The sequence below is a fragment of the Protopterus annectens genome, chromosome 5.part0 (genome assembly GCF_019279795.1).
Source record: "Protopterus annectens isolate FY-2018-M chromosome 5.part0, PAN1.0, whole genome shotgun sequence".
Classification (NCBI taxonomy): Eukaryota; Metazoa; Chordata; order Ceratodontiformes; family Protopteridae; genus Protopterus; species Protopterus annectens.
In genome coordinates, this window is record NC_056735.1 from 567,184,972 (window position 1) to 567,257,060 (window position 72,089).

Sequence of the window (72,089 nt, forward strand, 5' to 3'; positions counted from 1 at the left end):
CCTTTCACAAATGAGATCCTTTTGCTGCTTCATAAGCTGTATGTGAGCTATGGCTGTTGCTGTAGCAGGCAACTGAGTAAATTTAGGATAGTCCTGGTTGGACAGCTGTCCGTTATTTGGTGTTAATCAAATAGCTCTGTAATTGATGGCAGGCGTGTACCCAAGAAGACGTAATGCTATAATAATATTGAAAGCTGCTTCAACACAGTATTAGCTTCAGCCTGTGCACACATATGCATCTAGCTTTTTGTAAGTTTTTTATGTGTCATAATTGTTCCCCAACAGATTTGTTTGTTTTACAATTGAATTGTACAGGTTATAGGTCACATGAAAGGTTGGAAGGGTTCAGAAATGTGTTATTGTGCTCTCATTTTTGTATTTCACAAATACCTGGCATTCTAACAGGTGTGTGTACACCATGTATATGCACTGTATAAAATTAATTTATGAAATATGTCCCTTGTGTTGGGCCTTCATTCCCTCATTTTGTCAGTCTTTGTCCAGATTTCTTGCAATGACAGGTTGTGAGGTATGCTACAGATATGTGACATCTCCTGCAAATAGGCCCCTGTGATGACCACTGGGATGCAATGCAGTTAACCCCACCACATGTGAACATGCAGATATTGCAAAATAGCTGAAAGTAACAGTTGTGTGCATGTTCACATGCATGACCTTAACATGCCTGGGGTACTAGTAAGCCACAATAGGAAATCCCATACTCACTAGCGTTAGGCTGCTGTCCCACATGCAGACCAGAGGGACCTATGTAGTTGTGGGGGAGAGATATTGTCAGCAGACTCACATTTGGCATTGGTACAAGATGACTGCTACGTGTCTCCACAGGTAGAGTACAAGCTATGATAGTACACAATTTGCTGTCCCTCACCATAGATGGGCACTTGTGTGCATTACTAAACCCCACCCACAAATGCAGTTTGAATTGACATATGCATCTAGATAGTCTATTGAAGATAGTATGACTGCTACATGATTAAATTGATGTGCACTGTGGCCTTACCTGGATGCTCCTCGCCTTTTGCCTGGGTGCCATCCACCTTCACAACTGGTGCTTCATGTGTTGGGTGTTGTGTGGGGGCTGCCCCAAGGTTGGCAATGAGCTCCTCTGTTGCCATAAGTGGGGCCTGTGTGGCTAGAACCCCACCTGTAGCTGTACGGTCCCTGGCCATGGCAGCAGCCCTTTGCCGGGCACAACATATTAGGTCAGTTGCCCGATGCCTGACCTGATCATATGTGTGGCCATGGTGGCCCAAGGTATTCACTCTGTAGACAAGATCATCCCACAGGGAAGTGCGATCCTGCAGATTTTGCTGGCTCTGGCCGAACAGCACCACATGGTGTTGTATTATTGTTTCAGTAATAGCTGCATTCTCCTCTGCAGTGTATGCCGGCTAACGCTGCATGCCACCTGGAAGACATAAATAGGGAAACACATCACAGGACCTCAGACATTGCCCAGAGTTATTTACAGAGCCAGTACATCAATATTGCCTATCATTAGTCACCACTTACAACCACATCATGCCCTGTCATCTATCAGCACAGTATGAACCTGCATTGCACTCCTGGTCCTGATGTGTCATGTTCCCCCCAGTGAGGGCCAGTACATTGCACAAACCACCATTCATCATTCACGTTTGTGTAGAGGGATGACAGTGGCCATCTTCCTTGCAGATGAGATGTCAATGGTACCCAGGCTTTGCTTGCATACAGTGTGTAATGGAGCTGGAAGCATATGCCTGAGTTCATGTAGGATGAAGACAGGAATGTTATCAGGTCCCATGGAGGCTTGCTTTTGTTGACTTTGATTAGGCAGTATGCACCTGCTCCCTGATGATGAGGGGAGGAATGTGGGTGCTGTGCATATCCACCTACACTGATGGTGAGCCAGGGGGCTGATGTTTGACCTAAACTTGTCTGGAGCAGGTTAGCTATACCTATGGTGTGTGAGTATGTGGTGTGATTGACCACCATTACAGGATGGATTGGGTTGTTGCCTCTGAGATTGCAGACATATGTGAAGACAGCCTTGTGATTGCCCTTGGTGGATGTGTCCACTTTGTACTCATAGTTAGCCTTACAGTAATCCACCTGTGATCGTATATGCTCATTCAGACAAAGGTTGACTCACCACCAAATTGGTACCTACTCCTACTCTGACCTGTGCATCCAATATAGTGACCAGTTATGTGGTTTGTGTATTGCTGCTGTCCAGCAAAGGGGATTACTCTACTTTGGTGGAGACAGGTTTTACAGGTAAGGTACTGCTGAGTCCATACAGCTATGTTTGTGGTCATATGGCTGTTTGTAGTAGGCATGGACACAAGGTCATAACACAGTTGGACACCTCTCCAATTTCAACCTGATAATCATTCTTATTTTAGCACCCATGTCTGTGCCAGGGCAATGCAACAACCAGTAGCTGTAGAAATCTAACTCTGATGGATGCACAGAAACTGAGATTACACACGTGTACAACATATACAGCTTATTTAGCTGACATTTTGCATCCCATGCATGTTGTTATGAGGCCACCTACTCATACATAGATGTGCACAAGTAATATCTGATATACATTTCTGTTCTATGTCAGTTTGGCACGCTGTATTTACACTCTTGCTGCTCAGTCATTCCTGTCAACCTGTTAGAGCAGGACATATGGAGGATGCCACACATACATGGGGGGGGGGCAATGGGCCAAAATTAGTGACTCTTTCTTAATATTGCTGTAACACACTTAAATCATTTGATAGCACAGTAGCCTTTGCATTTGCAGACATACCCTGGAGGATGTCTGATGCTCATATGGCAGGAAGAGAGGAGAAAGGCTAGGAGTGTGGTAGTCAGGGTAGGAACTTTTAATGTTGGCAGTATGACTGGTATGGGGACAGAGCTAGCTGATATGATGGACAGAAGGAAGGTTGATATACTGTGTGTGCAAGAGACCAGATGGCAGGGGTGTAAGGCTAGGTTTATCAGAGTTGGGTCCAAATAGTTCTATCATGGTGTGGATGGGGAGAGAAATGGTGTAGGGGGTTTCCTAATGTTTTTGGAGGTGAAAAGAGTGTTGGATGGAGTGATGTTCATGAAGCTGGAAACTGATGGTGTAATGATGACCATTGTTAGTGCACATGCTCTGCTAGTTGTGTGTGCAATGGATGAGACAGAAAAAGTTTGGAGTGAGTTGGATGAAGTGGTGATGATCATACCTAAGAGTGAGAATGTGGTGATTGGAGCAGATTTCAATGGGCATGTTGGTGAAGGGAACAGAGGGGATGTGGAAGTGATGGGTAGGTATGGTATTAAGCAAAATAATGCAGAAGGTGAGATGGTGGTGGAGTTTGCAAAAAGGATGGACATGGCTGTGGTGAATACATATTTTAACAAGACAGAGGAGCATAGGATGACATACAAGAATGGAGGAAAATGCACACAGGTGGATTATCTCCTATGCAGGATGGCCTGTTTGAAGGAGATTGGAGACTGTAAAGTGGTGACAGGGGAAAGTGTAGTTAGGCAACATGGACTGTTGGTCTGTGGGATGACAGTGATCAAGAAGAGGAGGAGGAGTGTGAGGTCAGCACCCAAGATCAAATGGTGGAAACTGAAAAAGGGTGATTGTGAAGTTGTGAGTTAAGACAGGTAGTGGGTGGCAGTGAAGAGTTACCAAATATCTGGGTAACTACAACACAGCTAGTAAGAGAGATGACTAGAAAGGTGCTTGGTGTGACATCTGGACAGAGGAAGGAGGACAAGGAGACCTGGTGGTAGAATGAGGAAGTACAGGGAAGTATACAGAGAAAGAAGTTGGCAAAGAAGAAGTGGGATTGTCAGAGAGATGAAGAAAGTAGTCAGGAGTATAAGGAGATGAGGTGCATGACAAAGAGAGAGGTGGCAAAGGCTAATGATGAGGCGTATGAAGGGTTGTATGAAAGGTTGGACACTAAGGATGGAGAATAGAACCTGTACCAATTGGCTAGAAAGACGGACCGAGCTAGGAAGGATGTGCAGCAGATAAGGGTGATAAAGGATAATAAGGAAAACATACTCACAAGTGAGGAGAGTGTGTTGAAAAGATGGAAAGAGTACTTTGAGGGGCTGTTGAATGAAGAGAATGAGAGAGAGAAGGTTGGATGATGTGGGTATGGTGAATCAGGAAGTGCAATGGATTAGCAAGGAGGAAGTAAGGATAGCTATAAAGAGGATTAAGAATGGAAAGGCTGTTGGTCCAGATGACATATCTGTGGAAGCATGGAGGTGTTTAGGAGAAATGGCAGTAATCTTTTTAACCAGATTGTTTAATGTAACCTTGGAAAGTGAGAGGATGCATGAGGGGTGGAGAAAAAGTGTTTGGAGTACCGATTATAAGTATAAGGATGATGTGCAGAGCTGTAGTAACTACAGAGGGCTAACACTGATCAGTCACAGCATGAAGTTATGGGAAAGAGTAGTGGACGATAGGTTAAGAAGGGAGGTGAGGATTAGTGATCACCAGTATGGTTTTATGCCAGGAAACAGCAGTACAGATGTGATGTTTAGTCTGAGAGTGTTGGTGGAGAAGTATGGAGAAGGTCGGAAGGAGTTGTGTTGTGTCTTTGTGGACTTAGAGAAAGCATATGACAGGCTGCCTAGAGAGGAGTTGTGGTACTGTATGAGGAAGTCAGGAGTGGCGGAGGAATCTGTAAGAGTGCTACAGGATATATACAAGGGTATTGTGACAGCGGTGTGCCTGCAGTGGGAGTGACAGGTGCATTTAGGGTGGAGGTGAGATTACATCAGGGATCAGCTCTGAGCCCTTTCTTATTTGCAGTGGTGATGGACAGGTTGACAGACAAGATTAGACAGGAGTCCCCTTTGACTGTGATGTTTGCAGATGACATTGTGATCTGTAGTGAGAGTAGGGAACAGATTGGGGAGACTCTGGAGAGGTGGGGATATGCTCTAGAGAGGGGAGGAATGAAGGTCAACAGGACTAAGACAGAATATATGTGTGTGAATAGGAGGGAGGACAGAGGAATGGTGAGGATGTGGCGAGTCAAGTTTGCAAAGGTGGCTGAGTTTAAATACTTGGGATTAACAGTTCAGAATAATGGCGAGTGTGGTGGAGAGGTGAAGAAGAGAGTACAGGCAGGATGGGGATGGTGGAGAAGAGTGTCAGGAGTGATTTGTGACAGATGAGTACCATTAACAGTGAGATGGAAGCTCTACAAGATGGTAGTAAGACAGTGACATTGACAAAAAGGCAGGAGACAGAGATGGAAGTGGCAGAGTTAAAGATGTTAAGATTTGCACTGGGTGTGATGAGGGTGGACAGGATTAGGATATGTAAGTCAGAGGGTCTGCCCAGGTTGGATGGTTTGGAGACATTTGGAGACAAAGCTAGAGAGTAGTGAGATTATGTTGCTTTGGACATGTGTTGAGGAGGGATGCTGAGTATATTGGGAAAATGATGGTAAGGATTTGGCTGCCAGGTAAGAGGAAAAGAGGAAGGTCTAAGATAAGGTGTATGGATGTGGTGATAGAGGACATGCAGGTGGTTGGTGTGACAGATCAAGATGCAGAGGACAGGATGAAATTGATACAGATGATCCGCTGTGGCAACCCCTAATGGGAACAGCCAAAAGAAAGAGAAAGAGATGTTGTAATGTGAGTCTTCACAGGTTGGCAATGATTTGCCAGACATATCACAACTCTATGAGTAAATGACTATAAATATGAGGCATACATATGGTCAGTGTGCATAACACTGGACAGTTGAATGGTATGAGCTCAGTATATCACATGCAGTTCAACACACACATCTGCAACAGTATTTCACTATGCAAATACCCTGTATACATCTCTCATATTTCTGAGACAAACATGTATATCATAGTTGTATTCACAATTAACATATGGATATCTACAACATCCCAGTAGCTGGCCTAGCAGTGTCACAGTCAATATTGTTCAACACACACTCCATTAGTAGTCCTATGTGAGCCATTCTTTCCTAGGGTGACTCAGGGGACTGAGCTGTGATCTATATCACTGCAGACAGACCCAGTTGCTATGGCCATAGGTTCTGATCAGCAATATATCAGTACAGCAAGTCTTGTTGAGACATATTTGTTGAACTTCCTGTTTCCCATTATTACATACCCCCTACTGTATTCCATTACATGCTTACTTGTTTGACATACATTTTTTTTCCAAGTATGGTTGGTTTTATTCCAATATTTGTTGTTTGGTTTCTTTGTCTGTCTGTTAGTCTCTCTCTCTCTCCCAGATGTAGGTTATACATCTGTTTTTCATAGGTAGCATCTTGCATTTTGTAGGTAATGCTCAAGAGCAGCTGATGGCCTGTGCACCAATTGGTGTCCCCCACGTGCTAATTGCATGCAGAACAGCTGTGGTGTTATTCCTATAGATAATGGCATGGCAACACACTCCTATAATTGAGTAATTCATGTGGGTTTTGCCACTTTTCCTTGCCTGTGAGGAGAACTTCATGGAGGTGTGTGAACAATAGCATCACAGAGGGCAGTTGGAAATACCTCTCAATATGCAAACTGTAGAGACAGCCCAAAAACTGGGGGGCAGGTCCAGACATAAGAACAGAATGTAAGTATTGCTGTTATGCAGTTGAATTGATGCTAGTTTAACAGGTTTTGTGAGGACATGGCTTTTCTGCATGAGTTTAAGTCTGATATTGTTATATGGTTGACATAACTCTCAACTGTAGGGCTATCCACAGAATGGCCAGATTTTGGACTCTCATGTTTGATGTGTTTCTCAGACATTTTTTGTCTTTGGAAAATCAGTGGCATACTGTGGAGATTGCAGTTAGTAAATTGTATCATCCATTTGTGTTTCTGACTTCATATCCCTCAGAAAAGATATGTTACAACAAACCCTATTACTCTAGCAACTGTCTCAGTTTATAACAGCAATATTTCACATATGCCCCTGTTTTTGGGCCTCTGTCCCCCAAGTATGTCCAGCTGTCATGCAGTAAGAGAGTGATAGGTAGGGCATCATTATTATTATCATTATTTAGTGCCTTAATTCCTGATACCATCCCAGTGATGTATCAGACTGCCAGACATGTTATGTGTAAGAGGCCTTATTTTATTTTTATTTTATTTTATTTCACATTTGTTGACCAGGATAATCTGACTGGATACACGTCCATTTTCAGCAGAGGCCCGGGGAGAAAAGCTCCAAACTTCTTACAACATACATACCACAAAATTCTATTTAATAGATATAAAGCAGGATTTTACAAACAAAAAACAGAATTACATGATTTAAAACGATCATACATAACACTCGGCACACCAGTTAATACAGTTATTATTAGGTTATTAACCAAATAACTAGGATATAGTCACTTAGAGGGAGGAAGTCCTGATTATGCACATAGTTGAGAGAGCAAAAGTTAATCCGGGGTAAAGCAAGGACATATCCACCATGTTTTAAGTTTAGTACCTATTTCAGTCATATATGAGGACAATGCCTGGACATTCTGTGGGACTGTGAACAGTTCAGAGGTCTGTGTATTTCTGGCAATTGCTGACAGGCTGTCAGGATTGTGTAGCAGTGTAGTGTGTCAATGTTATTTGGCTTGTGTAGGGAGGGGGTAGATGTATGTGTTATGGTTCCTTTTCTATCTGCCTCTGCATGCTGCTCCAGTTTCTGGTGCTCTATCGGCTGTATATGTTTTGTAGAGGCAGACTGAGACATGTCCCATACCACAGTCAGGCATCATACTATGCTGTGAATTGGGCTAGTATATGTAGGGGTAGTTTGTGAGTGGCAAACATGTTGAGATGTTTTTATTCACACAGTCCTTATAATGTACTGTTCATTTGGCTTACCGGTATGTCACTGTGACAGTGGTGAAATTGGTTGTAGGTATGCACTCTCACACTGGTGTCTATTTTTCAGTGCTGTTACATCCCCCTGTAGTGCCTGATATATTTGAAAATACATGTGTAATTCCCCATAGTGGATTTGTGTTAGTGTTGTGTCAGTCTGACTGTAGTTTTGACAGTGCTTGGTGACATGCTTAGCAGCTGAGTGTAGCTTCTCTAATGTGATGTTATGGCCAGATACTTGTAGGATGTACTGTTGCCTATCCCCCATAAGTGGTGTATATTTCTAACACATCAGTGGGATGATGTGAGGATTTAAGTCACTAACTAGTGAGAAGTAACTGAGTGTTGGACTTGTCCTATTTCAGTCACTATATGTTAGAACAGACAGGAGGGTGTTACTACAGCAACTGGGTCAGCTTAAATACTAGAGTACTTCAGATATGCCCCTATTTTCATTCTTTTCTCCCCCAACTTTGTCAGGCTTGGTCCAGGTTCATTTCTCTTAACTGGCCAGATTGTTTCAAATGTCCAGGTTTATTGCTCATATTTCTGGTCTGTTCCACAGATTCATTATTTTTATTTCCCTGGTAAATCACTGTGATGATCTGAAGATTTCTGACAGTAAATGATGACATACATTTCAGTTTCAGAACTCATATCCTTCAGAACATGCATGCTGAAACAAACCCTGTCACTCTGGCAACATTCTACATTTATAAGAGCAATATTTAAAATATGTCCCTAGTTTTGGCCCATTGTCCCCCCATTTGGACAGCCTTTGGCCAGATTTCTTGCACTAAGAGGTTGAGAGGTATGGTTCTGAGGTATGACTCCACTACATGTTATTGCATATATATATATATATATATATATATATATATATATATATATATATATATATATGCATACACACATACATACACACACACATATATATATATATATATATATTATATATATATATATATATATATATATATATATATATATATATATATATATATATATATATATATATATATATATATATATATGTTATATGTATATATTTATATTATGTATATCTTCTTACACACACACACACACATATATATATATATATATATATATATATATATATATATATATATATATATATATACATCTCCATATATACATATACATGTGTATATGTATATATACAAACCTTACTGATTCTACAGAATCTTTTCCCTACTGTTGAATGACTGTACTGCATGATATGTTTGAAAAAGCATCAGCAATCCTTACAACTCAAATGGTGTAGTGGTACCACTGCTCCGACTATGGTGTACAGGCCCCTGGGTTTGTGACTTGGCAGGACTGATTATTTTGTTGCTAGGCAGAAGAGTGGGTGATGGAAATAGAATGATTAAAGCAGTTTTAAGCAGTTGTAAGTGGGTTTGCATGGTTTTGTGCAACGCTAAGCGATGCTAACATACGGTTAACTATATAGATGCTTAATCTGTGCTGGCTTCACTTAGCATTGCGCGAACTCACTTACTCCTGCTTACTATCACTTGCTCATGCTTACACCCATGCTAATGTCTTTAAAAGAAAAGAAAAAGTGATGAAAGGAATGTGGTAAAAAAGGGGCATGCAGTGGGAAAAACAATATGAAAGATAGCCAAGGATGTGTAGGATGGGTGTAGGGAAGGTCCATAGCTGTCCATTTCTTATACAGCAACAGCTGTGCATTTGTACAGAATTTGGAGGTGAATGTAGACACTCAAACCCCAGAGGGAGGGTGAGGGCAACAGAAATATGTTGTCAAGCCAATTGGACCAGATTACATGTGTCCAGTGGACATGTGTGTGAAATGCACAGCTATGTATGGGGCGATATTTTTTTGTGGGACATATGCCCTTTTCTTTTTTTTTGTCTTTTTTTAAGGTGAGAGTGGGATGTTGGGGAAGGATTCTAGGTATGTCTGGTAAGGTTGGTTGGGTAGGGAGACAGACAAGACAGCAGACAGGGTTGGTCTATGACACATGAGGGAGTAACACATTTGATGGGGAGGATGGTTGTGAATCCGAAGCCCATGAGTCCCCATATGGTCACAGTGGGACTGAGATCCTCAACCATGGGCAGTCACCACTGAACATTTACGGCCCCAAAGGTGACTGTGCTGGGGGCTGGACAGGAGGGGCAGCTTGCCCCTCGAGGTGCATCAGACAGCCCTCAATCTGGTGCAGCTGCTTTCCAAACTCAGATTGAAGGGTGCTGCACACCAAACCCCAGACCTGTCTGGGGGTGATGGCCTCCTGTCCATGCCTGCTCCTGGGGGGAACAGGCTGCGGTTTCACCCCAAATGTGGTGCAGGACCAGCAGACAAGGGACATCCGGGTTGGGTCCCAGACATGCTGGGGCTCATTGCCACTGCCAGATGAGGTGGGACAGGCATATCCACTGGCATCTGCCTTCCCAAACAGTCTACGGTATTGAGGTTTTACAAAATACATTTCAAGATTAGTTATAACAGCATGCATGATTGTTCCAATTAACCCCATAAAACAGATATGAAACAGTTGCATAGCAAACAGAACACATGCATAAATGGAACATCAGTATGCATCATAACAGCATGCCGGTAACATTGACAGCAACAGGCCACCAGCAATGGTATTTGAACAAGATATGTTAACATGCAAGCAATCATACATATTAATAATATAACACAAGTGGGCGGTGGTGCAGCAGTTAGTCTGCATATCCTCCCTGTGGCAGGTTGGGTTTCCTCCAGGTGCTCCGGTTTCCTCCCACATCCCAAAGACATGCTATAGGAAGATTGGACACTCTAAATTGGCGCTAGGCATGAGTACATGTGTGTCCCTTCTGTGGAAGGTTGGGCGCAGGGCTGGCAACTCAACACCGTAAAACTCCACTGCCAATCATGGGTGGACAGGTGTATCCACTGTGGTGACCCCTAACCAGGAAAAGCCAAAAAAAGAAGAAGAAGAATATAACACAAGTCCCAGCACTGGGTTGGAGCACAACATACCCATAGTATATGAGTAATAATTATTGATGCAGATGGGGGGGGCAATACTCTATGTGGCTGCCCTCACATTACATCTACCTATGGCCATAGCTTCTGTAGTACAAACATACCTATTAAACTGTCAGCCTGCAATGGTATGAGGCAAACTGTGACAACTCTGGGTACTTGACTAGAGGGGACTCATACATGTCAGGGTTACATATCTGGCACAGGAGTGGTATCCTGAACTGCTGTTATGTGAGTGTGCTACAGACATACATCAACTGGTTTCCTATCTGTGTCCAAGATTATTTGCAGCAGTGACCACTAGCCACGACAATGTGACACTTGATAGACATGTATCGGAAACATACCAATCAACCTCTTACTGCATGAGATCTGGACAAAGCCATACATATGAGTGGGAACAAAGGCCCATACATAAGGACAATTTTTATATATTGCTCTTACAAACTTAGAAAGTGGACACAATTACAGGTATTGCATTTGCATGGCTTTTCTGATGGATATGACATCTGACACTTGTATGCCTATCATTATTTTCTAACTTCAGTCTATAATGGATTGCCACTGATTCAGCATAACACAACTACTTTATGTAAAACGGACCACAAATCTGAGACAAATATCTGGACAGTCAGTGAATATCTGTACAGTTGAGCGGTATGATTCAGGAAGAGTGCATATTGTATGTACCTATCCTGCTGTCATTTTCAGGCATGTGGTGGAACAATTAAACAGTTGTGAACAGTTTATTAGTATACCCTTCATACACCTACTGCCAAGATTTACTCACCTGTAAAACCTGTGGGGAAAATATCTGTTAACACTACCTGACTGTTTTTACATTTATTCCTGATTCCTTGTTTGTAGATATACACACACATCTTAGTACCACTCCCTAGATTTGAACGGTGTCTGAGTGTGTAAAAGTAACAACTAAGCTATTTCTCATCACAATGAGCTACTGGGGAACTCCTGTTTTTTGTTTCAATTGTTTCTCCCTAATAGTCTCCTGGTTAGACAGTCTAAACTTGTAATTCTGTGATGCATGCATGACAGATAGTTATTGTACTGTGCATTACTCGTTTGGATTATTACAACCTGGAAAGCAAAGTTAACACAAGGCAATGCTTGATGGAGCACACTTTGAAACTTGACATATTACTATTATGGGTCCAGAGCTTAGTGCAGTATATATTTCACTTTTCATTTATATCTTCTTTTACAGCTACACCATCTACAGTTTCTCCTAACAGCTTCTTCACAGATGCACCTCAGTTAATGTATGCTGTCACAGCCATATTTGCTGTGAAGAACCTGTATGCATTCTATATATGTCTACGACAACATACCTGAATAAACACAACCGTTTTTAAAGGTCGTTATTGTACTTCAATTTTCGTCAGTCATACTTTTTTATTTATTCAGTTCACACAGTAATAGTATAACTACTAGCAGTAAGCAATGTACTCCTCCTTAGCTATTTTAACAAAATACTGCAAAATTGATTTGTACTCACCAGCCTGTCAACACAGCCTCAGCAATCTGTCACCAAGGGCTTCGATGTTCACTGCCCTGTCTGCTGCATCTGTAGGGGGGAGAAAAACACACATTATGCATATCTGTCTATCACATTCTCAGGCTAGTATTAGCTACAAACTACTTGATAGTGATACTTTACTTGATAGTGATACTTGCACACTAGTGGAGCATTCTGGGCCCATCCATCTTGGATTAACTGGTCCAAGAGCACCCCCTTCCTATGCTTTAGGTCGGCAAAGTGGTGCCGTACCTGCTCACCAGACTGGGGTATGCCAGTAGCACTGGTGAGGTCATGTGCATGATGGTCCCAGGCCTCCACTTTGTATTGGGAGCCCTGTTACTGGCCCTGCAGCAGTCTCTCCTCTTGATTTTTAACAAGGAGTCCAGCCATGACTCTGGACTCCTGAATGCTCCAGCATTGTGCCCAAAAGTGCATTTCTTCTCCAGTGTCAGCCATTGTATCTGCACAGATGGACTATAACAGATTATGGCTGTATTCCCACATGCGCCTTTTAAATAGTGTGATATTCCTGCCCTTTGCTGTCATAGGAGTATTTTGAAAAGGTTAAGCTCCACTAAGCAGTGTGCAAACCCACTGAGCCTGTTTTAACACCGATTAAAGGAGATGTTGTTGAGCAGTGTTTAGCTGAGCTACATGTTGCTTAGCAAGCCTGTCTTAGCATTGGTTACACTTGCTAAACATAGCTGAGCATTGCTAACCATTGCTCACTTTTACTTTTTTAAATATATCAGAGGACTGATTTCATTTATTAAGTGTACATCATATACTTTACATGACATCCCTCTATGTGCTTTCCTTAGATTGGCAAGGGGTGTGACTATTCTGTATGGGGAACCTGTGTGTACATGGGTGGTTTCACATGTTATATGCACTCACACTTACATTGTACACCAGCTACACTACCCTGGTTGACAAAAAACAGTTGCTACATAATTTAAGTTTACAAAAATAATTTTAACAATCCTTTCCCATAGAAAAATAAGTTGCCTGTCTTGATAGTCAAACTGTGAATGCCTGCATGTAAAGCCAGAATTCTAACCACTACAATACCTTGGCTTGGAAATTTCACGTGTATGTTTGTATTTATCTCGTATGGGATGTTTAAGCTATGGTAAGCAGCAGGCCATAACGTGCACACCCGTTAGCTACGCTTAAACATTCTTTAGCCTAAAAAAGAAAAATAATATTATTATTATTATTATATTATTATGCTCTATAAGTAAGTATTGCGGTGTTCTAACAAGTCATTAAGGACTGCAATCGGGAAATAATGGCATTCATTTGGCTTTCAGGCTTCTATCCTTCAGAGACTCCTGCTAATACATGTCCTGTTTTCTATCAACTTTCTAAGTGTGTGAGGGCAATTTTTCATAAGTGTCTCTATTTTATTGTTTTTCCCCCCATTATTTGTGCCTTTGTCCACATGGACTGATGTCAGGGAATATTGGCATACATTTGCTTTCAGACTTCGATACTTTGGTAATTCTTGTTAATGTATGACCTGTTTTCTAGCAACTTTCTAAGTTTGTGAGGGCAATATGTATGTTATGTTCCTTTTCAGGGATTTATCCCACATTATTTGTGCAGTTGCATACATTTCCTGATTTAGCAGGTTGCGGAGGTGTTGTATGGCATTGCTTTCCTGATGCTGTGTGTATCTCAGTGTCTGCGGGCACTGAAATGATCATTTATTTCATTTCAGTGTCCGCGGACACTGAAATACTGACATAATATTAAAGTAATTCTCTAATATTATGCCAGATGCTATTAGAAAGTGCCATAGAGCACTTTCTGAGTGCAGGGAATGTGTTCAATGTCCGTGCACTACTTGAACATGCCCCCCTGCACTCATTCACGGTTCGTGTCTGTGTAGGTTAAACAGCAGCGAGCCTTCATGAATATGCAAGGCACGCTGCTGTGCTATATGGACATGGACCATTCCGTAAAAGAATAGCGCTATTCTTGCATGGAGCTTATTGAATCCCAGGACCTATCTTACTCAAGAACTATCCATTATGACTGCTTAACCCAAGAGGTGTATCTGGGTGTACCTTTCCTTGTGCACATAGGACTAGGTCTATAGTTATTATTGAGCATGCCTTTGAAGTTGCAATTCCCACAGCTGATACATCACTTATAGTGGTGGAATCAACAGGGAAAAGGCATCACCCAGGATTTCCACTGCATTATTAGATTCTGATGTAATGCTGTCCAGTATAAAATAATGAGTTTTATTCCTTAGATCTTTGTAAAACGTCTTTACATTATCAGTAGTGTGATTTCCAATATTTTCTCATATGTGACCTTAGCAACTTTTATTTTCATTCTCCGTTGTTTCTGAACTGCTGAAAAAATTGTTTAATGAGAAGGAAAACTTCAATTAATACTCCTAAAGAGATATTTTTTCCTTATTATCTTGTAAATATGGACATTCTATTAGCCAGGACTGGATACTCAATAGACTGATATGTTTAGTTAGAAAGGGGTCTTGCTCTGCCTTTTTCAAATTTGTCCTTCTTTAAAAAAGTGTGTGTATATAGTTATGGGTCTTGTTCAAGTGCTTAAATGTTCCAATGATTAAAACATTTCAATATCAAACACAAAACAGCAAATATGCAAAACATCAAACAAATGCTGGCCCTGGTATGTGGGTGTCTGTGCAGCTGCAGGGGTAGGAATTTGCCCTTTCCTCAATGTTGTGCAATCTCAGATTTGGTTTATATAAGTAGCAGAGGGTGTATATATATATATATATATATATATATATATATATATATATATAAACATGCATATACATACATACATATATGTATATATATATGGATTCTTATTACAACAACAAAAGTTCACTACTTCGAACTTGTAATAGGAAGCCTCACTTCTGTGAAAGTTCACTTTAACAAAAGTGAACTTTTGCGTAAGTGCACTTCACCGAAAATACCGCAGCACAGTGGAGGACACAAAAAATAAGCTATGTCCTCCACTATGGTGCGATAGACACGGACCTTAGTGTTAAGGCATGGGTTAGGGTAAGGGGATAGTTAGTAAAGCTATCCCCTTACCCTAGCCCATGCCCTAACACTAAGGTTTGTGACTATCACACCATAGTGGAGGACATTGCTATGTCCTTCACTGCGCTGCAGTCATCACGGACCTTAGAGTTAGGGCATGGGTCATCCCCTTACCTGTGCCCTAACCCTAAGGTCCATGAGTACTGCACGGAAGTTCAGTACAACACCCGTTCATTGTACTGAACTTCGCGTAAGTGCACTTTCGATTAAGTGCACTTTCGCTGCAGTGAGCATTCCATGCACTATTTCGAATTAGTGAAAATTCTATCTAGTGTATGGAACCCATATATATATATATATATATATATATATATGTGTCTTATTGGTTGTTTTTACATCCAAATTCTCATCACAGAACAATTTAAAATGGTGGCAGAACTACTATTGTGGATATAAATAGATATTACACCACCTTTATTACGCTTCCTATTGTTATGACAGACACTGTGTCCCTATCAAACCAAAGTGTTGGCTAGTACTGTTAAAATAAATTATTGCTATAATCATATCATAAATATTGGTGCAAAGTCTGTAATCAACAGCTATGATTTTTTTTTGTAGTGCACCTAGCATTGGTTATACAAATTGGTTATACAAATCCTGGGTTAATCTGTATGGAAACGTTATGCTGAGCATTATAAGAAGCTATTGTGAAAAAAATCATTCTTATTTTACACCTGAAAAGTTTTTGATGTCTCAGCTGATAAATTTGTTACCCTGATGACACAAACCACACATACACACACACACACACACACACACACACACACACACACACACACACACACACACACACACACACACACACACACACACACACACACACACACACACACACACTCACACATTTGTTAAACTGCTCCATTCACTTGCTTGTCTTATTTATTGATAGTGAAGGAGACAGTAGAATGTCAACAAAGCAGATTTTAACATTTTTTCAGTTCTACAGCTAATCCAGTGTATGAAACAGGTCTTAAAGTGCTCATTAGACTTTCTTCATAAGTATCAATACCCAAAAATTATATACATAAAATGATACATAATCTTGGCTGTATTTAGACTAGAAATGGCTTGATTAGATATTAAAATTCTTGTGAATCTCAGATGTCCATTATCACTGTCTTTTGCTGCTCTTTTTATTGTGTAGTTTTACTATGTGTGGTGCAAGTTTTAGGATCTATTGCACTTTTCAATGATGATTCTGTGTGAGATGAGTAAAATGCAGTTAGCTATCCAATACTAACTCAAAAGTGATAGCTTGAAATAAAGGACCAGATGCAACATATAAAGTAAAGAAAAGCTACTAGCAATGCTGAAACTAATTATCTGCATTACAAACAAGGGTAGAGAGGCAGGTGAATCAGAGGAAAATAGGCAAACTACGAATACCATATACATACCCCAACACCTACACAGGCTTCCATTGCTTTATCTGGTATATCAGTTGATTCTGCTGTATCTCACCTGGTCCTGAAAAACAGAAAGAAGACACAGCATGTCCATGAACTCCAATACCTGCATATAGCTGAAAAATAATGCCTACATTTGTAAAAGCAAATAATAACAGGTAGTTATACTTACTATAGAACTTTTGCTCCTCTCCCTAACCTGTCCTGCACATCGGTGAAGAAGGTTAGAGTGGCACCTCTTCAGGTCACAGTAATGATGCTGGCACTGCTCACCAAAGCATATAATGCATATATTAACTCTCAGTGCCCAGACAAGGCAGTGCCAGACATCCACTTTGTGCTGAGTACCCTCATAATGGCTTTCCTTCATTAACTCCCAGTCATACAGGTGCTAGAATTAAAAAAAATTGTCCCCCTTCTGCACCATGTGGGTAAACTTCCAGTCTTAGCCCTTCCAGTAGGCATAGTTACTTCCCAGCTTGACACCAGGAGGGAAATAGTAGGACATAACAAGCAATGACCAGGAACATGGCACGATGATATAGTCTAATGCCAGTGCAGAGATGCATGACCAAACATTCATGCTGAAAGAGGGACAAGCAGAAAAGGGCAAAAGCGATTCATGACAATTGGTAGAATCTACTTCAATTGAAAGCAAACTTGCCAAAAAAAAATTGTCTGAAACCACATTCAGTGAAACTTCTAGAAACTTTTTTCTAGGTGAACAAGCTCCATGCAAACCTATGTGGGGATCATCTCCCTACCCCCAAACTTAAATATACCTACTCTGAGGGCACATGATATTTGTAAAAAGAGAAAACCTCACTGCTGCTGAAATGAAACATTTTTTTAGCAGAATTAATTTTCAAATGAAGTAGATATGACTGCTCAATTGGCTTCCAATAAAGATGACTCCGTCAAATAAGATGCCTCACTTCTTGACATGATTTTAATGTTATCTTGCATGCCAAAATACCACAAATCATAATAGTGAGGTGCCATTACACCCTTACAGGTTGGCGAGGAGATTGCAAAATGTTCATAGATAAACAGGTATTATGGAGCTGACAAGATATGTGCAAACTGCTTCAAGTTTCATCGTGCATGTGCATAGGCAGACAGAGGCCCTATTATGCACTGCAAGGCTTACTACACACTGTGCTAATAGCTGATTGAGAAACATGTAAGTAAGATTGCTTTGTTAGCATAATTACCATGCTATGGGCATGAGATGAATGAAGTTCGCTATTGCATTACACAGCTGAGAGGTCTGTAAAATTTAAAATTACTCTACATCTATTGTGATATGCCTACACAGGCCAGTGGCACATGGAGATAATGAATGAATATGGTTACTGCTTTTATGGGGAGGGGGAGTGCTTAACAACAGCTTGTAAACATAGGCATGGGAAGAGCGTGGGGTTGATATGGATAAAGAGAGTAGATAAGGCATAGCTTCAGGTATCAGTAGCCTAGCAGATGTATGGCTGAAGGGCATTAAATGCTGTCGTAATTACATCCGTAAGTAGCACTGACAGAAAGGTCTGTGTCAGACTCCATATCCTCTGCTACAGTGGTTCATTTGACATAAACAGCAAACCCACCCTAACACAATTCAAGTGTAACTTGGACAATTGGATGGGGAGCAGGAAATTCATTCTTGGTTTGGGACCTATGTCTCTAATGGATGCAGTTAACCTGTAAATGGTTCATCCCACAAACCCCTGCTTGAAACATTTTCATCTCCCAAACCCCTGCTTACATTTAAGGGTACGAGAACTTGTCAGAGATTTGGGGTGCATGGCAAGGCATAAAAAGGCCCTTGTGGTCACTAGTCTATTAAACACTTATGAATCTATGAACCTTTAAGTTTCATAAGTCAAAAACAAGGTTCAGACTCAAAGGCTATCTAAGAACACTAACTCTGAACTGATAGGGTTGTAGATATCCAGGGGGATTCAATAAAGTTACACAATAATTTTTACCATGTGTGCATCTCGGAGCGAATAGCACATGGGTGTGAAAACTTTGAGATTCAGTAAACTCCACGAAGCTGCCTGCAGCACCGTACATGCACTAGCAAACATGTAAACTTTTGTGGCATGCAAATTACAGCAAGTATCTAAATTTTATGCTAATGAAGCAATTCAACATGGTGGAGCAATTCAACAACCTGTAAAGCAGCTGTGTCGACTCTGTGTTCTTGTTGGCCATGCATTTCAAAACTTTCTGAATACAGCCACAGAAATGAGTCTGCATGGAAATAAGAGCAAGTAAAAGCTCATAAATTTCTATAGAACTGCCCTTAACATGTAACAAGACATATATTCTGACCTAATTACACAGGCCGGATCTTAGAAAATCAGTGTAACAATCATAATAATTCCATTTTAAGTGCCATGACATCGCCCCCCACACCCCCAAATAAAGAATATTGTTGTAAGTAATGCAGGCTGCTAAAACGTGTAAACCTCCATGAAACAGACTATTATATTGTAACGTAAGTAAATGCAGGGTGTAACTGATGGATTACAGTATTCCTCTGTTACAGCATTGGGCTCCCATGCATTTTCCCTGCTTACACAGTCACTAATCAATTAGATTCTGGGCTGTCAGCATGGTGAAGATGTAAATGAGGTCCAAACTCATTAGAATTGTTGAATCACAAAAAAGAGTAACCATGTAGGGATGTTCACTTTGTGAAGGGACTTCCACAGTGTTCATGTTGAATGCATGGCAACAGTGAAAGCTGATATGGGGGGGTTGTCAGGTTACAATTGCAGAGGTGAACATGTAGGGCTCTGAAGGGTGAAAGTGCGTGTATGTAGTTCACAGTTCCTAAGTTCTGTGTCATCCTCTTTATTGTTTGTTAAAATGTGTAGGATCTGTCTGCATTAATTTAAAATTTATTTTTTAATTTTCATCCTTGTTTGCGCAATGCAGTGCTTAGCCCAACCATAAGAAACAGAGGAATGAATGGCAAGTTTCTCAAGGGTGTTATGTGACTCTTCCTGTGGCAGCATATGTATGTCTTAGAGCTAGAATACAGATGGTCCTGGGTTCAACCCCCGCATGTGAAACCTTTCCTTCACTTTTATGGCCCATGTTTGTGTAATAACCTGCAAACAGAGAAAATATCAATTTTGCCTGTACTTATTTATGAGAAGGTGCACAGAGGTGCATGGAGGTACGCAGAGGTGTATATAGTTGCACATAATGCACTAATGAGCAAGGAACAGAAGTGTTTAATAGATGACATTTGTAGCATAAGTAGGTGAATTGCATGTTAATCAACCAATCCAATAGGGTGAAGCTATTCAACTAAGTATAAAGTATCCATCTAGCCTCCATTCTGTTTTTTCCTTTATCCTTCAATACCATTGGAGTAGAAATAAGGACATTTCAACTTACACAATGCTAGGGGAATCTGCAGCTATTCTACATCTGCATGTGCTACAGGCTGAAGCCAATGCTGCTAGTGCTGCTGACAATAGGCCTAGGCTAAGAAGAAGAAGACTGTTCAGGTCCAGGGTAACATTCCGGGTGCTACATGAGCTGGAGATCATAGACCACTACCGGGTGGTTCTGTCGTCCTCACCTCAGAGCCAGAGCCAACCAAGGGGAAGACATCCCAGTGGAAACTAATGTATGTATAGCCCTTAGAATATTGGCTACGTACCATTCAAAGACCAACTGAGCACATGATGGGTGTGTCAGAGGCATCAACCTTTAAGACCCTCCACCAAATACTGGATGCTATGCTCAGACATGCCAGTGAGCACATATTTTCCCCCATACTTCTGAAGAGAGGGTCAGCAATATGGAACTGTTTTACCGTGTAGTGCACTACCATACAGTACTGGGTGCCATAGATTGCATTCATGTACTCATTAAGGCATCACCTGGTGAGCAGGGTAGAATCTACTTTAACTGCAAGGGATACCACGCCATCAACTGTCACGTTCTGTGCAATGCCTGGAGAATTATCTTGAATATGTGTGCTGGCAATTCTGGCAGTTATTATGACTCCTATATCTGGCACACATCACAGCTTTACCAAATGTTGGCTGGGGGGAGGGGACATTCCACAGGGCCATTTACTGGGGATGCTTGCTATGCCTGGAACAGTGGCTGATGAATCCTATCAGAAGTGCTCACACACACCTATGGAAAATGTGATAATGAGGCAGACACTCAAACTAGAAACATCATGTAGCATGTGCTTAGGCTTCTAAAGTGATGGCTCCAGTGCCTAGCTATATCTGGTGGAGCCCTGCAGTATAATATATGCACATGTACACAGATATTCACAGTATGTGCTATGCTCCACAATCTGATCCCATGGAAATAGCTGCAGCAGGATCAGCAAGGGGAAGGGTCACACATCCTCGCACCAATGTCTAGGTCACCACAGCCAGTCAGAAGAGGACTCTGATGAGGAATCCCCAGCTGCTGTCCCTGTAGGCAGACATAGGCGTGCTCAGTATGCCCTTGCTTTGGCTAAGAGACAATGCATAATACATTCACTGACCACCTAGAGGACCTTATACCTTTCTCTTACGCACATACATATAGTAAAAATTATGCCAGGCAACTCATACAACCTTTACATTCCCATGTATTGGTAGTGTACTGCTTGATCAGATAGAGGCAGCCCTGAATTAAAGGTGTGTCAACTGCTGCATTTGCAAGGTAAGTCCTGAACCTAGAGTGTATTATTTAATAATATTATGCCATATCCTTGTATTTCTTAACTCGGTGCAGTAAGCAAAATAAATACTGGTGGATTTGTATAGAAAGTACATTAACATGATACCAGACACTTATATTACTTATATTTGTCCATTAGTAATTAGTAGACCTCAAGCATGAAATATTCACACACTCATACTGCTGAAGAATTCTGATGTTACCTGCATGGCCTGAGTTTAGCACCATACTTTTATACTGGTAAATCATTGAAGACAATTGTTAGAAAGTGATGATATACACCGCAATTTCAGACTTCAGACATGTTTGTGTCATAACAATAACTGAGCTTTGTTTCCCCTCCAAAAAAGAGTAGTGTACCTTTGTTCCTGCCATTATAATAACTCAGCTATTCTACCCCCAAAAGAACAGTGTATGTGTGTTTGTGCCATCCAACCTGGACTTCATTTCTTGGCGAATGCATATCATATTATTCCCAGTTAATATTCTCTCACATGTTAAGGCTAATGATAGAGAATGGGTTACATACACTGCATGTCCTAGATAACTGATAAATAATCAAGAAATACAGAAAGGTAGCACAGAGCAGTATATCTGCATGCAGAATTATGACAGGTTGTGTAATCACTAACTGCTCTATGTCCAAATATAGTAAAGAGAATTAAATATACAAATCACAGCTAATGGTTTGATAGCAGTGTACATTCTGATGCAGTTAGTTGTGTGAAAAATTACTTTCCAGGTTGCTAATGCAAAGCTGTTAGTGTGTCCAAGAGGACTAAGCATCCCTCCTGTTTTCTGAAGCTGTATTGATGTTAGGGTTCAAATCCCAACATATGTAGAAATTTGTGAGGAGTACTACCACGTTCTACTGTGCTTGTACAGATTTTGCATATGTATTCCTTAATATTTTTCATATCTGTCTTCTTTTAATTCCAGTTTTGTATAATCCACCACATCTCAAAAAAACATTTGGCTAAGCTTATCTTGTTCGTGCTATGTACAATATTGCAGAAAGAGAGGAAAAGGAGATTTCCTAGAAAGCAGACACCCAAATATAAAAAATGGATACATTCAATTAATGCTCGTAGCTATTAGGAAAAGCCAGCCTTGAGTACAGATGGGACCAGGGTATAGTAGCAAGCATTAGCAATGTGCCTCACATTTGTGCATTGCTTCCCTGTATGCAGACAGGCCTAGCTCGGATGTGTGCACACTTTGTTAACTATCACACAAATCTAATGTTTGTTGCGCTATGGAACTGTATAGGCATGATATTTTATTATTGCTGTTTATTGTCCATTTCCTTTGTATAGCATAAAACTGCAAGTGGAAACATTGCAAACTAAGGGCACAATATAATATAACATTATATTATATAATATAATATATATATATATATATATATATATATATATATATATACACATACAGACACACACACACACACACACAAACATTTATGTATATATATATACATATATATATATATATATATATATATATACACATATATATACATATATATGGATCTAGGACAATTGAACGAAAGTTCAATAGTCCAAATCCACAATCACTGAACACACTTTAATGAAAAGCACTTTCACTGAAAAAGCACTTTAGTTATAGTGTGTTAAAAAAAAAAAAAAAAAAAACAATAAATCTACTTTTATGCAGGGGAGCAAGCCCCCCCTGCACCTCCCATGTGGGGGGCCCTCTACTTTAATATTCTCACTCCGAGATCGCACTACAGTGAGGAAAAGGGAATATTCCCTTATGCGCACCGTAGTACGATCTCCGCCACAGGCTTACTTACACAAAAGTGCTTTTGGTGAAAAGCACTTTCGCGTAAGTATGCCCAGCCGATATTGATTCAGTGATGTTGTCATTCGGGAATCAGTACGGATCCCATATATACATATATATATGTGTGTGTGTGTGTGTGTGTGTGTGTGTGTGTGTGTGTGTGTGTGTGTGTGTGTGTGTGTGTGTGTGTGTGTGTGTTATGATAATGATAATAATAATGATAATAATATATGTTATTTACAATACATTCATTTGTCCAACCCACCCAAAACAAGCACTACAACCCTGGGATCTCATTGCCTTTCCACACATATATCAGCCACAATACAAAGTGTTATACATAATGTTGTGTGCTCCGTCATGGACAAAGCCATTTGGTGGTGCTCACAGCCTTGCTCTGCAAAACTCAAACAGACAAGTATGCTCAGTAAGGTACTTGTGTTGTTACACAGCTAGGCTCCCAAACAGCCTACTGCTATTAGGCTACTAGCCTCATATGACACAATGAAGCAGTGTACCTATGCAGACCTTTCAACCTCTTGTCTCCCACATGGCCTGTTGTCATTTATTATAAACTCACTTGCAGTCCATACCACATCAGACTTGTGCCATGGCCTATGTGGTAAGTACTGTGATCTGTAGTCTGTGTCCTTAGATAGGTTGGGGCTCTATTCTCATTGCAGGCAACTGAGGGTGTGTATATCTACACACAAGAGCCGAAATGTGTATCCCACAGTTACCTTTCCAATGGCATGGGTTGCCAGTTTTTTGAGAATTGCACAAGCCTACACATCCATTTCATGCAGGCCTCCCAACATCTTGTCTCCCACATGACCTGCTAATGCCAACTGCTATAAGATCACCTGCAGTCCTAACAAAATAAGTCTTGTGCTGTGATGTTTATGATAAGTACCGTGTTCTATAGTCTGTGTACCTGGATAGGTAGGAGTTTTATTCTCACTGCAGTCAACTGGGAACTGTGTGTGTGTGTGTGTGTGTATGTGTGTGTGTGTGTGTGTGTGTGTGTGTGTGTGTGTGTGTGTGTGTGTGTGTGTGTGTGTGTCTACACAGAAGAGCAAAAGTGTGTATCCCACAGTTACTTCTTTAATGGCATGGTGTGCCAATTTTTTGAGACTTGCACAAACATACACATCCATTTCATGTAGTCCTCCAAATCTCTTGTTAGCCTGCTAATGTCATCTAGTATAAGTTCACCCTCAGTGGTGCTTACATTAAGTAGTGTGCTCTGCAGTGTGTGTACTTTGATAGATAGGGGTTCTATTCTCATAGCAGTCAAAGGGGGGGGGTTGTATGTGTGAGAGCTGTTGCTGGACTTTACAGTGAGACTGTGGGACACTGTTATCTTGTCCTGGGCAGACACACATCTGTCATTTTTAGGTTATACACTAAGCAAAAGAAGCTGATGTCTACACATGCAAAAGTGAGAACCCAGAAATGAAAGACCACCCTCCTCAGCTTAAACAAGTAAATAATACAACTTGTGCAATGTCTAACCCCAACCTTTATTTTCTCTTTTGCTTTTGTTTGTTTTTTTTATTATTTCTTTCCCCCACAGGACAGCAGGGTAGGCCTGGCCCATGGGATCCACCTAACTCCACTCCACTGGCTATGGCACCAAAGCCCAGCACATCTGAGCCACAACCTGGTATCACCCATTCTGCTGCACCTGCACTACTTAACTCCTTAGGTACTTCTGCCCGGAGGACAGGCTTATGGTTCCCTCTGGGAGCAGTAGCAGAGAAGGTGATTTTATCACCTGAGAAGAACTGCCTGAGATGGTGCATAAGACTGTGCGACACACTGTGGCCACATGCCTACTCCAGGTGGAGACACTGCTCTCCATCATTGTACTTAATGACACAAGGAGATGCAGATGTCAGACACTGCAGCCATTAGCTCAGTGAGATGACAGTGATGACAGTCCAGTGAGTGTGGATGTGATTCTCACTGTCACTGTCACCCAGCTTGACATCCATGGTTTTGCAAGGTCCATCATGTTCACCCACCTCTTGTGTTCCTCACCATCCCTGTCTCTTGCCTTGTATGTCCTGTCTGTCAGCAATTGCTACCTCACCTTGCCACATAACCTGCCTCAGACATACCTGTGTCCCTTCCCCAACATTTCTCTCTCTCCAAAAAAAAAGGGCACACAAAAAAACGGTCCTATACAAAGCTCTACATGTCACACATGTCTACTTGACACACTTGATTAAGTCCAGCTGGCTATACAACATGATTACATTGTTGTCACCTCTCTCACTAGAGGTGACAGTCAAAATTCAGGTAATCTTCTGTAAATATCATTTTTAAGGGGACATTCTCAGTATATGTTATATATTCACAATACATACATGTGTTGTCCACCCCATTAAGCAATAAAACCCTTGGGGCTCAGTATTTTTTACACATATATATCAACCACACTACAAAGTGTAATATATAACGTTGTGTGTTCCCTCAAGGAAAGGACCAGTCGGTGGTGCTGACAACCTTGCTCTGCTAGACTCAAATATCAAACTATGCTCAATAAGGTTGCTTGTGATTTTACACAACTAGGCATCTACACAACTAGGACACACTGTACATTTAAGCAAATCCAATATGCCAAAAACTTGTAAGCAAAAAATTCCAGCAACCTTGGATCCTGGTAAAACAATTTATTGTAGAATCAGATAAAAACAAACTTGACCATCAAAAGAAAATTCCTGTGTAGTACTAAGCGCTTTCTCCCACAAAATAAACGGGCATCATCAGAGTACAAAAAACAAATCTCAGTCCATCCCTTAAATACTGACAGTGTAATTGAATAATTAGATCAATTGATTGACATCAGAAAAATTAATAAAACCTTGTTAGTGTTGTGCACATCAAAAAACTCAAAAAAGGCTATCTGACAGAAGTAGTATAAAACAATGTTACAACAATTAGTTAGATACTCAAAAAAAGTTATTTAGAAATCTTGAATACACAGTAATGAACATGTTGCTAATTAACTATAAATATATGAATATATCAATTACTTGATCTTAAATACACAAATAACTTATTAAATATAAATATAAATATATAAATAATTAATTAATTAATTAATTAATTAATTAAGTTGTATTATAGCAACGTTGTTCGGTTGATACATGAATAATAATTTATAATTTATAAGATAGTTTAAAATAAACTTGGTTTAAAACTTTAAATGCTAAAAAGTAGTCTGTAGTAATAAAAACTAATGTATTGTTATGTAAAAATATATCATATGAAATGTGATTTCAACTTGAGTATGCTCGAAATGGAAATATATTCATTAATGCCTGGCCATTGACTAGCATTTAACCTTAATTGCCATAGACATTCCTTGGCTTCAAGCATTGCTTTTTCATCTCCCCCTTTGTGTACATTATGTGGGATTCTGTCTATAACAAAAAACAAAAATCTTTTAAAATTACTACATTTAATACTGTGGTTGTATAGAGCACTTGTGTTTTTATGTTTTTTAATATCTCTCAAGTGCTCCATAATGCGTTGTCTTAACTTTCTAATCGTTTTACCGATATAAAAAGCCAAGCAAACAGTACAAGATGCAGCATAGACAACCATAGATGAATTGCAGTTGCAGTGGCCAGGACATCGAATAGTTTTAGCAAAATTAGCTATAGTAATACAAGGACTGTCGTAAATGTATCTACAAATGTGATACGCCCCACATCTGTTCATCTTAGATTTATTAAAAACATCAGTTTTGCTACTGTTTTCAAAAAGATTTTTTAAATTTTTACCTCTACTGTATGTCAATTTGGGTTTTGCACCCAAAATACCCACTAATTCAGCATCACTTTGAATGGTACTGAACCATGTTTCCTGAACTATATTAACTATTTTTTGTGATGTCTCGTTATAGGGAATAATAAAAGTGTCATGTCTTGCCAATGTAGAATTGGATTCATCTGAACTAGGTGAACCATACTTAATAATAGGTTTATAACACACTAATCTCTTGTCTACAATTTCTTTACTAATTTGGTGAACAAATTCATATGGATATCCCCTTGTAAAAAACATGTTACTCAAATTTTCCAACTCTTTTAAAAATAAAGTATCTTCACTAATAATTCTTGACAGTCTGACCATCTGCCCCTTTACTAAATTTCTTTTTTGGTGGACTGGGTGGCAGCTGTCAAAATGCAAAAAAGAGTTGGAATATGTTGTCTTCCTAAAAATGTTAGACTCAAACTGGTTGTTGTTCACTGTCAAAACAATGTCTAAAAATTCACAATGATTCGTATAAATGTGACTGGTAAATTTAAAAAAATCTAGTAGTGTCACCTAAATATTCTATGAATTCAGTAAACTCATTCTTGGAACCACCCCAAAATATAAGAATGTCATCCAAGTATTGTAGGTATAACAACACCTTACACCAATATCTACTGTTGAAAATGAATTCACATTCCCATTGAGCCAAGACTAAGTTGGCATAAATGGGGGCACATCTAGCCCCGACTGCTACTCCTGTTTTTTGCCTATAATACTCTTCGTTAAAGTATAAGAAGTTGTTTTCCAATACTAATTCCAGCATTTCAGTAAGTAATCAATTCTCAATAATGCTGGTAGTTCTGTGTTTGTTCAAACAAGTTTCAAACATTTCCAACCCTTCCCGGTGAGGTATGACTGTAAATAAATTCACCACATCTACTGTTGTCATAATAAATGGAGAGTTGAAATCATAGTTTGTCGCAAATTTTCTCACAGAATCTAAGCAGTGCCAGGAGTCCTTCAAAATGTAGGGTAATGAATTCAATATATTTTTACATTTAAAATCAACATATGCAGCTAAGGCTTCTGTCTTGGATCCCCTTGCTGACACAATGGGTCTAAATGGTGGATTAGATGGACATTTGTGAATTTTGGGGATCCCAAAAATAGAGGGAATAATGGGAAATTCAACAGAAATGAAGTTGAAAATTTCTTTGTCGACCCTCATATCCATTAAAAATTCATATAATAGCCAGTCAATTTTTGTATATGCTCTGTTTATTTCGTGTTTACTGACTTTATCGTAAGTATCAGTGTCATCCAAAAGTATACTCATCCTATTATAATAGTCTAAACTAGACATGATGACTACCCCACCACCCTTGTCAGGTTTCATAATTCTGTATTTGTCTGAAAATGTAAGTTCCTTTAAACAAAATCTCTCAGCCATCGTCAAATTGTATTTAGTGTTGATTTTGTTGGTTAAAGTCCTTCTTATCTGACTCTCACATAATTTCTCAAATACTTGTATCATGAAATTGGTGGGGGGAATGAATGTACTAGAACACTTAATAGAAAACGTTCTTGAATCCATTATAGAACTTCCTGTGTTATGAAAAAACATTTTCAAATTTAGCAATCGAGTGTAAGTTTTAAGGTTCACCAACACTTTCCCTATATCTAAATTGAAAGTGGACACAAAGGTGAATCCTTTACTAAAAAGTGATAGATGTTCTTTACCAAAATGTTGGTCAGTAAAGTTGTATAAGTTGAAGCCATTAAATGATGTAATAGAACATAAAGATGGAGTCAAGCTGTCCAGTCCTACGTTGCTGATCGTGATAGTGTCAGAGATGTTTAGTAATGTATCAAAAAATTGCTTGGATACATTGTTGTTATCCACTACTGTTTGAAATGTAGCTTCTTTATAAATATCCAAATTACATGTAACATTGTTAGATTGCTCTATTTGTGCCATGAATTGGTCCTGTAAAAAGGTTGATTGTGACTTGGGCGTTGATTGTAATTGTAATTGCCCTGTCGTTCTCTCAACCTTTCTGACCTCCGTAGAACTGGTTGTTCTAAAAAAACAGAATGTGCCTCTTCATAACTATTAGTGTTTGGATTGTTGTCGGCTCTATGGAATTGTCCATCACTAGCAGTAGGATTATTCACACTGTAGCCATTAGTCACTGTAGTTTTACTATAATGTTTCATGTTTTTATATTCTCTGAAATGTACATACACCTTTTTATTGTTATAGTCAAAAGTATCCCTTTCTATTTTATGATTTTTAATGTCAAGACCTTTGTTAATGAATCTATCCATGTCTCTATAAATGTCTTCAAGTCTAAACTTGTTGTGTTCAAACAAAAGGTCATGCCTAATGCTTCTATCCAATGTACACAGTTTCTCGTTCAAAACATTCAACTTCTCAGTATTATTGCGTATAATGAGTCTCAAAAGTTCTAAACCTGTTCTATCAAAAATCTTTAACAGTTCATCAAAATTAGCAGTACCTTCGACAAAACCATGTGGTAACTTGAATACTCATAGTCCTTTTGGCACTTGGGCCAATTCGAGTGAGCGTTCCAAAAAGGCATTGTCCATTTGTAGAGATTTGAAGGATTTGAGTGTTTTCTCAAATTCGGCGAACTGTGAATTCAAGTTGCCCATGTCGTGTTGCACTGTATTTTCCCTTCTAAGCAATGAAGGAACAGCTAAGAAAAGCTTTAGCTCAGTCACTGGAATGGTAGTTTTGCTGCTAGATCCACGAACCGCATGACTGTATCCGTCCCTAGAGTTCGGAGCCATGTTCAGAGGAGGTGCTGTGGTGTCTGTATCCCCTGACGTCACCACGCCTCTTGGCGGACTACATGAACGATGTCTAGCTGACGGTCTTTCTCTGCTGCTGGTGTTTGGCGTGGAATGTAGAGTGAGTAAACGTTCCTGCGAATCAGTGATAACTATTTCCCCATCACCAGTTTGTTGGTAAGTCTGTTCTTGTAACATTTTAATGAGTTTTTGTGTTAATTCCATGTGTTCTAGTAGAAGTCGGTTCATAATGATACTGCTGTGATAATACTGTGATAATACTGAATGAATTGCAGCTACTTAACGAAAAAGGTATGAACTGTCTCTATAGTAAATCCGAATCAAGGGTAAAAAATGAGTAGCAAAACACTAAATAGAACGTAATAAAATGCCAAGGCCGCCTTGTCGCTTAACACTTCACGAAATTTCTGCGATGTTGAGTTCAATTTTTTGCATTCAAAAGACCATAAAAATGAAACAGTACTGTTCTGTGAGAAACACAACGTAAAAGGGATGACTGATATCCTTGTCGATGTTATCTATTGTAGTTCTTGTTGCAAAAAATTAGAGTAAAGAAGGTCATTCAAACCAAAAGTCTCTCAAGGTGATGAAAGTAATAAAACAGTCACTGAGTAGAGGACGAAATACCTGAACACAATTGTTTGATGGTCAAAAACGAAACAATACCACAACCAGTATTCCAAAGGCTAGCTGAAATGAAGTCGCTGAAGCCAATCCAATACGCCAAAAACTTGTAAGCAAAAAATTCCAGCAACCTTGGATCCTGGTAAAACAATTTATTGTAGAATCAGATAAAAACAAACTTGACCATCAAAAGAAAATTCCTGTGTAGTACTAAGCGCTTTCTCCCACAAAATAAACGGGCATCATCAGAGTACAAAAAACAAATCTCAGTCCATCCCTTAAATACTGACTGTGTAAGTGAATAATTAGATCAATTGATTGACATCAGAAAAATTAATAAAACCTTGTTAGTGTTGTGCACATCAAAAAACTCAAAAAAGGCTATCTGACAGAAGTAGTATAAAACAAAGTTACAACAGTTAGATACTCAAAAAAGTTATTTAGAAATCTTGAATACATAGTAATGAACATGTTGCTAATTAACTATAAATATATGAATATATCAATTACTTGATCTTAAATACACAAATAACTTATTAAATATAAATATAAATATATAAATAAATAATTAATTAATTAATAAATTAAGTTGTATTATAGCAACGTTGTTCGGTTGATACATGAATAATAATTTATAATTTATAAGATAGTTTAAAATAAACTTGGTTTAAAACTTTAAATGCTAAAAAGTAGTCTGTAGTAATAAAAACTAATGTATTGTTATGTAAAAATATATCATATGAAATGTGATTTCAACTTGAGTATGCTTGAAATGGAAATATATTCATTAATGCCTGGCCATTGACTAGCATTTAACCTTAATTGCCATAGACATTCCTTGGCTTCAAGCATTGCTTTCTCATCTCCCCCTTTGTGTACATTATGTGGGATTCTGTCTATAACAAAAAACAAAAATCTTTTAAAATTACTACATTTAATACTGTGGTTGTATAGAGCACTTGTGTTTTTATGTTTTTTAATATCTCTCAAGTGCTCCATAATGCGTTGTCTTAACTTTCTAATCGTTTTACCGATATAAAAAGCCGAGCAAACAGTATAAGATGCGGCATAGACAACCATAGATGAATTGCAGTTGCAGTGGCCAGGACATCGAATAGTTTTAGCAAAATTAGCTATAGTAATACAAGGACTGTCGTAAATGTATCTACAAATGTGACATGCCCCACATCTGTTCATCTTAGATTTATTAAAAACATCAGTTTTGCTACTGTTTTCAAAAAGTTTTTTTAAATTTTTACCTCTACTGTATGTCAATTTGGGTTTTGCACCCAAAATACCCACTAATTCAACATCACTTTGAATGGTACTGAACCATGTTTCCTGAACTATATTAACTATTTTTTGTGATGTCTCGTTATAGGGAATAATAAAAGTGTCATGTCTTGCCAATGTAGAATTGGATTCATCTGAACTAGGTGAACCATACTTGATAATAGGTTTATAACACACTAATCTCTTGTCTACAATCTCTTTACTAATTTAGTGAACAAATTCATATGGATATCCCCTTGTAAAAAACACGTTACTCAAATTTTCCAACTCTTTTAAAAATAAAGTATCTTCACTAATAATTCTTGACAGTCTGACCATCTGCCCCTTTACTAAATTTCTTTTTTGATGGACTCGGTGGTAGCTGTCAAAATGCAAAAAAGGAGTTGGAATATGTTGTCTTCCTAAAAATGTTAGACTCAAACTGGTTGTTGTTCACTGTCAAAACAATGTCTAAAAATTCACAATGATTCGTATAAATGTGACTGGTAAATTTAAAAAATCTAGTAGTGTCACCTAAATATTCTACGAATTCAGTAAACTCATTCTTGGAACCACCCCAAAATATAAGAATGTCATCCAAGTATCGTAGGTATAACAACACCTTACATCAATATCTACTGTTGAAAATGAATTCACATTCCCATTGAGCCAAGACTAAGTTGGCATAAATGGGGGCACATCTAGCCCCCATTGCTACTCCTGTTTTTTGCCTATAATACTCTTTGTTAAAGTATAAGAAGTTGTTTTCCAATACTAATTCCAGCATTTCAGTAAGTAATCGATTCTCAATAATGCTGGTAGTTCTGTGTTTGTTCAAACAAGTTTCAAACATTTCCAACCCTTCCCGGTGAGGTATGACTGTAAATAAATTCACCACATCTACTGTTGTCATAATAAATGGAGAGTTGAAATGTAGCCATGTAAAAGTCAGACTTGTGCTGTGGTGCTTGCGTAAAGTATTGCATTCTATAATCTGCATACTTAGGTAGGAGGTCTGTTCTCACTGCAGTCAACTGGGGATGTTTCTATGCTCAGCAGAGCAGATGTGCTATCCAACTGGCATGGCTTCTTAGTCTTTTCATACTTGCAGAAGTCTACACATCCATTTCATGCAGCCCTCCCAACCTCTTATCTCCCACATGGCCTGCTGATGTCATCCACTATAAGTTGACCTGCAGACATACCAAAGTCAGACATGTGTTGTGGTGCTTCTGTATAGTACTGTGCTTTGTAGTCTATGTAATTAGATAGGTAGGGGTTCTGTTCTTACTCTGGTCAACTGTGTGTATGTGTGTGTAACAGATGTTACTTGACATTACAAAAGAACCATTTATACCAGCATGCGGGATACTGTTATCACCATATGTTCAACAGACAATAGTGACATAATCAGCTATATCAGATTCTTGCATATCCAACCATCCCACCAGGCCAGGATCAGACACTGGCCTGGAGCCCAGGCAGACACGCCTTTGGTTCATAGGAAGTTACTAGACAGAGGACTATTGACAGGTATGCTTTGGGGTATATCTGGTGGGGAATGGGGGAATGTGAAGTTTGCCCTAAACTGTCTGGTAGTAGGTTGACGATGTCCTCAGGGTCAGTATGAGTGGCACTGTCCACTACTAGCTGGTCAAAGAGCTGGGCCTTCGCTTCTAGATGTCTGACATAGCTAAAGAATGCCTCCTGATTATCTTTAGCTAGGGATGCTACTTTAGTTTAGTACATGGCTTTAGAGGACTTTTCAAGGTAGCCAATTTCCCTGTTTCACCTGTGGAGGGTGTCCTTCCTCTGCTGAGTCAGTTCTCTCTTGTTCTTAGACATTACTTTCTTCAACTTGTTGTATAACCTATATATGCTTGTTTCCCACTAGGGTGGCTTGTTTTCTGTGAGGAACTTGTTTTGATCCATTCAAGTTTAGCCAACTCTATACATTTGTATAGCTGTTTATACAGTCCACTTGTATACACCTCTGTAAAACAGTCATTGTTGACAGTGGTAGCATGGGTTTACAATTCTTGATGGCATTAGTTAGGACCTACAGTTTGCTTTGGAGAAATGTTTCATCCTTTCTGCTCTTCAGGGGGTGATGAGTATGAGTCTGAATGTGAACAAGACTGAGTTGTGATTTGACTTGGCCAGGGCTGCTAACACAGGGGTTAGATCAGAGACCTACTATGTTGGTCAGTCATAAGTCTAGTATATTCAAGCTCATTGTGGGGGTGCAGGCTATCTGTTACACAGCATGTGTATTAACAAAGTCCTGGAACCTTATGGTGAGTGGGTCTGTGTATATATATATATATATATATATATATATATATATATATATATATATATATATATATATATATATATATATATATATATATATATATATATATATAAAACTCTGAAGTGTTTGGTTGTCTAGTGAGTGACTCAGTTAGGTTATAGTAGACATAGTGGTCCTTGTGGCTTAGGGTGGGGGACCTATAGCTATCATTGATATGCAGTTAGTTGGACTTGGAGTAGCACTACAGGGTCATACTCTTTGACCAGTCTTGATGTGTGTTCATCTTTAATGAAGCTGTATACACCTCCAACTTTGGTTCAGTCATTCACTACAAAACAGACTATTACAGAGTCATAACAGTACTTGCTGTTGATAGACTTGAGTGTGTGCATGATCTGACGAACCCTGGTGCCTGTCAGTCAGGTGATTGTGACCTTCTCCTTGTCCAGCCTGGCAAAGGGGACATCTGTGTGTCTCACTATGGAGTCACTTATGAGCAAGACATTTGGTTTTGAGGTCTTTTGCCTAAGGGGCTTATTGGCTGTGACACTGGTGTATGTATTATTATGTGTACTGGATTCTGTTGGGTCTGCACTGTGTGCGGTAGGTTTGCACCTGGGAGGTTTCCGATCTTTGGTTAGGTTTCCAGTGAGTATCTTTTTTAATTTCTCCAAATCTTTTGGGTTTCTAATACCATGATGGGAATGGACCCCATTCCTAAATCAAAGTATGATTAAAGTTTATGCAATTAGTATTGTTTCAATCTTTGATATCAGCCAAAAGTGCTCTTCACAGCACCCGCAATGTGCACAGTAATGACTCCTTCTGCACTTCATATGGGGTTACATGTACTGGTAACATATCTAAATATGATTGCAGATTCTTTCTTATAAGACCCATTGCTCCTACTGCTATGTGAACTATCTGATATCTTTCTTCCACATTGCTCTCGTTCTGCCTGCAGATCCTGATATTTTATGAATGTGTATCTCTGTATGCAAGACACTGTAGTCACTGAGTGTGGTGATTTCAATGAACAATGCTACTTTTGTCTTTTCATGGACCATTATATTTGGTTTTCTAGCATCTATCTTTTGAACTGTTGGTAATGGGTGATGCCGTGTGATGTAAACTTCATAATTTTCTATGATGCTTTTTGGCTCATGTTTCCAGTGTTTTTAGTCACTTCAGTACCATAATGTTTGCACAATCCCCATTGCAACAGTCTTGCCACATTATTATGCCTTTCAGTATACAGTCCTTCTGCCATTAGTATGTCACAACCAGCAATGAGGTGTGCAACTGTTTCCAGTTTGGTTTTACAAAACCTACATTTGTCTGTTTCTCCCACATGTTCAATGGACTATGTAAACTACCATGTATGTAACCCACTATCTTGGGCTGCCACAGAGTTCCTCTGTGTATGTGGGTTTATGTGTTGCGAGCTTATGTGTAATAGGTGAATTGTGTGTGCTGACAACATGTTTGATATCTGGTTTGTTATGTGAGAGAATTCATTTAAAATTCATAATATATTTAAATACTAACATGTTGTATTAGTTTGTTTTAGCAATAACTGTTTGTGAGTATTCATGAGGCAACTGCTTTGTTGCTTCAGGATGCCATGCCCATGTCCATCAGGATGCCTGGAGACATGGTGGGAAAATATTGGTCCATTATGAAAGGTATATACTGTAGTAACTAGTGGGGAGTGGGCTTGATGGACAAGGTTTTGGTGTAAGGCTAACAAAATGTGTCTATTCTATGGCAGGCTAGGGTTGCAAAAATGTGTCTATGTTTTACAATACACATCTGAGTTGCTCGCAGGGCAGCAGTGCAAGTTCTGAGCAGCTACAGTAAACTGAGTGCAAACACCCCAAAACACAATGCTGGAATACAAGCAAAGTTAAACTATTTTAAACAAGTAAAACAAGAGAAAGGCTAACAGTGAGCCTTATTCCAGCAATCGCCAAGTCAGATGGGTTCTTGGCTACACAGTTCTACCAAAAAGGTGCAGGGGAATCTTGTTAATATAAGTAGGGTGGTTTTAGTGCTCCACAAGAAAACAATCTAGATTCAGCAAGTCTGAATCGAGCCTTTGCTATAAAATGCAGAACTCCTAAAAATCCAAAGTGCAGAAAATCACAATCAAATCATAACAGAAGAACAATCATTTTAAATAAAGCAACAATCCAGTAGAATACTCCAACAAGAGTGTAGACAACAAACCTTCCTAATTAATAAATAATTATCTGGGGTGCTTTGCAGAACAGAACTAACTTTAACAGAGAAATCACAGACAACATAAGCCAAACCACCTAACCAAAGAAGGGAAAGGGTGTAGGCTATCCTCCCTTGCCACAAGAGTCTATACCACAAACCTTCTTAATTTAAACTAACTGGCTTGGAGGCCAAGTGCTTAAATCATAACATAGAGACAGAACAACAGCCATACATTCAACCAGCAATTTCCAGCTCAGCAGGGCAGAGACTACCCTCTCCTCCCACCAGAGTGTGGACTACAAACCCTCATAATAGAACATCTGTCTGGAAGCCAGGTCGCTTAACCAAAGTGCTTAAAGGCTTAGAAATTACATTACAATGACCAAGATGATGAGAGAGAGATGACAGAGAATTTTTCTGTTAATACCCACATATATCTTAGTCATCTATGTTATCTCTATGTAAAGCCTATGGAAAGCCCCCCTGTCAGCTGCTGCATCGCATAGCTGTTCTGCTTAATAGTGAGCTAATATGCTACTGTTGTCTGTTACTGTGTTGAGTGTGTGACATATATGTCATACATTGCTGAGATCATGTGAGATCTATATTATGCACCATGCATAATAAATATAAATAAAAAAGATTAAGGAGAGTATAAAAACACATTACATTTCCTAGATCACAACTTTTACCTTACTACAAGAGAATACACTACTGCCATACCATGATGATGATGTATCCTACTGCTATTTGCTAAAAAAATAACCAAAAAAGGTGCAAGTATCAGTTCAAAAGCAAAACAAGCCAGGCACTAGGCACTACAGTAGCTATGTACATCAGACACAAAGCATCCCTGAATGCAAAGAGAGAAAAAAAAAGAGAGAAACCTTGGGGCCATGCAAAAGTTGCAGGTGCACTTGCAGGGGGCTGTAGTAACAGGCATAGGCTGAGTGAAAAAATCAGAAAGTATGTGTGAGGGGAAGTGCCTGTGTAGTGTGTGTGTGTGTGTGTGTGTGTGTGTGTGTGTGTGTGTGTGTGTGTGTGTGTGTGTGTGTGTGTGTGTGTGTGTGTGTGTGTGTGTGTGTAGTAGTATGTACTGTAGGGAATGGAATACGTGAATGTCTGCATACAGTCTGCATAGTGTGCTCCACCTCTGAATCTGGGTCATGATCTTCTGGTGTTGAGTATATTGTTGTATGCGCACAGAGGCATTGGCCATGTGCAGCCAGGAACCATGGCACTCGGCTCTGCAAGATGGCTGTGCATGCCACCTGCCCGATGCCATACAGCCTGGGTCAGATGGACTGAGAGCTGGTGCCCGATGATCTGCTGGACATGCCCACCTTTGGCGGCAATGCCCAGGACCATCTATCCCATAACCCATCACATGCCACACAATTTTGCCACCACCCCCAATGCCATCCACAGAAATAGAAGGACCAAGTACAAAGGACAGGACCAGGCAGAATTAGATAGCTATGGCTGACATATCAGTGGCAAGACACATGCTCACTGTTCCATTCAACAGATTCCCCAGAAATTCACTCATTCCATCACAGACACATCTCATCTCGTCTCCACACCATTCATTCCAACATGTCATTTACATGATCATCCAGGAATCAGACATTGTTGTGGGAAAGGTGTTCTGTGGAGATTGGAGAGCATTTCTGAACCTGAGCATTTGAGGGAGTGCCTTTCTGAAAGTATGAGTGCTCCTCCCATGACACTTGACATACATTGAGTGACATGCCTGGGAGCACACCCTAAGCAGCCTCCCTACAGACAGCAGCAGCCCCCTCGGAAAGCCTATTTACCCTCCTTAGCAGCACCTGGCCAACACAACACACATCACCTCATCAGACTCATCAGGCTGTGAAGTTTGTAGACACAGCCAGACTCTCAGTGTCATCCTCCTCCCTCCTGCTTTATGGCTGGAGGCTCAGGGTGGTAGGGGTGAGCCTGTCTCTATACTGGAACTGTCTGAGGAAACTCGGGCTAGCTGGATGTAAACCATGTTCAATACCAGACCTGTCTACCCCTCGACTCTGCCTCAGTTTCACCATCACATCACCAGTGTCATCAGATAAGAACATAACATCAGGTAAAAACAGCCCACACTTGTCATGTCATGCATTAACATGAGGAATACAAGCCATTACCTACAATACATACAATACTCACAACAGACCCTAAATGACACAGTACTATACATTACTACACACACCACTGCAATAGCAATACCTGGCAATAACCACCTAAAACTAGCATATATTAGGATGCCTAGAAATTGATATGCTTTGATGAATGACCTACAGGTTGGCTTCAAAATCTGCAGGAGGCCACATTATCTGTAAGTTGAACAGAGGAACACTGCAGGGCCATCTGATTCAGGCATTCAACAGTAGGATTCAAGAGTAGGACTGGAAACTCAAATCAACATTTTTCTGAATACCAACTCCACAGAGACAACTCAAAACTTAACTTCTGACAACTGATAACTAGTTTTTGCCTGTACCTATACAAGGAAGTGACACAAAAAACACAAGTGACTTGAAGTAAAGCTCTTCCTGGATTGATTACATAGGTCACCAATTGAACCCTAATGTGGGGGCCCTCCTGGATGGAAGCTCTTCCAGGATTGAGACCAAGAATTCTTCATTAGGGACCTGCTGCTTCTACAGCAGTTTGTGAGTTGTTCACCCTCTTCTCTTTCAGGGAGAATTCTTCATGCCACTCTGCTGTGGTGTGTGTTCATGGGGCAGCAACAGCATCACCATGCCTCATGCAACCCATGCAGCATGAGAGGTGCAGATGTGAACATGCTCATACCCCTAGCCATGGCCATCATAGCATTTTTTATTGCATATGTAATTTGCGATGTGATTCATCATCAATTTGCCATATTGCAGGCCTCTCTGGCATATCACATTAACTGTAGGAGCAGTGCATTATCATGATAATACACATCCTGCTCATAATAGTTTTCTCATAACACAAATGACATTTCTGCACAAAAACACAATTTGTTGATAAAAACACAGTATTATGTGTATACACATGTAACTACAATGTAAACACAGCAGTTAAATTGTTACAGGATAGAACAGCAAGTTGGCAAAATGTAGTATTCAACATAAAAACTAACACATAAGCAATATGTGAAATATACAAAAGTAGCAGGATGCAAAACAAGGAGAGTACACATGGCAGCTAGTTTGTATGTGACATAAACAGTAAGTCAGTCCATTCACCCAAAAAAAAGAACAGTCCATTCTGTGCTTTCCATACTAATTGGATAGAAGAAACATGACTTCAAAAAGAATAGACACTGAATTAATTTTTGTAAATTATCATACAGCTTAATGATAAACATGCACTCATGCATACCTGTCTATCATTTTCATTACAAATGTATCATACAGCCAGTGTAATAAACTTTATTTGTAACCATTTGTACCTGGAAAATGGCTTGATACTACACTAAATGTCCAATAGTACACTGCTCTTATTTATCATTAATACCTTCAATAAAAGCTTTATAGATAATTATGCATTACACACCACCTGCATATGCATTATCCTCTTAAAATCAACAGCACTTAGAAAAGAGTTCAATACTCCTGGTTGCTTAGCAATTAGAAAATAGTTTCAGTTTAGCAGACCCGAACATGTAGCATACACAGCTACCATCATATGTCATAGCCACACATTTGTCTTTTTTTTGTGAACATTTAACATGGACATAATCTGTCTAGTTTTTTCTAGATGCTACCTTTTTGGTAAGCAGCTTGAAGGTTTGTTAACCAACCTATTTGGTGAAGGTTTTTTCCCATATAAAATCCAAGTTTAGAGATAAGAATGGTGTTTTTCCCATGGATTTTTGTAACTTAGTGGAATACAGCCACAGAAAGTTCATTTAGAAAGAATGCATTTCCTTCTGCTGCTGCTAAAGTAAAGGAATTTCATGCTACATGCTGTAAGCAATGCTGACATAGACAGCCAGCTGCAGGCTGAGTGTGAGAAGAGCACAGCTACATTTACCTCACACACCTCATATCCTGTGATAGGGGGTGGCCTCAGCTCAGTACCACAGGGTTTGAACTAACACTGTAGCACTGTGTGCATTTAAGGGTAGCTTCAACGCCATGTCCTGTACCTCCCCACTGCATGGTTGTGTACTGTCTTACTACCATGTAGTGTACTCCTCTACTAACTAAGTGTCAACTGCTACATTTAATGTCATCCTTTTGACAGTGTACAACTGACTATATAATAATATAATGAAAATTCCTTTAGTTTCATCACTATACAGTATTACACTGCAAATTAATGTCACTGTAGTCCTATATCAGCAGTTATTGATTGCAGTTGATTATTTTGACAGTATCATTTGTCCACTCTTAAGTTATCAACAGTTATTATGGGAGCATATTAGAGACATGTAGTAAGCCACAGCGATTGCCATTAAATTATCAAGATATATTCACTGGGGACAATATGATTATGCAGTTTTTTGGGAATTAATGAGGAGGAATGCCACATCATGTTCAGACTGGGGCTTTAAGTGTGGAGCACAAACTAATGTGGGAGCTGATGAACATGTAAAACATAATGTTCTTCACTATCTTGGGTGAGTTAAAGTTTTTGTTGTGGGCATGGACTTGATGGGGAATGCTAATGTTGCTTTCCTTGTTTTATTCTGTTGCTAAACTGAAGGCATGCAGTGATTATCATTACTTTGGGGCATCAAAGATTCACACACTGATATCTCCCCAAAGTAATGATGATCACTCCAGGCCTTCAGTTTAGCAACATAAGTTTGAAATGGAAAATCATAACAGAGAAGTTTAAAAGTAATGAGACACAAACAAGTTTCTATTGTGAATGTCACAGACTGATTTTCTGCATTTCAACTAATTCTCCATTTTTATATGGGCCAGCCACATAGCAGACAGACCCAGATAGCTACACACATGCACCAGGTGCATTCAATTAATACTATTGGCCATTGCACAAACACATTTACTGGCAGCACGCACTCTTGTGCAATGTGTTTGTGGGATGGTAAGCAATGCACAACACTTTCAAATGTTGGAAATCCAGAAAGTAGGCACTCTCAATAAGAGCAATACCTGCATTTGGTGGGAAAACATTATTGTTCATTGGTTTTGATCTGGGATAGGCATGTCTGGTGTTCCTGAAGAGTTTTTGAGATTCTGTGCTCAAAGATGGGGTGTCCAGGAGTCCAAAGTGTTTGTTGGACTCCTAGTCAATGAACATGGGCCTAGGCTGTTGCAAAGGGACTATAGTGGCTTGGATTACAATGCAGAGGCATGGAATAGTCTGGCCTGGTCCCTAACCAGTGCTACTGGTATCCCCCACACCTCCACACTGGTGAACAATGTAGGAAACACTACAGAGACCTCAGGATGAGGAAGAGGGATGCTTTCGACCATTGTATCAAGGAATGTAGGACTGGGGGCACCCCACAGATGTGTATTACTTGCAGAGACTACTTGTCAGAGTTAAAACCAGGATATAGTCAGGACTGGTTTGCTTAATGGTATCCTGATGTGTTCTGTTTTTCTTTCCACAGCTGTCACAGACTGGGCACTGGATGTCTGAACCCATGCCACTAGATTGGCATAGATGCAAAACATGTGTGGTATGTATGTATGCATCCCAAAAATGGGGTTATTTTAGCATTAAAAGTTACAACACATTTATTTATTACTTATACAGTTGTATCAAATTGAGCATGTATTTCTTAACTGTAATAGGGAGGTATGTATGGATTACTCTGGAGGGCAAAACAACAGTTCATTATCACAAAGTAGTCATAGGTTGTGCCTTCAAATTCCACACTTCCAAAATATATTAAATATATATAATATATTAAATATGTTAAGGTTTTATTAATATTGCCATGTAAAATTAGAGATGTAAAGCAGTGTCACCACTGGCTTGCTGTAAACTGTAATTAGTATATTTGAACCATGTATATGTGCAATGTATATCAAGGATTGCTAACTGTAATCTGTAATATAGTGTGCATCTGTTAAAAGCTGGGTAATCTGAACAGTAAACAAAGGTATTTGTTAGAAGTTTGTAGTGTAAACAGTAAAGGTAAGCGAATATAGTAAAATAATTGTATCAGTGATTTGTTTATCACATATGAAGTTACTAATGTTCTCAATTTTTTTCTCTCTCTCTCTCTCCCTCCCTCTCTTTTGGGGAGGGTTATTATTATTTTTTTGTGTGTTTACTTTTTTATTTTTTGTTTTTCCCATAGCACACTGGGGTAGAACTGTCCCATGGGATCCACCTTCCCCCACTCTACCAACTACAGCACTGCTGCCCAGCATGTTTGATGCAGTACCTGGTAGCACTCCCCTTTTGCCCCTGCACTACCTGACCCCTCAGGTAGCTCTGCCTACAGGACAGGCCTTTGGCTCCCTCTGGGCACAGTGGTGGGGGGCTGATTTAACACTAGTGACAAACTGCCAGGCATATGTGTCACCCTCTTATAGCAAGAAATCTGGACAGAGCCATAAATAAAAGTGAGACAAACACCCAAAAATAGGGAAACTTTTTTAAATATTGCTCTTAAAAATTTAAAAAGTTGATAAAATAATAGGTTTTGCATCAGTATGAATTTTCTGAAGGATATGATGTCTGAAACACAAATGTCTGTCATTATTTTCTAACTTCAATCTTTAATGATTTATTACTGCTTTGCTAGAAAAACACAATTTTATGAAAAACGGGCCAAAATATGAGGCCAGAATCTGGACATTTTGCAAAAATCTGTACAGTTGACAGGTATGCTTCCAGGGATGGTATGTAAGATGGTGTGCCACACTGTTGGTGAATGCTTACACTGGCTGGAGACACTGTTCTGCATTGTTGTATTAAATAACACAAGGAGATGCAGTCATCAGATACTGCAGACATTGGTATAGTGAGGTGACAGTGATGACAGCCCAGTGGGTGAGGACTTGATTCTCACTGTCACCCAACTTGATGTCCATGGGTTCACGATATCCCCACCTTCGCCCCTTCCATGGTGTTACCCACCTCATGTGTCCTTCACCATCTCTGTCTCTTGTCTTGTCTGTCTAGTCTGTCTGGTATTGCTTCTTCACCTGCCCAATTTACCTCACCCAGACATTCCTACACCCCTTCCCAAACATTTCTCTCTCTGAAAAAAACAAAAGGGCACTTGTCCCACAAAACATATCGTCCCAAACATAGTTCTCTATTTCACACACGTGTCTTCATGACACACATGATTTTGTCCGATTCTCTACACAACTGATTGTGTTGTGGTCACCCCTCTCTCTGGAGGTGACAGCCAAGTTAGTATGTTTTCTTCTGGAAGAAATGGATATCTGTGGCTCTTTCCTATATCCTTCCTGCACATTTCTGCCTTGTTTTCACTTTGTGCATTCCCCTGCTTACTCCGCATTTCACCACTTTCCTATCTTCCCCATTTCTTTTCTTTAAAGAAATATCACTTGATGATGTGCATCCCACATTAACGCGCAGCTATGGCAAAACCACTTCTAAGTATAATATAGTTTGATTGGAAACTAGTACTATGTAACCATATTTTAGACACTCCAAAACAACTATCACACTTCAGTATTTGGAATTACAAGGTGTAAAATTATTTGACAGTGTTAACATACACCTGGATTCCAACCAAGTAAGATCAAAACAAAAAAGATACATGTATCACTGCATTTACAGACTCAGTTGATTAGCAGGTGTTTTAGAGACTGCATAGCAAATGTCAGACTTAACTGCTCTTGTATACACCTGCTAGTTAACTAAATCTCTGGCTGCAGGAATTATTGCACTTAATGCAGTGATAAGTTCCTTTTGAGGCAAATGTTTTAACTATAGGTAATACATTAAAGTGTTTTGTTAGTAGTGTTTCTTGTCAGTAGAGTGCTATGTACAGCATCATGCAACATCATGCACTACTGGTGTACAAAACTAAAGCAGTATCACGCAATAGTGCTTTATAAAACATTACAGGTGATCACGCAATGCTGCTTCATAGAAATTTAATGAAAAATATATGGCATTAGTGATATGGGGAGCAAGCACGGGGAAGTGCAAAGGGAAATCTTTCCTAAACTGTGTCACATACTATTAAATGTATTAAATACAACTGCTATCTAATTGACTCTGTGGCAGCAAGTGTTAATGCATTGTTATTGGAGACAGATGACACTGGGTGTGAATAAGGTTTGGAAGTAATAATTTTACAAGCATGTATGATACTTTAAATATATTTACTTATATTGCTACATTTTACTGTTATAATATTTACAATATATTTTACTATATATATATTTACAATATTTCTTTAAAGAAAAGATAAAATATATATAAAATATATATTTTACAACATATATTTGCAATATTTCTTTAAAGAAAAGAAATGGGGAAGATGGAAAAGTGATGGCATTGGGAGCAAGTAGGGGAATGCACATTGGGAAAAACAAGGCAGGAATGTGCAGAAAGAATATAGGAAAGAGCCATAGCTATCCATTTCTTCCAGAATAAAACATACAAATTTGACTGAATTGGGACTGTCACTCCCAGAGAGGGGGTGACCACAACAGAATCTGTTGTATAGAAGATCATACAGAGAATCTGAAAAAACAAATGTGTGTCATAAACACATATGCCAAACGGAGAGCTATGAATGGATGATTTTTTTTTTTTTTTTTGTGGGACAGGTGCCGTCTTTTTTTTTTTTTTTTTTTTTTGAGAGAGGAATGTTGGAGAAGGGCTTTAGGGATGTCTGGGTGAGGTAAGTTGGTCAGTGTGCAAGAAATTTCAGACAGACCTGACAAAAATGACAAGGGACAGGGATGGTGAAGGACACACAAGGTGGGTGAACACCATGGATTGGAAGAGGAATGAGAAATGTTGGCCCCATGCATGTCGAGGCAGTTGACAGTGAGAATCTAGTCCTCACCCAGTGGACTGTTATCACTGTCACCTCGCTGCACCAGTGGCTGCAGTACCCAATGTGTGCTCCTCCTACGGGTGCTCTGCACTAGGATGGAGAGCTGGTGCTCCATCCAGCATAGGTGTGAACAAACGGCATGGCACAAAATCCTATGCACCAACCCTGGCAGTTCATCACATGTGATAAACTCACCCCCTCCGCCACTGTGCACAGAAGGAGCCACAGGCCTGTCCTCCAGGACAGAACTACCTGAGGGGTTGGATAGTGCAGGGGTGGCAGAGGGGGTGCTACTAGGTACTGCACAAGACCTGCTGCCATGCTGGGCAATGGTGCTGTAGCTGGTGGAGTAGAGGCCGGTGGATCCCATGGGAAAGCCCTACCCTGCCGTGGAAAAAAACAAACAATAAAAAAACTAAACATACAGAAAAAAGAAAATAATACCCCCCAAAAAAGAAAATAATAAACAAAAACAACTAAAAAGGGACATAGAAAGGGAGAACATTAGTAACTTTATATGTGACATACAAAGCACACAATTATTTTGCTCTGTTCTGTTACATTTACTTTTAACATTACAAACTCCTCTAACAAAGTTTCTTCATTACTTTTAAGACTACCCAGTTTATAACAGAGGCAACTATAGTATAGATTGTAGCCACCAGTCCTTGATGTGTGTATATATTGCACATATGTGTGTTCCAGTTATACTGATTACAGATTACAGAAGGTCATTTGTGCCATTGGTATAGAGGTATGAAGTTACATTCCAATAATGATGACAACATAACAGTAGTGTATATTTGGGAAGTGCTGTTTCTGATCCCACAACTGATGACTACACTAGACTACTGTACTGTTCTTTTGTCCTACACACTATTGCATGCATACTTTTTCTTTTACAGCTTAGAGATGCATGCCCACTATTATTTCAGAATATGGCACCATCACTTTGTGCTACAGAATAAGGCATGCATAGTTTCTTTTACAGCCAGGATATGCATGCGCAATTTGATACATATTCATGTTCCAATTACACTGAATACAGATTATAGAAAGCAATTCATGCCAGTGGTATAGAGGTATGAAGTTACATTCCAATAATGATGAAAACTTGACAGTATTCTGTATTTGGGAAATGCAGTTTTGGAACCGACAGCCGATGACTACGCTGTAATGCTGCACTGTTATTTTGTCTAACATACTACTGCATTCATACTTTTCCTTTTATAGTTTAGAGATACATGCCTACATTTATTTTAGAATATGGCTCCATTGCTTTGTACTGCAGACTACAGCATGCATAATTTCTTTTACAGTTGGGATAAGCATGCTCAATTTGATACAACTCTATTAAATACCAGCTAATTGGTCCTTAACTTTTAATGCTACAAAATTACTATACAAATTATTATTATTAAAATGCTATTTAGACAGTACTGTTGTGATGCATACATACCACATGCTTTTTGTAGATGCACAACATGGGGTTGAATATTTGAGTCTCTCTCCTCAGCAGCTGTGGAAAAAACAGAACAGAACACCATTATGAATGCCAGTCTCGACTATATTCAGCTTTTAACTCTTACTGAAATTGATACTTGCACATCTATAGGGTGTCTTCTGCCTGACATTCCCAGATCCAAAGCTGGATGGTATCCCGCTTCCTCGACAAGGAGTCATCAAAATTATGTCTGCATTGCTCACCTGTTTGGAGGATACCTGTCACACTGGTTAAGGCCCTGGCAACATTACTCCAGGCTTCAGATTTATATTGTAAGCCCAAATAGTCATGTTGCAGCAACCTGGGCCCATGCTCGCTAACTAGGAGTCCATCAAAAATCTTGGACTTCTGGAAACCCCAACGCTGTACCCAGAAGTGCACACCCTCTCCAGCAACTTAAGACATGCCTGCCATAGTTCAAGCTCAATGCCTAGTGAGCATTTCCCACCAGATGCAGTTTATGGTGCTGTTTCCTGCCTATTCCACATCTTGCTCTTGACAGTGTACTGTCACTCCGCCACTGTACCCAGAAGGAGCCACAGGCCTGTCCTCCAGGACAGAACTACCTGAGGGGTTGGATAGTGCATGGGGTGGCAGAGGGGGTGCTACCAGGTACTGCACAAGACCTGCTGCCATGCTGGGCAATGGTGCTGTAGCTGGTGGAGTAGAGGCAGGTAGATCCCATGGGACAGCCCTACCCTGCTGTGGAAAAAAACAAACAATAAAAAAAACTAAACATACAGAAAAAAGAAAATAATAACCCCCAAAAAAGAAAATAATAAACAAAAACAACTAAAAAGAGACAAAGAAAAGGAGAACATTAGTAACTTTATATGTGTCATACAAAGCATACAATTATTTTGCTCTGTTCTGTTACATTTACTTTTAACATTACAAACTCCTCTAACAAAGTTTCTTCATTACTTTTAAGACTACCCAGTTTATAACAGAGGCAACTATAGTATAGATTGTAGCCACCAGTCCTTGATGTGTGCATATATTGCACATATGTGTGTTCCAGTTATACTGATTACAGATTACAGAAGGTCATTTGTTCCACTGGTATAGAGGTATGAAGTTACATTCCAATAATGATGACAGCATAACAGTAGTGTATATTTGGGAAGTGCTGTTTCTGATCCCACAACTGATGACTACACTAGAATAATGTACTGTTCTTTTGTCCTACACACTATTGCATGCATACTTTTTCTTTTACAGCTTAGAGATGCATGCCCACTATTATTTCAGCATATGGCACCATCGCTTTGTGCTACAAAATAAGGCATGCATAGTTTCTTTTACAGCCGGGATATGCATGCGCAATTTGATACATATTCATGTTCCAATTACACTGAATACAGATTATAGAAAGCAATTCATGCCAGTGGTATAGAGGTATGAAGTTACATTCCAATAATGATGAAAACTTGACAGTATTCTGTATTTGGGAAATGCAGTTTTGGAACCGACAGCCGATGACTACGCTGTAATGCTGCACTGTTATTTTGTCTAACATACTACTGCATTCATACTTTTCCTTTTATAGTTTAGAGATACATGCCTACATTTATTTTAGAATATGGCTCCATTGCTTTGTACTGCAGACTACAGCATGCATAATTTCTTTTACAGTTGGGATAAGCATGCTCAATTTGATACAACTCTATTAAATACCAGCTAAGTGGTCCTTAACTTTTAATGCTACAAAATTACTATACAAATTATTATTATTATTATTAAAATGGTATTTAAACAGTACTGTTGTGATGCATACATACCACATGCTTTTTGTAGATGCACGACATGGGGTTGAACATTTGAGTCTCTCAAAACAGAACAGAACACCATTATGAATGCCAGTCTCAACTATATTCAGCTTTTAACTCTTACAACTACTCACTGAAATTGATACTTGCACATCTATAGGGTGTCTCCTGCCTGACATTCCCAGATCCAAAGCTGGATGGTATCCCGCTTCCTCGACAAGGGGTCATCAAAATTATGTCTGCATTGCTCACCTGTTTGGAGGATACCTGTCACACTGGTTAAGGCCCTGGCAACATTACTCCAGGCTTCAGATTTATATTGTAAGCCCAAATAGTCATGTTGCAGCAACCTGGGCCCATGCTTGCTAACTAGGAGTCCAACAAAAATCTTGGTCTTCTGGAAACCCCAACACTGTACTCAGAAGTGCTCACCCTCTCCAGCAACTTAAGACATGCCTGCCATAGTTCAAGCTCAATGCCTAGTGAGCATTTCCCACCAGATGCAGTTTATGGTGCTGTTTCCTGCCTATTCCACATCTTGCTCTTGACAGTGTGCTTATTTTGGATTTGCAACATTTGAAAATGCTGTGCATTGCTTACCATAGCACAAACATGACAGGCAAGGGTGTTCAATGCCAGACACCATGTTTGCGCAACAGTAAGTGATACACAACAGTGTCAAACAATGGGATTTCTAGCTGAATAGGTATACAGGCACTTTTGTAAATGAGCTAGTCAGTTTTATCATGTATACACTTCTCCTACACCTGCAGCTATTACCACTAGAGGACCGAAAAAAACAGTTGTGTATCTTGCACTTTACTGCTATAATCATCAATCTCACAACAGTAAAATAAAACTTGCACACCTTGTTCTAGAACCCAGTACAATCTGCACTCCACCCTATATTTAACACCTGCTGCCACAGGATTAGTGAGATGGATATCTGCTATCTTAGTAGTTATTGTAAGGTTCTTGCTGTTAACTGTAGTGCAATGCCACTTAGTGTGGTTGCGTGATGCACAGCATTATCAATTGAATGCATCTGGTTCATATGTGTGGCTGTCTGGGTCCTGTCTACAACCTGGGTGATCCATTCCTCCAGTCTGTGTGCTGCTGTACTTTGTGAAAACCAGCTAAGCATAGCTAAACATATTTAAAAAAAAAAAAAAAAAACAGAAAAAAAGATATTAAAACACAAAAGGCAGACTGTCCATAGTTTTGCAACAAGTGCAGATATTTGCATCATATATTTGGCCTGTTCCTTGTAAAATGGGTGTTTTATTGTGAAATCACTGAAGCCTGCAGTCAATATATCATGACATACACATTTTTGCTCCGTGCTTCATATCTTTCAGAAAATGCATGCTTGCCCTTTACTCTAGAATAATCCAAATTTACTATGCATGTTTCATCGCCATTAGCACTGGGGAAAGCTGGGAAACCTTCCCTACATGCACCACACATCATTAATATTCAATGCCGAGCAATGCCCAGTATCAAGTAAATGAATACACTCCATATAGTCTCTGGGCAGAATGTACATGGAGTTTATTGAATCCCACAGATCATGTTTAACCTAAAAATCTACATTTTGAATGTATTCATGTGTTGCTGACTCTTGTATTACTAATGATAACTTATTCCAGAAGACTGGTATTATTAGTTCAGTGACAGAATTCCTCCTTGCATTTGTCTTAAAACGTCTAATTTTAAATGTTTTATTACTATGTCTCTGAGATTTGGATGAAGTAAATATTTCCAGATATAATGAACCCCTTAAAGATTCGTTATACATAGTCTTATGAGTCAAGATTAAAATTATTTGAAAATACATATAGTGAATTGAGAAAAAGACTAATTTTTTCATGTTACCATATATGAAAAATTCCTTACTCAAATAACTTATTATAAATATAAAATGAATTGTTAAATTCAATAGTCAGTCTGATGTAAGTTTTAGAAAGGTTTATCATACAGTCTGGATTTGTAGGTGAATACTAGGCTAGTTGCCCTGATGGATCATTCTAAGCCTAGCCAATAATGCAGTACCAGAATTAAACCCAGTACTTTGTGTCTATGAGGTAAAGATCTGAATCATTATGCCAAACCCACTTATACAGCAAGTGCTTTCAGGATTAAAGCTAGACTTGTTTCATTTCTGTATTAACTGTGTTGTCTAGATAATTATTGAAGGAGAATTTTTTTGATATAGATATGCCTCACTTTTTATATTCATTATTATTGGTTTGCTGAAAACATTAAGGTGTCTGTCTGTGCTTAGCTTTATATTATGTGTTTTAGCTCATCTGCAGATATTTACAAGATATTCATTAATTGTGTCATAATCGTTTGCACTAGAGATAAAGCTGATCTTGTTGTTGTCCACATTCTTGCTCAACCAGCATTCTTTGTGGGTGGAAGTGGTGGAAAAAATCAGAGTAGACCTTGTGAGACACTCTGCAAGTGACAGACAAAGGATTTGGAGAATATCCCTAAATTTTAATGACCTGGCTATGATTGCTTAACTGATTTATAATCCAGCATATTATCTATCTATTTAAGAAAAGATGTTTTAAAGAATTATAAACTGAGTCATGTGGCAGACTATCAAATACCTTCAGTGGTAACACTGCTGGCAACAGTTACAATGAAGAGTAAACCACCACCCACATCCACTTATGTGGCTGTGTTGCTTGTGGAACCTGACACACCTGTTCAATGGGCAGATAAGGACGGTCATGCTTGAAAACCCTACACAGACATCACCCACATCACCCACATTACCTGCTCGTGCACTGACAGAAATTGTGGCACCTCCCCCAGTAATGATAACACTGCTATGGAGCAGCAGGGAACACAACTAGTTAAAACTAGATGTTGAACTAGGCATTATGGAATACTTGTGCAGATCAATGTCCCAGGCACAGACAGATGCTACCAATGCCATGGCAAAAGTGATTGGTGTACATCATAGCATGCACGCTGATATACGTGAGGGAATAAAATGCAAGTTAGATGTAGAAATTAAAGACTGATATAAGTTTATTTAAAAACTGACTCAACATTCTATAAATCTGATGAAATCTCAATGCCTTTTATAAGAGGTAAAAGCACTTACTGAGCATCAGTTTTATTTTGAAATAAATATTTAGCAGTCTTTCTTTTTCTAATCAAATTTTTTCTCTCTTTATTTAGATTTTTGGTTTTGTACAACTTAACCTTTATGAGTTCCATCTGTTTTGTGGAATACATGAGGGTAAACAGTGCCTTGATAAACTGGCCTTGATAAACTGCTTGGCCTGTTAAGCAGGCACTTGTGAATCGTTTTTACATTCATAAGGGCATCTGTTTGTAAGTGCATGGGCCATGGGTGTTGTTGTAGCTCTGCTCCTCTGCATTCACTGTAGGTACACTCTGGTTTATTGAGGTCATAGTAGACCACTTTCTCTACACCATCTACCAGTAGTGAAACTAATGTGGTGCAAAACGCCTCTTGTCCGCAAACATAGCATACATGGCTTGCACATGGAATCATCAGGCAGTCACAGTCATGCAATTCAACATCATGTTTGCTGGTAGATGTCAGCACCATTCCTTAGAAGGGATGTCTCTGTGACTCAGGTCCTTCATCATCTGCAGTGTTACCACCCAAGGCTCCATAGCACCAGTCACAGACATGCCCATTCAATGCAATGCCATCTGCTGCAGCTGAATCCCCTGGCAATAGTCCTGTGTACTGTATACAACATCTGCCATTCTGCCCACCTTGGAAAGCACCACCCCTTCACTGCATATTATACCCACGTCCTGTAATCACCCTACCATGTAATACAATCCCTTCTAAAATCTTAGGCCACCATCACTTCTACCAATGTAACTGTCACTGATCCCTGATATTGTGCCACACAATCTATGCAAATGATGTCAGCTGTGTGCTGCCCCATCCTCACCAACGTGGCCAGCCAATGTAATTTGCTACATAATCCTGGTGTTATATTGCATGCATCAGTTTTAGTTTTTATTGCTTCTGTTCTGGCCCGTAGTTGTCTACCAGAAGCCACCTGTTTGTCAGTGCTGCATGTACTACACCTGTCTTTGTAACACCAGAGTATCCCCTGCAGCAAATTCCTCCAATGACTCCTCACGCAGCACTTCCTCTGCCACTGGCTCCATTCTGTCTTGTCTTCCAAAGGCCATCCTCTGCTCTAGCTGTCTGCATATCATCATGTTCTGCAGCCTTGCACAGACAGCAAACATGCTGCCAGTCTCTTGAGTATGCTGTAATCTGCCATCTCAGGAAGCTAGACAATGGGTGATTTAATAATTCAAACACATTCAAAAATGTTGCAGGTCTGCAACAATGCAGAGTTATATGTCATCTCAGCCAGGATCTGTGAGCTTCCTATCTGTGTCATAAGCCATGGCTGAAGGACATATCCAGAATCCCAAATAGCAATCTCCTGTGTGGCATCATCTAGTACAACTCAATTGATATAATTTGGATATGTGCTAGATGTGGAATATTGTGACAACTGTCTGACTGATGCAGACACATCATGTATAACACCTTGTGCTTTGCACACCGCCTGGCAGTTGATGGAGTGGAAACCTTTCCAGTTGCCATACCCATATTGATTGGGTGGGGCCCTGATAGTGATGTGGGTGGAGCTGATGGTCCCCTAGAGATTTCGAGGAGTGAGGTATATTCCAGAATGCCTGCTTAGTGGTGTTTTTCTCCTCAGAGATCATGTTGAGGCCCACACACTTTGTCTCTGCATGTGATTACAGCCCCTCATAAACAGAGTGAATATGTATGATTCTACATTACTAATATGTATGAATTTGCATTAGTGTTAAAGCTAGCAATACAGACTTTTATAAATATGCATAATCTTGCATTAGAGTTAAAGTTACCACTGCAGAATGCAATCTTATAATGGTATGTGTTTCATTAGCTGTACCCTGCACCGAGTTTCATACTACACAGAGAAGTGAAATTATTATAGAATGTATTGCGGCCAGTCATGAGCTAATGCCAGGAAGCATCGTCCTGAAGCTTTAGTGCATATTTGAAGTCTGATTTTCTTCCCAGCAGTTAATGTTTATGAGAAAATGCAAAGTTATGTGCCAGACATAGAAACATAGTCAATGTTTTGGTTCAGGCAGAAAGTTGACTTGTGAGAGAATAAACTTAAATGTGCAGTGTCAGAAGGACTTAGCAAATATGAAAATATGAGAGATCACGATTTTATTACATGACTGAACTCTCTATCCAGGATTTTTGGGAACATGCATGCCTGACTGAGGCTCTTTGCCAGACAGAAGCTCTGCAGGCAGAAAAAAAGCCTTGCTGCTGACAAGAAGACAGAATGAGTTCCTGTTAGCAAAATGTAGCACTTAATAAAATACTAAAACTATGCTCACTTGCAAACAGTAACAGTAGTGTTCAGTTACATCCTTGTCAAGGAGATAATGGTATTTCAATCATGTTCAAATCCATCTGCTTTGTGCTGGGTGATGATATGCACCATAAAGGACATTGTCTGCAAGAAAAGCCCCTACAATATTCTGCTACATTAATGCAGCTACTACTTCTAGCATCCTAGGAGTAGCATAGGTAGTATGGTGCAAAGGAGGTAACTAGTCTAGCCTGAAAATGCTGGGAATGCTATCAGGCAGTGCTGATCCCCCTTTAATGCATGCCAACTTGTTTGTAAAAGCCAGTATTGCATTTGCAGTCAAATCTGAGCACTCTATTGCTCTATATGTGGTCTAAACTATAGCAACTGCTTTCCACATTATAGCAGTTTGCTACAATTTAAAAGTATAAGATTTTTTTTCTTTCTTTTTTAGCTCAGCACTGTAGCACTCCATATGTGGTCTAAGCTAACTGATATATTGTAGCAAGCAGGTGCTACAGTTTAACAGTAACACAAAAAATGTTTGCTGATTAAGACTTAAAGAGTTGTATGATACCATATAAGAACTTATGAAATAGTGATGAAACTTGCTAGTGTAGGGATAATGTCAGCACTACGCCACCTCCCCAACTAAATATGCCAACTCTGAGATCACACTACAGTGGGGAAAGGGCAAGGTTCACCATGGCTGCCAAGTGGTTGTTTACACTGGGTGAATTGCCATTGTTCCAGGAGTTTGCTGAAGTGAAGATTCAATAAAGTCTTGTCAATGTAATGGGATTTGATTATGTGGTAAGTCGACAATTTGAAGTAAAACCCATATTCACCTCCCTTCCACACTCAGCATTACTGCATACTTTAGCTCCCATGTATTTAATAACTTACATTGTTGCCAGCTGCACTGCCTGCATTCTCACCATTCATCTATCCTCCCTGTCATTCACAGACATATATTATGTATTAGTCCTTATGCCATTCATTACTCAACTCTGTATAGAATAACTTTGCCTCTCCAGGGGCACCTGCACATGTTCCCTGATCACAATATCATACACAGATGTCATAGTTCATGGGGACCCCTGTGTGATCTCCTGTGTAAACCTGACTATCACCATTGCAATGAGATGTCATGATGTTAGTGCATAACATGAAAGGAGTGTCACTATCATCTATTTTATATTGCATGAGGTGACATTTGCTTGTCTACCAGGCAATTGTGTGCCCATGGCCTGTTATGAGCAATATGTATCCAATAATCTGATTTAGCTGATAACATCGGCTGTGTCTGTTGAAGACATGAGGACAGTGTACCATAGGCTGCAGTAAAATGATCTATATAATGTTCAATAGCAGCTAGTGAGACTAGGACTCCTGCTTGTCTAGGTTTACAGACTATAGAACAGAGTACATAAGGTACATGCCATGGCACAAGTCTAACTTTAACAGGACTGCAGGTGATCTTATAGTAGATGATATCAGCAGGCCTTGTGGGGGACAGTAGGTTGGAGGACAGCTAAACATAAGGATGTCTTTTTCAAGCACAAAAGCAATGCAAAACTATGCCAGTCTACAGGGCAGTGTTGGGCTCACACTCCCACTAATTTTTATGGAGAGAGACACATATACACACCACTACATTAAGAACCAAATCCCTACATATCTTAGTGCACAGACTAATGAGCACCATTTTTAATGCAAGTTCCACTACACAAGTCTGATCTTAATATGACTTAATGTGATTTTATAGTAGATGGCATCATCAGAGGATGTAGGGAACACTGGCTTGGGAGGCCTGCATAGGCTTATCACTCCTTTGTGTCATTTGAGGCTAGTGCATTAACAGTAGTATATGTTTAAATGCCATAGCTATGTAACATCATGAGTCCCCTATTGAGCATATTTAGATGTTTTCCTTTGTCAGTGCAAGCCTGTAATGACAATATTATTGCCATGCCCATAAGGGAGTACACAACATTATTATGCCTTTGTTTTGTGTTAGATGTATGTGTTGTAGAACTAAGAAGATCCCATGGTTGCACTAATGTTTGTTGAGGCTGGTTGTGAGGAAACACATGTGGATGTTTATTAACTGTCTGTACAAATAGTTACACTGTGCCCTGAGTTTGCAATGTTTCCACACCTTGGAAATATAGAACAGTAAGAACACAGATCTCTGTATGTGGTGTAATAGTTAGCATAACTCTTGACCTGACAGAGCACAAACTCTGCACAAAGCCATAATTAATATAGTGAATATTGAAGTTTTGCCCTTACAAACCTACAATGTTGATGGAATAACAAGTTTTGCATTTGCATGCATTTTCTGTAAGGTATGACATCCATAAATGAAATGCATGTCATCATTTTCTGTCTTCATTTTCAATTATTTAGCAATAATATTGTATAAACTAACATATGGGGACAGACTAGAAAAATGATGTTACTATATGGACGTTCCTCATTAATTGTGACAGTTTAAAGCTATGATAGTTATGTATAGTGAAAATGCAATGAGTATTGCACATACTAAGTGCACATGCATGTGCATTTCACGCCTCTACCTGTTTGCGCAATGTTAAGCAGTTCGCAAATGAGAGGCACATTGCTAACATCCACTCTTCCTATTATGTAATGTATACATTTTATTGCACCCCACTCCTCTCAGTACTCCAGGCTGTGATTTCACAATTACTATGGGCAATGTAGAACTACTATCTGTATATATTTCCTTGTTCTGCAGTTTTGTGCTTCTTGCAAAATAATTCAGCATTATTAACACTGTTTTCAGCACATGCCACATAGTGCAAATGTGTACTAAAAATATTCAGATTAAAACATTATGAGACACAGATTCACGGTCTGTACAAACATAAACTATAGCAAAAACACCTCCTAAAATGCAACATACATCAGGATTAGTACTCAAAACACCATTAAAGCTTCATCAAGTAGGATGGCTGCCTTAGTCCTTTTGGCCACAGAAGCTGCTTTCCAAACTGGGGTCATTCCTCACACAGACCAGTTGGTAGACACAACTTCTGTCAAACAGATGTGAATGCCTATGCATTTGTCTGTCATCTTATCCTGTGAGTGGGTTTGGGGGGGAACACATTTTCTCTCAGGATAAAAAGTAGCCTGAAGTCAGATACAGCAAGGCAGTGGAGTCAATTCCTAACGTCTCTATTGTGTGATGTAACAATATTCAGCTGTGTTTGGGCTCTGAGTGTTTCATGGCTGATTCATAACAAATTCATATGGTAACATTTTAGTAATATAGGTGTGTGTACTCCCATGTTAACTTAAGCTATCTGCAAAAGCACCACTATATATTTGCACTCTGTAACAAGGTAAAAAAATCTGAAAGGATATGTAATTATACTGTTCAACACTGTAGTCTTGGTTCAGGCCTTACCTTGCATATGCATCAACTGTCACAGCATTAGTTCAGGGCTTACACTATCTGATGCAAGAAGTGCACAATCAATACATGTATAGATAAAGGTTGTGTGAGTTGCCTAACATCAATTTTAATACAGTGGTAGAAAAAGTGTGCACACCCCTATTAAAATGCCAGGTTTTTGTGATATAAATAAATGAGACTACAATAAATCATTCCAAAACTTTTCCCACCTTTAATGTGACCTATAACCTGTACAATTCAACTGAAAAGCAAACAAATCTGTTAGGGGAAAATGTAAAAAATAAAAAAGTGCAATAAGCTGGTTGCAAAAGGGTGCACACAAATTGTTGAAGCACCTTTTGATTTAATTACAGCATTCAGTAGTCTTGGGTATACACCTGCCATCAATTAAAGAGACTCTGATTAACCCCAAATAAAGTTCAGCTGTCCTAGTAGGATTTTCCTGACATTTACTCAGTTGCCTGCTACAGCAAAAGTCATGGTTGTCAGACAGGTTACAAAGCATCAAAGAAATCTCATTGTTGAAAGGTATCAGTCAGATGAAGGGTACAAAAAATTTCCACAGGATTGGATATACCATGGAACACAGTGAAGACAGTCATCAAAAAGCGGGAGAAAATATGGGACAGCAATGACATTGCAAAGAACTGGACATCCATCCAAAATTGATGAAAAAGCAAGACAAAAACTGGTCAGAGAGGCTGCCAAGAGACCTACAGCAACACTGAAGGAGCTGAAGGAATTTCTGGCAAGTACTGGTTGTGTACTACATGTGACAACAATCTCTAGTATTCTCCATATGTCGGGACTATGGGGTAGTTTTGCAATACAGAAGCCTTTTCTTACACAGAAAAACATCCAGGCCTGGCTAAAATTTATTTGCAAAACAATGCATCAGGTCTCCCAAAAGCATGTGGGAAAATATGTTATGGTCTGATGAGACCAAGGCTGAAATTTTTGGCCACAATTCCAATAGGTACATTTGGCACAAAAACAACACTTTGCATCACCAAAAGAACACTATTCCCAGGGTGAAGAATGGTGGTGTCAGTATCATACTTTGGGGTTGCTTTTCTTGAGATGGAACTGGGGCTTTAGTCAAGGTGGAGGGAATTATGAACAGTTCCAAATACCAGTCACATTTGGCCCAAAACCTTCAGGCATCTGCTAGAAAGCTGGAAATAAAGAGGAATTTCACCTTTCAACATGATAATGACCCTAAAGATACATCAAAATCAACAAAATAATGGCTTCACCAGAAGAAAATTTAAGTTTTGGAATGGCCCATCCAAGCCCAGCACCAAATCCAATAGAAAATCTGTGGGGTGACCTGAAGAGGGCTGTGCACAAGAGATGCCCTTGGAATTTGACAGATTTGGAGTGCTTTTGCAAGGGAGAGTGGGCAAATATTGCCAAGTCAAGATGTGCCATGCTGACAGACTCCTTCCCAAGAAGACTGAATGCTGTAATTATATCAAAAGGTGCTTCAACAAAGTATTAGTTTAAGGGTGTGCACACTTATGCAACCAGCTTATTGTACATTTTTTATTTTTTATATTTTCCCCTAACAGATTTGCTTGTTTTTCATTTGACTTGTACAGGTTATACATCACATTAAAGGTGGGAAAAGTTTTGAAATGATTTATTGTGCTCTCATTTTTTTATATCACAAAAACCTAGCATCTTAATAGGGGTGTGTACACTTTTTATATCCACTGTATATGTATGTGAGTAGGAAGAAAGTGTTAGACCCTAAGCGGTCAGTGAATGTGCTATACATTGTCTCTTAGCCAAAGCAAGGGAATACTGAGCATACCTATATCTACCAACAAGGACATCAGTTGGGGGTTCCTCCTCCAAGTCCTTCTGTGACTGTGGCTGTGGAGACCTAGGCATTGGTGGGGGGATGTGTGCCTGTCCCTTTTGCTGATTCTCCTGCAGCTGTCTTCACAGGAGCACATTGTGCAGCATAGCAGAAACTGTGAAAATGTGTGTACATGTGCTTGAAGTATACTGCAGGGCTCCACTTGATATATCTAGGCACTGGAACTGTGACTTCAGAAGCCCAAACACATGTTTTATAATGTTCCTAGTTTGTGTGTGTGCTTCATTATGGCATTCTTCCGCAGGTGTGTGTGCATTTCTGAGGGGTGTCATCATCCAAGGTTCCAGGACATAGCCAGCATCCCCCAGTAAATGGCCCTGTGGGATGTCCCCCCTAGCAAACATCTAGTAGAGCTGTGATGGGTGCCATATATGGGAGTCATAATAACTGCCAGGGTTTCCAGCATACACATTCAAGATAAACCCCTGGGCATTGTACATGACTTGGCAGTTGATGGAGTGGTATCCCTTGTGGTTGTTGTAGATTCTACCCTGATCACCACGTGGTGCCTTGATGTGTACATGAGTGCAATCTATGGCACCCAGTACTTCAGGGTAATGGACTACATAATAGAAGTGCTGTATATTGCTGGTCCTCTCCTCAGCAGTGAGGGGAAAACATATGTGTTCACTGGCATGTATAAGCATAGCATCCAGGAACTGGTGAAGTATCCTGGATGCTGATGTCTGTGACACCCCAATCATCTCCCAAGTTGGTCTTTGAAGAGTACCTGTAGCTAATATTCTAAGGGCTACACATACCTTAGTTTCCACTGGTATGGGTTCCCCTTAGGTGGCTCTGACTGTGAGTTGAGGCTGGCAGAGCTCACAGAGTTCTTGTAATGTGTCCCTGTCTACGCTATAGCAATCTACAATCTCCAGATCATGTAGCACCTGGTAGGTCACCCTAGGCCTGAAATCTCTCCTCCATCTCAGCCTGGGCTCATTGTCATCAGCACCAGCAGCATTGACTTCAGCCTCAAGCACACACAGATGTAGAATAACTGCAGCAAACCCTATCATTATGTCAGTTAAAAGTTCCAAGTCCCTGCTTTAATGTTGTTGAAGTATTGAGGGAAAATCAGAATGTAAGCTGTATGCATACTTTGTGCATTTGTTGATTAGGATCATTATCTGGTATTGGCTCCTTTAAATGACATTCACCTGCTTAGGGTGTACTTGAGAGGATTTAGAAGTCCTGTTGCAGTACACATTGTTGCGCTCTGCACAGTGACGTGCAGCAGAGTGCAGGTAAACATAATGACACCAAATCATGTAAAACATTTTATAATATCATCCCTTTTGTCATGATAAACACAGAAATGGTAATTGCATATAATTCCACTTCACATCTATGAACTACAATGCCAGAACAGTATAATGAAAAGTCAACTTTGCCTGTACTTGAATCCAAGGCTATCTGCACCACAGTCCAACACATGACCTACTCGTGTTCAGCTTCCAACCAGTCGCCACTTCACTTATCCATACCTTGATCAAAAAATTAAAACCCATTATACTTTCTGCTGATCAACTCCCTGCCAAGTACCTACAAAAATCAGCTGATGCTATTGCTTACCCCGTCTCAATACTAATCAATCGAACCATAGTAGAAGCTAAAATTCCCACCATCTGGAAAATATCCTATGTAATCCCACTTCACAAAGAAGGCAGCTCTACTGAATTCTCCAATTAAAGGCCAATAGCTATACTCTTTCCACTTGCAAATATTATGGAAAAATGTATATATAGACAACTCATGCACCATCTAATCCAGAATCACCTTATGGCAGACACTCAGCATGGCTTCCGTCCTCATCACAGCACTACTTCAGCCCTCCTAGCCTTTACCAACACCATAAATCATAATTGCAACAATAATTATATATCCTCAGTCCTCTTCTTGGATCTTTCCAAGACATTCGATATGGTTGATCACCAACTTTTAATCCACACCCTGCAAACATTCTGTCTAGATACTAGAGCCCTTCACTGGTTTCAATCCTACCTGAATGGTCGACAGCAGGCTGTCCTCTGGCAGAACAAACTCTCTAATCTTCTACCTAACACCCTTGGAGTACCACAAGGCTCTATACTAGGGCTCTTGCTGTTCTCCATCTTCATTAACAACCTTTATACTGTCATCCCAAAAGTTAGATGTATCCAATATGCTGATGACTCTACTCTGATTTGCTCGGCCACATCTCCAATAGAGTTATGGTCAGCTACCCAGACCACCTTTAATACAATAGAAAACTGGCTTTCTGAACGTCATCTGATCCTAAATCCCAAAAAAACTAAAATGCTGTTATTTTCACCAACACGTAGCTCACCTTTACCATAAATTCAAATGATGGCACAATAATCTCCCCTGACCCCTATACAAAACTGTTAGGTGTCATCATAGATGTTGTTGTTGTTGTTGTTTGTCTTTCGGCTTTTCCCGGTAAGGGGTCGCCACAGCGGAACTCCGTTCCGCTAATGGTGTCATCATAGATAATAATCTAAAATTCGACCTACATGTTAACCAAACTATCAAAACCATCAATAAAAAACTAGGGTCACTTTACCGAATAAAAGCCTTCCTAACCCCTCCAGCTAAAATTGCCATACCTCGCTCTCACCTCCTTTCAACCCTTCTATATGCATCCCCTCTACTCTTGAATTTAAACAAGACTGTCCTTAACAAACTCTCAATTTGCTACAACCACATTGCCAGGTTTGCCATTGGGCTGCCTTTTAGGACACATCATTGCATCAATCTAAATCAGCTTGGGTGGCTTGAACTACCCAGCCTAATCCAGTATAACCATCTGATTATGACCTATAAAATCCTCTATAATCCGGACAATACTCCTGCACTTAAAAATATTATTACCCCCTATAACAATCCTAGACCGCTTCGATCCTCTAACAAACTACTAATTCAGACTAGCAAAATTAATAACACAGCCGGTGACTCTCTCTTTGCAAACTCTGTAAGTAGACCCTGGAACTCTCTTCCAGCTGATATTACCTTACTTTCTACCTTAGGTCAACTTAAAACTAGACTCAAACAACATTTGGCACTTAACTGGCTAAGTCAATGTATCAAGCCTGGCTAACTCTCTCTAGAATGTGTAAAAATCTGTTAACCAGTTTACTGTGTAATTTAATTTAATCCTGACTTACGCTCAGGATTAACTCTAACCTGTGGAACTTGTTTAACTTGCTTACTTATGTAATCATTGTAAATAGTCTGTAATATATAATGCTGGTATTATGTAATGTTGTATCTGCTTACCCTTGGAGCTTTTCTCCCCAGGCCTCCGCTGAAAATGGACATGCATCCAGTCGGACTAACCGGTCAACAAATGTAAAATAAAATAAAAAAATAAATGACAGTCATTGTCACAGGCCAAGAGGGGATTACTGGCGCACAACCCTACTTACCAGGTTTGTGCGATGCTCAAATGTTCTCATCCATGGAAAACACACCATGTCGGTCCTTAAATGGTGTGTACAGCCCCACATTGTTCCTGATTTTTGTGATTCAACAAATCCACTCATTTTTTAAGTCATTTACATAATAACCATGCCGACAGCCTGGAAACTACATGGATAGTATCCATGTAAGCTGGGCAACAGCACAGGTGCACGGATTTAAAGATATAATGCATGGTATTACTGTAATTGTTGTGACAATATATCATACCAAACCTTTTAATTACATTTCTATTATTGTTTTTAAAATGTTTTGCGTGTAGCGGCACATTGCGCAAATTTGTGCTAAAATAAATATTATAATATTTATAGTGGTTTTACACATGTTCCTGATCTTCTGGACATCCTTGGCTAGTAGATGCCTTTTTTACTTTTTTATGGGCATTCTGTTCATATTTCATGACTTCTGTATGCCCTTGCTTCTGTGTAGGCTCCTGTACATGGAACACTTTCCTGTACACTTCCAGCAAGGACATGGAGCCTACACTGTTGTGTATAGGATTATTGGATCACTTTACCATGTTGGTCTGCTTCATTAGCATAAAATTCAGCTACTTATTCCAAAATTTGCATTCCATGAATCTTTCCTTTGCTGCATGCGAATGCCCGTGCTTGTGCTCTCCTACACATAGTTTATGAATCTAATATTCGCTGCCCCTGTCTTTGCATCATGCTGCGATGGGAGCACGGAAAATATCACCATGTAAGCTTTATTGAATTTGCACCAGTGTATTCTCATAACAGTTAATATTTGAGAAGGGTGATAGGATGAGTATGGCATTTTATTTATTATCTCCCTCTTCTTTGAGTTTATTCTCTCAGATATACCCCTGGATTCATAAAGCTCTGTGCAAGAATAAGGCTATTCTTGCACAGAGTGGTCCATGTCTATTTATGATAGCAATGCACCTTGCCCTGCTATCTAAACTAAATGGACACGAAACAGGAATGAGCACAGGGAGCATGTGTTAGCAGTCCCAGCACCTGAAACACATCCCCTTCACTCTGAAAGTGCCATATGGAACTTTCTAACATGATTGAATGTCAAACTATATAATATTAGAGCCAGGCTCTAATATTATATAGTAAATGAGTGTCCGCAGACACTGAAATGTAAATAGCTAACATTTCAGTGTCAGCGGACACTGAAAATAAAACAAAAAACACAAACACCTATAAAAGGCAGTAGCCTTCAAGTTCGCACCCAGAAATGTATGCACTCTTGCCCTACATGCATGGAAGCAGTAGGGCAAGAGGAAAGGAGTAAAAAATAAAAAAAATGGAATAATATTTTTTTCAGGAAGTAAATCTGAAGTTTAAGCACCATGCAGCTTGTTTGCACAGTGTGCCACTATACTTAGCTTGGCTGAAATCCTGAAAATGATAGACAAGTGCTAGTGTGATAGAGACCATCATCAAGCTGCTGTAGCATAGTGGTACTGCCATGGTATAGCATGTAGAATATGCTGAGCTCGAATCCACCTTCTGCCAAATTATTTAATAAACTTTTAAGGAATTTGAATGATAGATATGAATCATATGTCTCACGTATAGCACAGTAGGGGTGGGAATATGTAAAATATAAATGTAAAAAACAATTTATAATGTCAATAAAAAAAATAGATTTAAGCAATGCTTTGCTAGTGTAAGCATTGATTACCTGCATTCAGCTCTCCTTAGCTGGTGTAAGCATTGCTATGCGGATTTGCCAGGAGCTAAGCATAGTGCAGCATATTAAAACTGGCCAATCATGAAAAAGTTTGGGAAAACAGCCCTATTTAAACCACACAGGCGGGAAAATAGCCATAACCATTTGGGATTGCACACAGGAGGACCGAAATGTCTGGTGTCCGAGAAGGTGTGCACTTCCGAGCGCAATGTTGGGGCATCCAGGAGTCCAGAGTCATGGTTGGATTCATAGCTAAAAACCATGGCAGCTGGCTGCTGCAGGGCCAGTACCAGGGCTCGCAGTACAAAGCAGAGGCCAGGGCCCAGCTCTTCACGTGATCTCACCAGTGCCACTGGCATATCCCAGACTGGTGACCAGGTACGTCATCACCATAATGACATGAAGCAGAGAAGGTGTGCACTCTTGAACCAGTGGATCCAAGAAGCCCAAGTGCAGGATGTCCCACCTGTCTGTATGTATGCAGTCTTATGCATTTCTAAGTATGGAAAAAGTTCAACTTGTGACTGTGCAGGTGTGATTAATGTGTGATGTCTCCCCATACAGCTGCTGTGGAGAGGTCCCAGAATGTGCAGGCTCATGCACACCGACTGGCCCAGCTGCATCAGCAGTATGGTGAGTACAGAATGCCCTCTACTATTAGCAGTAAAAAATCAAAATTATAGTAATGGTAGTACTGTTTGTGTATATAATTGTGCTGTAAACGTCAAGAATAAATGCCTGTGTCAGACTGCCAGTGCTACAATGGAGTATTCCAGCTGGTGTGTAAGACAAATATCAGTAGCAAACAAGGTACAATATGCAGGAGAAGAATATTAGAATATGTATGAGTGTGTCTGAGTGAGCCTGCCAAGAAAGTGTCATGCCAGGGCTACTGTAATAGAAATGAAAAGCATTCCCCTGTGCAGATCATGCAGGAATAGTAATTGTGGAGTTCTGAGTCGTACACAGATATGTATGTCAAAACTAATAAAGGCGATCCCAAACACTGGTGTGTGTCATCTCACTTGTACCTGATAAATAGCATTAATTCAGGTGAACTAATTTAGCACTGCTTGTCTGCATACTTAGAATGGGCATGTCAAATAACTGGAAAAAAGCAACAGTACATATTCCCATCAGAATGTGTTTTACTTGTTTGTCTGCCAGCATTGTCCTGTGTTAACCTTTCAATTTCAGCCATATTTAGCTGTGTATGTACTGAGAAATGTATAAGGCTAGCAGGTGCAGACCTAAAATCTACACTGTGTACTCAGGAATCTAAATTGCAGTATGTAGTTGTAAAACAGTCAGATGTGCAATCCAGCTAATGTGCACATGTTTCACAAACAGTGACACCAATATCTGTTGTGATATGCATAAACTGTACTAATAATGAGAAACAAATAATGCAACATGTGATAATAAAAGTACTGTGCACAAAATATGTACTAGATAGAAATGTCAAAAACAAAACACAACACTTCCCCAGTAGCTCAGTCTCAGTCCAATAAGGACTAGGCCTGTAGTTCAATTTTGGACACACAGCACGGTTTAAATCCAGGGACCGCCACTAACATCTCAGTCTGTTTCTACAGTTTTAAACTGCAATCTGAATAGAAAAAATAATGTACTGCAACACATGCATTTTCCATACAGGGCACACAGGTAAAGCAATCTGAATAGAAATACTAATATGATGTGTATAACTATGAAAGGTGTACAATTGTTGTGTTGACCACCCCCAGTCCTACAAATAGATGCAAGCTAGACATCCACACTCTGAAGTCTGGCCCAGACAAGCCCCTCAAGTGTCACACTGTCATGGATAGTTCCCCCAGTTGACAAGAAACCTGCACATAGATGATGTCTTAGTAGATGTATGTGAAAGACACAACACACATTCCAGGGCCTGCAACTAAAATTGTGAACTTACCAATAATCCAACACTTACCAATAATCCTTCCTTAACATCCCACTCTCACCTTTAAAAAAAAGGGCATCTGTCCCACAAAAATAACACGTCCCATACATAGCTCTGCATTTCGCCCAGAGACATGTACCCAGCACACAATCTAACCCTACCAATCATCCGTATTGTATGATGCCCACACACCTCCCTGTAGAGGCTCCAAATTCTAAATTGCCCACATTGAAAGCAGCTGTTGCTGCCAAAGAAATGGAGAGCTATGGTCCTTTCCTACATCCGTCCTGCACATCCCTACTTGTTTCGCCTCTTGTTTGTCCCCCTGCTTGCCCCAATTTCACCACTTTCCTATCTCCCTTTTTTCTTTTCTTTATTTGAAATTAGCATGGGTTTAAGTGGCCGTAAGTGTATGTAAGCAAGCGTAAGCAAGCCTAATCTCACGTAAGTGTTGCTTAGCTCCATGCAAACCCATGCAAACCCACGCAAACCAACTTACAACTGCTTTAAAGTAGGTCTAGTTTATATAATCGAATTTTCAAAATTTTAAATCCCATATGTTCGACAACATATGATCGAATTTCGAAAGTTCAAATATATAATAAAAAACAAAAAACAAATAAAAATAACTTACCTTAATGGTGCAGGCAGGGGGGCAAGCGCCCCTCCACCCCCACACCCCCCCTACTTAAATATACCAACTCCGAGATCGCACTTCAGTGCAGAAAAGGGAAATTCTCCCATTCTGCACTGAACGGCGCCATTATACTTAATCTTTGAACACTTGAAATGTCGATCATATGGTGTCAACCATATGAGGTTCAACATTTCAAGCATTTGAGGTTCTAACAGGGACCCCTTTAAAGTGCCTTAATCACTCTTATCTCCAGCAGCCCCTGTTCTGCCCAGCAATAAAATAAGCAGCCCTTGCAAGTCTCAAACACAGGATCCTACCCACTACAGACAAAATGATTTACCACTAAGCCATGTCAAATATAAATAAATGTGATGATTTCTCAAACATATCCAGCACAGTCATTCAACAGTAGAGGAAATGTATATATATATATATATATATATATATATGTGTAGATGTATGTATGTATGTATTTATATATATATATATATATATATATATATATATATATATATATATACATATATATGTCTATATATAGACAAATATATATATATATATATATGTATATATATATATATATATATATATATATATATATATATATATATATATATATATATATATAGATAGATAGATATATGGGTCTATAATAGAACATCGAAGTTTCAGAATTTCAAATGTTCTAATTTCGAACCCTATTAAGTGAAAGCTGAAAATAGCGAAGTTTCAGAAAACCAAATTCTTTCCTAGGGAAAGAATTTGGTTGTCTGTTCCTGTCGCTTCGCTATTTTCAGCACTGTGATGGAAAGTTACGGGTTGGGTTCAGGTAAGTGTGCGATTGTGTGGATGTGAGGGTTAGGGCGGGTTAATTGACTTAGGGTTAGGGCGCAGGTCAGGTAAGTGTGCAAATGTGTGGGCGTGAGGGTTAGGGCGGGGTAGGTAAGTTAGGGTTAGGATGTGGGTGAGGTGTGTGTGGGATAGTGACGGACCTTAGGGTTAGGGTTTGGGTTAAGGTAAGTGGGTAGATAGTGGTGTATGTACAGTTTAGTGTAGGGTTAGATGTAAGATTTTAGGTGTATGTGTGTGGATTGCTGTTTGTTTGGTGTTTTTGTGTTGTGTGTATGTGTTTTGGAACAGTGAATTTTTTCCCTGGGAAAAAATTTGTTGTTCTGAATTTTTCAATGTTATCAGTTTTCGGTTACTAGGGGTCAATATTAGAACATTCGAAGTTCTGTAACATCGATGTTCTAATATAGACTGATAGATATATAAAAAAAACACAATAAATACTTATATGACCAAAGGTACCATTAATGGGGGTAAGGGGGCCCAAATTAAGTACCTCTTGTAATTATTGATATCATCCCCTCCTCCACAACCAAACAGATCTGCCTTGCAACACAATACCAACACTTGCAAGTCTCATACCCAAGACCCTACACAGCATAGCCACAAGATGTTAACACTAATCCATCTCAGCTGTATGATGCCATGATGATATATATATATATATATATATACAAACACACACACACACACATACACACACACACACACACACACACACACACACACACACACACACACACACACACACACATACACACACATATATATATATGTATGTGCATATATATATATATATATATCTATATAAATATATATATATATATATATATATATATATATATATATATATATATATATATATAAATACATTTCCCCTACTGTTGAATGACAGTGCTGCACAATATGTGGGAGAGAACATCACGCATATCTATACACACACACACACACACACACACACACACACACACACACACACACACACACACACACACACACATATACAGTGGTAAGTGGGTGCAAAATGGACAGTTATGTCTGGTGTGAAATCCATGTAGGAAACACATTGCCCTTGTTTGTGAAGATGGGATTTGGTATATTGGGGAAGGATAGTAGGTATATTTAGGGAGGTAGGTTGGGTTGGAAGACAGACAAGACAGCATACAATGGCGGTATATGACACTTGTGGTGAGTAAACACCTTGGATGGGGAGTGGTGTTTGGAATGTTAAAGCCCACGAGCCCCCATATGGAAACAATCGGACCAAGGGCCCCACCCATGGGCAGTCATGACTGCACCTTCATGGCCCTGAAGTTGCCTGGGCTGGCGGCTGAGCAGGAGGAGAATGCGGACTCTGTGATTGTGTGCTGAGGGCCTCAAGGTGGTGTAGCACATCCCCCAAGTCTCTGTGGAGCTCCCTATGCACCAGACCCTGGACCTGACTTTGGGTGACAGAATCCTGTCTGTGTGTGCTGCCAGGGGAGGGCGAACACCATCCCCTGAGGTGGTTCCACCTGAAGATAGTGCAGGACCAGCAGATGATGCGGTCCCGGGGTGGGTCCAGATGTGCTGTGACCTGGTAACATGGCCAGTTGAGGTGAGAGAAGTGGTTCTGCTTGGAACTGTTTCCCAAGCATGCTATTATGTCACAATTATAGAACATATGTGGGTAGTAATAGTCAAAACATTCAAGGATTATGTCTAACAGCATGCATAAATATCCCCATTAACACAAAACACCAGATTTGGAGCAGTCATATAGCAAACAAAACACATGCATATATGGAACATTAGTGGCCCTTACAATGGCATGCAGGTGACATTGTCTGCAACAGGCCACCAATGATAGTGTTTCAACATGGAACATGACTACAAATACATTGCACAAATTGTTGGACAATGTGATATATGTCCCAACAGTAGGTTTGCTGTAAACATACCCATTGAGTTTTGTCTTCAGATTATTGTTGCAGATATGGTGGGAGGGTGACAGAGATGTGTATTAACAACTATTATATTCTTGCAATATGAGGTCCTCAGACATTTTTTTTCTCTTTATGTCTTTCAGGCACCATGTAACAGGAGCGCTTGCCAGTGCACTCCCCCCGGAGAATGAGGTGATTATACAACACCTGGTGCAGCACTACCACACTCTTTTTGGACAAACAGCCCATGATCTGCAGGAGAGGACCACCCTGTGGAATGAGCTCATCCACAGAGTAAATGATGTTGGCCTGCATAACCACAGTTATGAGCAGGTCCGACATTGGTGTACTGACCTAGTTTGCCATGCCCATCAGTGTGCTGCTGTGGTTAGGAGGGGCCAGCTACCACAGGGGGGTCATGCCATCCAGCCCCCCCAACACATGCTCAGGAGCTCCTCGCCAGCCTCGGGTTACCTGCCTGCCCACAAACACAAGATCCTGTGAAGAGCATTGTGGAGGTGGGTGCTACCCACACAATGGATGAGGAGCATGGAGGTAAGGCCACAGGACACATCAGTAGACCACTGTTGTTTATCTATTCTACATCTGTGGAGTTTAATCATGCATATGCAAGATAAAATCTATATGGTCTATTGCTGCATTGTAGTAATAAACAGATGTGCATAATCTGTAGTATTGTGGGTTGTACTTTTGATGTACTGTAATGCTGCTCCCACCCTGTACCAATGCCACAGGTGTGGCTACTGACATCACATCTCTCACACAACTATGTAGGTCCCTCTGATATACCTCTGGCATAGCAGCCTGTAACTGGTGAGTATGGTGTTGTTTGTTCAGGTTTGCCAATACACTGGCCATGTTATGGCCATGGTATTTGCCATCCACACATTTAACACACCTACCCATAATGCATGCTGTACATGTTCACTTATTATTGCTGTTAACTGCATTGCATCACAGTGGTCACCATGGTGGCATACCTGAAGGGTATGTAAGAATCCTGAAATATAACTAACAACCTGTCATTGCAAGATGTGTGCAAAGAGATGAACATAATGGTGGGACAAGTGGCATACAGTATGAAAATGTCTGAAACATCACCCTTATACAGTGCTACAACAGTGTATATGCCACTATTACAATGACAACTGTTACAGATCTACACAATGGCATATCACAGTACCACATTCCACAACCCTTGTAACCTGTAATGTGATCCTAACATGAGCAATGCATGTGTAATATGGTATCCTATGTTAGGACAGCAAATATGGGGAATACATACCTTAACAAACACTGGAAGTATATCTGTGCATACACTCCAAATAACATATTGTGGAAGCAGCTTTTGAGGTACTGACAGCATTCACTCTTCATGAGTATGGACCTTCCAGCAAGTACAGGTCCTCAATGTCACACCAAGAAATGGTCTGCTGTCTAAGATGTTTGTCCATCCAGTGTGCCCACTTACCTGCAACAGAGACAGCCGTGGCTTGCACACATCTTACAAGCCATGGAACAGATCCCACACCCAACAGGTAGCAAGCAAGAGTGGGACATGTAGCCTTACCTCACCATTGCATATACCATGGCAAACAGTGCAGACAGTCATGTATGTGGCGAGGATGTATGGGATAAGATTAATGTAGAAAATAAACAGATGGCCATCCAAGACAGATGACGACACATGTTGGAAACTGGTCATACAGGCTGCCTAGTAACATGCCACAACACTGAGGGAGTTGCAGGAATGTCTAGCAAGCACTGGCTGTGCAGTACCTGTGTCGACAATCGCCTGGACCCTGCATAAGTGTGGTCTATGGGTTAGGGTAATCAGATCGGACAGTTGTTCCACAGGAAACATCTGTCGGGGCTCTCTACAGGTAGCATATGCATAACATCAAAAGTCCCCCAAAGGCATGTGTTGCAATATGTACTGGTGTACCAAGACCAAGTTGGAAACCTACAGACAGTACCAATTAAGATACATGTGCTGCACAACCAACACCTCACCCCATCTCAGGCCCACCAGCCCCATCTGTACCTTGCTGGTGCCAGTGTACGCCTGTATGTTTGCCATTCATTAGCAGGGACTAGGCTAGTACACATGG